Source organism: Solea solea, chromosome 4 (assembly GCF_958295425.1).
Source record: "Solea solea chromosome 4, fSolSol10.1, whole genome shotgun sequence".
Lineage (NCBI taxonomy): Eukaryota > Metazoa > Chordata > Actinopteri > Pleuronectiformes > Soleidae > Solea > Solea solea.
In genome coordinates, this window is record NC_081137.1 from 5425522 (window position 1) to 5493499 (window position 67978).

The 67978-nt window shown below is 40.7% G+C and overlaps 2 protein-coding genes across 3 annotated transcripts in view; both read left to right on the forward strand.

Annotated features, from left to right (window-relative positions):
• The first annotated feature begins 30392 nt into the window (after positions 1–30392).
• trpc4a (transient receptor potential cation channel, subfamily C, member 4a) lies at positions 30393–57819 on the forward strand. The gene is made up of 15 exons (XM_058626910.1): positions 30393–31531; positions 35563–35792; positions 37423–37641; positions 43128–43268; positions 43470–43646; positions 43957–44157; positions 51299–51644; positions 52690–52829; positions 52906–53106; positions 53212–53333; positions 53878–54073; positions 54166–54360; positions 54765–54806; positions 55050–55139; positions 56232–57819. The coding sequence occupies exons 2-15, from the start codon at positions 35634–35636 to the stop codon at positions 56823–56825; spliced, it is 2823 nt and encodes a 940-aa protein (XP_058482893.1). The 5' UTR covers positions 30393–31531; positions 35563–35633; the 3' UTR covers positions 56826–57819.
• Positions 57820–61661: 3842 nt separating this feature from the next.
• The window catches only part of LOC131458143 (periostin-like), a 20830-nt gene continuing 14513 nt past the window's right edge, over positions 61662–67978 (forward strand). Inside the window, exons 1-2 of one of the 2 annotated variants that reach the window (XM_058626912.1) lie at positions 61662–61916; positions 63196–63294. In XM_058626912.1, the coding sequence (XP_058482895.1) occupies positions 61798–61916; positions 63196–63294 (218 nt within the window). In that variant the 5' untranslated portion in view covers positions 61662–61797. The remainder of the gene's footprint in view (positions 61917–63195; positions 63295–67978) is intronic. The other variant, XM_058626913.1, reaches the window with a different exon arrangement.

Consider the following 67978-nt stretch of genomic DNA (forward strand, 5'->3'; position numbering starts at 1 on the left):
ATATTTTATCTTTAAAGCCAGTAACTGTTTATTTTTAATTCAGTATTCCGCATGTTTGTGCACCACTATGTCCTACTTTAATTCTCTGTAAACATGTTTTGCTTCTTTGGAGAGCCACATGCAGAGAGAGTCTGCGTCAGCGACTAAACTAAAGAGATTTATAAAACCCTGCGGCCGCTGAGCTTTGCAGTGACTGATTACAGCGTTTCTCCCTTTTTTCAATTCACACAAATCTCTAATGGCGCAAACAGTAATGAGTGTTCTGATATAATGTGTTTCCTCTATATGTTGTGTGCCCTGTGGGGAAAAATAAAAACCACTTGAGAGAAACCAGAAATTGAGGAGTGTGTGTGTGTATGCTTGCATTAATGCATGTGTGTGGGTCTGTGTATGTGCACAATGGCAGGAGTAGAAGTTGATGGATATTGCGGTAGATATTGCAGCTATAGAGAGACGGGGGGTCTGGTATAGATCGTGAACAAAGCTCATTTGCCATATTTAATCACTTATGGAAAGACTCCCTTCATCTTCATCTCCATAAAGTAATAAGTCATCGTATAACCGATATGCCTGGTTACACTGCGGAGAGGTCAAACCTGGTCGATACTACAGTGTACTGTAAATCAAGTGTAGAGTGTAGCTGCGTTTTGTGTAGGTTTTTGATTTTCTAGCTTGTGGGCAATGGAAAAGTTGGCATATCAATAAAAAATTGCAACGCAGCAATGGAAAAAAACAACATTCCACAACTTCTGCGAATGCAAGAAGCACATTTTTATTAAAATAATAGACGGCCATCAGACAAGACAAGTCTACTAAAAGTGACTGTGTAAACAGATTATGTCCCCATAATGAACACCTGCAACACATAGAAACAAAACAAAAAAAAAAAGAGCACCAGTAATTAATTAAATGAATGACACGTCAGCTTCTCCTGCTGTAGCATGTCCAAAAAAAACATCTGCTGTGGGAAACGAGGCCAATTAAGACAGCTCAGAGACACACACGAGACAGCTATTTATCTGTTACACACCTGATAACCATGGAAACTATTTTTAGGCTCAGGCTTTTAAGGACGAACAATGAGGGGGGATGAAAGGGAACAGGGGAGGAGGAAAAAAGAAAAGGAAGCTCCTCTGATAAAATGATCATTCTAACCTTTATTTAACCAGGAAATTACTTACTGGCACTAAAAATCTCTTTCGCACAATCGCACAATTAGTTTGACCATGTCAAGAGGAAACACCACAGCATATACTGAAGGACACTCTCCTCTCCGTGGAAAGTGAGGATGTGGAATGTCAAGCACACTAATGAGTGGGTCACTTCAAGCATCATCCACAGACATCACTGGGGGAAACATTAATTGCTTTTTTGTGAAGTCAGGAGCTTTCATCTTAAAAAGGTTTCCCATTAAGGTCATGTGTGAAAAGAAGGTGGCAGTTGCGGGATGGACTGAATTTCACGTTGTCGTGATACATGGAACAGTAATGTACACATACACACCGTAAAGAGTTTTCTCGCAAAAAAGAAGCTAGGATGAATTTGACTGAATATGGCAGAGAACGAAACGAAAAGCTCACCAGACACTGAGGCAGATACGTGGTTCAGGGACAGAAGGCTGAGGTGAGATCCAGGGTTCAGGCAGGGTCAGCAATCAAAAGTCAGTCCAGAAATAAACACCGGAGAGTCTTGCACGAGGGCTCAGAACAATCTGGCGAAGGAGTGAGTGAGGATCAGGGATCACAGGTGAGAAGTGTTGGTTTGACGAGGAGGTGTGTCTTGGCAGGTAGAGTGGGGCGGAGTCAGGTGAGTGTAAAGTCGTATTCACACCTAATAGTCCGCTAGATTCGGTACAATTGGGGACACGGTTCAATTGGGGGTTGCAGCATTCAGGACCTTTTAATAACGTATATTTTATGTGACCATACGACACATATACGCTGCAACAATGTGGGTTGTGTTTACCCACAATGCCCTGCGTTGTAGTCCCTGCATGTGGTTCACTGGAAGCGAACCAAGACCTATGTTTTAGGCGGACCAGAGTTCGCTTCTTTGGTGTGGATCAGATTTCGGTTGCAAGAACTACGAACTAGGATTTGAATTAAAAGGGCTGCTGGTGTGAGTATGACTTAAGTGCCTTTGCCCATTTTTCCAGAATAACTTTCAATATCTGGCAGTTATTTACAATTTTACTGCATGTTAAAAGAGTGTATTAACAATTTAAGATGGAAGAAATACAAAACGTTGTAGTTGCACACGAACACCAGATTTTGGGTGTTAAATTTGAAATTTGAACAGAATAAAACAATTATCTAAAATAACATTTGTTTAAGTTTTTGTCTCAATGTCCAAATTGAATGTATGTACAGGCGTCTTTCCAACTCTCTCCTCTCTGCTGACAAAGACGTCGATTCGCCGGCTCACTGCAACAGTGAGAATGAAATTACCGTAATAACCACATGTTCTTTCAGAAACCATTGGAATTTTTCCGATAGCATAGTGTTGCGTAATTACGGTAATGCAAAGTGCACTCGTGCAAACCTGTCCTCTGTGACATGCTCGGTGTTAAAGGGATAAGGAAATATGATTATAGTTGGAAATAAACTACAAATATATAGTATTTTTTCTATATATAGATATAGTATTTTTTCCTTGCTGCCTAAGAGGTAATGCAAGCTTCTGCAGGGAGAAAAGTGTGAGATGGTGATGAAGACTGTGTGTGAAGTGTGGGAAGTCAGTCTGTGTTGACCTCGGCTCATATTTTCACTAATTATTGGGTGAAATCTTTGATTTTTTTCACACACAGCCTTACAATTTACGGTGTAAATAGACAGGCTGCCAGTGTGTTGTATGTCACATACAGTACTAGTGTAAACTGTTGTATTTACGTCGATCAAAACCACAGGTTTGAATGTGACTTGAATGAAATCAAGAGCAATGCACATGCAGAGATTTTCAATAAAGTGTAGCTTCTGATGAAGGTCCATGCAGAGCAGCATAATATGTGTAAGCCACTTCATATCAAGGATGGTTTTTAGCTAAAAGGGCAGAATTATACATATGGATGCCCACAGAAAAAAAAATGCCTGGATTGACCTCCTTTGAAGCTCTTTAAATTTCCATATCAGATACATGGAGCGAAAATTCAGATTCGGAGAATCGAGAATCAGTTTCGCTCGTGCTCTATAGTGAAATAATATTCTATGTAAAGTGTGAGTGTAAAGGTTGAAGGCAGCGCAGACTGAGGGTCTGTGCTCTGTTACCATATGGGTGTCAGGCGTTTGGAAAGTAGATGAGGTATTTTGACGAGCTGTCAAATGTCTTCATGGTGAACTTTCATGGCAAAACGTGCATATGCTTGGATTTCATTCGTGCAAATTGGATTATCAAAATTCATTCATTCTTACTTCAGAGCATTATAGAGATTGAAAATGTTGCTACGTGGCCGACTTAAATGTACACAGATGGTAATATGCAACCTCAGGCTCATTCCCCACCTTGAGTTAATTAAACCAATTTTCCCACAGGTGTGATGGCTCAATTTAGGACCGAACCAAATAAAGACTTCAGCTCTAATCATAAATTTCATTTTCAAGATTTTGTTATTAACCGTTAACCCCTTTAACACCAAACCCTCAAAATGTCCATCTGGCCCTTTTTTGTTTGCTTATTTTAACCATAAAAGGACCAGGAAATATGAGTGCTTTTTTTTCCAGAATACCTTCAAATATGTGGCTGTTATTTACAATTTACTGCAAGTTAAAATACTGTTTTAACAATTTAAAATGAAGAAAAACAAACAAAAAAACACTTCAGTTGTACATGAACAACAGTTAAATTTGAGATTTCAACAGCATAAAACATTTGTCTTTCAATGAGCAAGAACAGGCCCTAATACAGGTGTCCCTCCCCTCTCTGGTGACAAAGATTTTTATTTTTGATAGAGATTATTAAATAAATAAATAAATAAATAAAATAAATTATTATAAAGATTATTCTCCGGCTTCCTGAAACAATAACCCCATGTTGACTTTCACGTGCAACTATTCATCTTTCAGAAACTGTTTGAATTTTTCCCAATAGCACAAACTATTGTGTATCTTTTTCCCGTTCCTCTTCACGGTAACAGTTTGATGGATCAGTGAGGATGTCAGAAAACTTTTCCTCAATTCTCCAAAACACAAGAAGTCCCTGTCAAGCCTGGATTTGAACCAAGAACCTGTTTACTGTGAAGCACCAATGGTCACCACTTTGGCCCCGTCCATTCACAATAACAAGGATCATTTCCAATCTGACGTGACAGGAAAAAAGTCTGGAGAAGATCTAAGCAAATTATTATGGAGAAAAAGATCCTGAGGGGTCAAACTTTGATGCACAACAGTTATTTGTCACCTCATGGACACATTTCACTGATCATTCAATAAAGAAAATGAAGCTGTCTGAAGTAAAATCAGAACTTTTCTTCCTCCAAAATCGATGGTTTCTTTTTATAGCGTCTGATGTTGATGTTGTCTGCAGTTGTCCAGCCATATTGTGTTGTGTGTGTGTGTGTGTGTGTGTGTGTGGGGTGTCTGGTGGCACCTGTGAAATGTCAGCAGCGGAATATTTATCAGAGCAAGGCATTTCAAAAACTCTCTCAAGTAAAACAACATCACCAGTCCTCCACGAAGCTCAGTTGAGGTTTAATAAAGATGATATGAACCAATGTCATTGCAAGCGTGTGTGGTTTTAACAAAAGTGTTGCTCTTGCAATGAAATGCATGAGGTTGTGCTTGAATAACTGACATTTCATTACAACTGATGCTCCCTTTAGCCCAATGCTTCACCATCACCATCCATCCATCCAGTCACTACTGTTTACAATCTGTTCACAGTAGTCTCATAATAAAAATGCTTGTTTTAAATGATGTTTTTGTTACTGACACAGAGCTGAAACACTCACCTGGATGCTGATTGTTTTTTTTGGGTGTAGCCACAAAGCTAACCTACAATTATAAGCCTACAGATTAACCCTAATCTTTGGGCTGGAGTACCCGGTGAGAACCCATAGAGACGCAGCAAGACCGTGCAAAACAGCACACAGAGAGCAGAGCTCCCCATAAATGACAACTTTATGTCTCTCGAAGGACAAGTTTCCATAACAGACCACAGCACGGCAGAACCTGGAGAGGAAGCACACCGGCCCCTTTCTCGTTGATGAAATGCCAGCTGAGGCGAAAACCTCATCTATTCATTAGTAGAAACAAGTCTTCGATCCTTGTAGCTGCTAAATTCACCCGTGAAGCCCAAAGAGTCGTCTGCCCGCCACAATGCATGTTGTTGTTATCTGGGCTGAATGTATTGATCCGCTGATTTATTTGTGTGGAGGAATACGAGTCATTAAGACTTATCGACTAAGCTTAGAGTGTGAGCATGAGCAGCAGAAAAGTGACCTTGGTTCACTCAACAACTACCAGGCTCATAAATAACATTTGATTCTTGGTAGCACGTGAAATGTACTGCAGAGTTTTAATGTAGTGAACGTCAATCTTTCTTTCTTTCTTCAACGTTCAAAGATGTTTATGAACATGGAGTCGTGGCAGTCTCTTTTGCTTGCAGCCGGTCAAAGAGTAAAAAGACAAATGAAGGACAAACAATGACCTAAACTGTCCCATGAAAGAGGAACGGTATTAAATATAATAAATTAAGGTTCAGCAAAGGTTGAGTGACATTTTTAGTTCAGAAGGGTGACAGCTGCAGGAAAGAAGCTTCCTCTGAACCTGCTGGATTCGGGTGCGGAGTAGAGCTGAAACAATTAATCGATGAATCGATTACGAAATTAATCGATAACTATTTTGATCATCGATTCATCGGTTTGAAGCTTTTTTCAGAATTAAAACAAGATTTCCGATCTTTTAAGCTTCTTAAATGTGAATATTTTCTTCATTTCTTTGCTCAGGATAACAAAGAAATCATTAAAAGTGAATACTTTTGGTTTGTGGACAAAACAAGACATTTGAGAACGTCGTCATTTCCAGGTTTGACGAACACGGTCAACATTTTTTAAGATTTTCTGACATGGACCAAACGATTAATCGATTAATCGAGAAAATGATCGACAGTTTAATCGATTATGAAAATAATCGTTAGTTGCAGCTCTAGTGCGGGGAGACCTGTAACGCTGTAACACTGCGTTCGTTGTCTGCCTTGACGGCGCCGTGTCTCACTCACAGTGCTGTGTGAGTGAGAGGGGGAGTGGCTATGGCGTTAAAAAAAAGGATTGAAGTTTCGTGTGTGAGGACATTTTTGAAACTACGCTGTGTTTATGGATCACTTTTTATGAACAAAAAGAAAAAGTTTGCATGGGGAAAGTGTTTCTGTTTCTGTGTGGATAAGGCCTGAGAGAGCCCATGCCCAAACTCTAATCCCAGTGAAAGTAAATTGCAACGGAAAGCAAAATTGTTCGTTTCACTTGTGCGGGGTAAACCAATTAAGCTCAGTGGTGGCTTGACATTTCTCCTGACAATATAGGGCATGTAGTGTCAGAATGGCTCAGCTGAATGCCTCCTCGAGAAGAAACTCGTATCCAAAATTACGGCCACTTCCTAAAAGCAATTACAGCCACTGCGGCGGCTTTTAAGTGTTGTGCCTCGGTGTGTCTTAGCAGCACTGAGACGGAAAACTCCCCACGTGATTTGACGTTTCACTGTGTTTATTCATTAGGAATAAAGACGTGACAGAACAATGTGATTAGTGCAAATGGAACGATGTTTTCATGGACATCTTACAACAAAGACACACACACACAGAAAAACCCACCTAACGATCTCCGGTGACAAATGTAATGCTGACATCGATTACCCGCTGTTTGGAACAATAGGTTTTAGTGGTGTTGAGTTAGAAGATGATGCGGCCAGATGGGGAGCAAATTTAATTCAAGGCATTACTTCCCCCCCCCCCTTTTCCTTCAGAGAAAGTGTGGCATGTTTTTTCCATAACGCTCAGGTTACACAATGATTTGTGATGCTTTAACACTGTTAGAGACAACACAATGGGAGAGATCCTGTGTGTCCAGCCTCATTCAGCTTATTTGAAAAGCAACATGAGAATCTTCTTACACTGCAGCTGTCGTCTTATGTCTTTGTTCTTTCAAAAAAAAGAAATAATTAAAAAAATACAGTTCTGCCGTACTCTCTAACACTGGCAAGTCTTTGGTGGATTAAAAGACAGACCTTTCGCTTTACTTCACAGGCAGATTTCTATCACTTTGTTCCCACGAATCTGCAAAGGCCCGACGAGCCTCGCGTGTCACTTTCGCCCCTGCACATACAGTACAGCATCTTTCTGTCGTATTGTCGTGCCCCATTTGCCATTCAAACGGGCAAACGTGGCTTTTCTTGTTTTTCATCACCACGCGTCACAAATATCACCTGTGTTTCATTGTCTTCACCCTAAGTACTGATTATTTGAATACTGTGCTCCCCTTTATGTACCATGAAAGGTTCTGTATATTGAGTGAGAATCTGAGAAAAGTTTTGTGTTATATCCATTTATTTATTTTTATTATAGAGGAAAGGAAACACCTCGAACCACATTGCAGGTGGATCTCATATTGATTGAATCTCAGATTATATGACTGAGTACACGTAGAAATTTGAACCTCTGGATTAATGACTGTGTGGATTGATTGCGATTTGCACTGCAGGAGAGTTCGGAACGGCATGGCCACCCTTTTAAATCACACAGCTGACGTTGGACCCCAGACAGGACTGGGTCTTTTGGTGCCACGTCCATTTTTCCATCAGCCGACCTATTGATTGTCAACTCTGGGAGAAGACTGCGGTTTATAACTCACTCTCCAGAGTAGAAAATGCTGACTCCAAGTTTGAGTGATAGCTGTTTTTCGCTCCTTAATTACATTTTCTGTGAGTTGGTACTTAGTAGAATTTACCAAGAATTGGCCGTGATGCATGAAAGACGGACATTGTCACACATTATTCTTAATCAGTGTTTAGTGGCGATAAAAAAAAAACCCAAAAAAAACCCCAAGGCTTGTTTTTTTGTTCTACACTGACTGTGATTAATTGTAACATCAGACTCACATTGTCCCTGTGGCGACACACATACTAAATTTAAAGGTTTGAAACAATAGCCGTGACAATTCGATTGAATTAATTGTCCGACAATTAACCAAATGTTGCTGCGCCACTAGCCAACACACAGAGGGACTTGTGCTCAGTGAGTAAAATGTTTAAACCTTGGTGTTCACGTGGCACGGATCTATGCCGCAGGTGCACCCATGGTAATGTGCCGAGGGAATTAAAGCCACAACTCGTTATGGCTTTATTATGATTCATTTCATATCGCAATAATTGTGCAGAAGTCACAAAATAGACTGAATTTCTTTTATTTTTGCTCATAAAAACGAGCCAAGTCAACTTTGAACTTTGGCATATTTCCAAATTTCACAAATTCAATCCGATTTTAAAGATTTTGAGTACATTATAGCCTCTGTATCTACTGTATGTTTAAACATAGTCATGGAAAAAAGCAGCCAAAATGCTCTGTGTTCTAAGGGTTAATAACAAGACTAAACTCTGCTGATACCACTGGAGTAAAATGGTGACCTTTAAGAACCGAAACATGCAAATCAGACACTATTATAGAAACAAAACAAGGGGAAATACTTATGGCTTCATTTATGAGAATCACACGTGTGACCTATATGGCTACTTTTTTTTCACCCATGCAATTAAAGTGTAGAGCAGTGAGTGAAAATACTACCACAGTTTTATTATTTTATTTAATCCATGTATTTATTTTTGTTAATAAAAAGCCAGATATAGAAATAAAGTATACGTTAAGTTAGAAAAAAAAAATCATTTTCCATCACATGATGGGACTATTATGTTATTTATCATTTGAATATATGCCTCAGCAAATAAAGTTGTCATGTAGAGAGTAACGGCACGCAGGGTCTGACACCATATGGCACTAGATCCTCAAGGATACGCGATACAGACGATCATGTTCCCTTTTTTCCTTGCATCCTTCTAACGCGTTTTCACCATCCAGCAGAAAAACAGAGCAACAGTCAGTTCAAGACCCGAGGTCAAATACTGTGCTGGGAAATGCAGCAGGAGGTCGTTCACTGATTGGATCGTCAGTGGATTGAGTCGACACTGGACCTCAAAGGCTCGGCCATGAATATGTGTGCTACACAAATTCACTCTATATGTTCTCATTAATTTTTATCTTGAAAATGTTTATGAATGGGTCAAGGTCAAATATATTTATATAGCCCTGTTGCTATATAATACAGTGCTTTACATGGTTAGGAAGTAATAAAATACAATAAAGGGAAGTCATAAAGTGAGTAAAAACACAGCAATGGAAAGGATAAGACTTAATAATAAAGAAGGAAAAAGTGGTATTAAAAACTTCAGAGGGTCTGGGCAGACGCTCTGTCCCCTCGACCTTTTAGTCTGGAGCTAAAAATGTGCCGGGGGAAATTACTGGACTGTAACTGCCCCTCTGAGATTAATAAAGTTTTCTGTATCTTGAAGTTCAGAAGCTTTAACAGTTAATCACCATTCAACATCTCCTTTCTGTGGGTGTTTGAGTTAAAATTTTAAAAACAAAAATGTACAAATGTATACTATGTTAATATTTTGCATAATTTGTATAACTGTTTTTGGGCATATTTGTATTTGCTGTCTCTGTGGGGCTTTTATTATTGTGCATGATTAAAATGCTTTAAGCCTGTGTCTACCTTTATACAACACACAAAAACATACACTGTAAATAAACACCATGCATAATGTGAACCTGAAATTAGACGTGAAAGCACATGCATCTGTCTGAATGAGAATCTGTGAGTAGTGGTGTATATATACTGTATTTACATACAGTCTTAGCTGTTTATGTGTATTTGCACCTTAAATGTCAGCGTAATATCTAAATGTATGTCCTTATTATGCACTTTTAGTCCTTAAGATTCAAGCCAAGAACATTTACTCTCTGCACAATCAATGCTATTCACCGTTTTTGTGAACGCTGGCCAACTACCCTAATGTGCTGCACCATATTTAATCTGTTGCATTCCATTTAACTTGACCACGCATCATATGGTTCAGCGAGCACAGCGGGCGCTCTCACACGCTCTCACTACACCGAGAAAAACAACCACGGCACCACATGCTAATGTGGCACATGAGCTGGAAGTCATTGAAACGTTGGTTATAGCAAAACAGATATTGATTTATTTATCTAATAATTGATGTTTGTTTTGGCCATAAAGTTATAAAAGGCGCTAAAAAAACCCAAAATACTATTGAAGAAGGTGAAGACTCAGAGGGATCATTTTAATTATTAAATGAACACTCAAACAGATTAGATTCATTTAACAATTGATAATCACTGCACTAGAAATTGGACTTGAACGACCCTGAATTCATTTAGGTGTTACTAAATTAACTATTTTCGTAACGTTTCTCAACCAATTTCTTCTGTCGTGTAAAATGGACATGGGGATATCGAACCGTGTGAGAGAACCTAAATGCTGTGACATTTACAGACTAAAGCCTCGGGGGCTTAAGAGTTCTTTTACTCTTCTTAAAGCTGAAGAATTAGGAGCCTTGGAGACATTTCGTCTGACCTCACTCAGCTGGTGTCTTTTCACAACCACTTTCCCTCCGTCCGCTTTTCCTCCCATTCCTCTTGTTGTCCTTTAGTCGAGTCCATTAACTTGACGTTAATGGAAGATTGGAGTGACATCTCTGTGGCCGTTCTGGGTCATTTTCTGATATCAATAACCAGATGGTGATCACGTCTTAATTCTGAGTGAAGTTGTCCTGGTGAGCGGTTGACGATGGATGATGATAATTCTGTCATGAAATGGAAAAATCATATATTTGTAGGGCTATTATAACAAGGGTTATTACATGTTTTATAGCTTCTACTTAACATTTTGTTTCTGTCATCAGCTTGAGTCAGTTTTTGTTTGCAGGTACAAACGTTACCAGTGGAAGACTGACCTTTAAATATTGCCCGAGGAGCAGATCTTTTTCAGTTAGTAATGAGTCAAGCCTCACTGCTCCCACTGGCCATTGTGTTTAAAGGCATTGGAACAGGGTTACAACATTCAATACCTTCATCATTATGTATGTATATATATGGGGTTACAACATGCGACACCTTCATCGTCATATATATATGGGGTTACAACATGCGACACCTTCATCGTCACATATATGGGGTTACAACATGCGACACCTTCATCGTCACATATATGGGGTTACAACATGCGACACCTTCATCGTCACATATATGGGGTTACAACATGCGACACCTTCATCGTCACATATATGGGGTTACAACATGCGACACCTTCATCGTCACATATATGGGGTTACAACATGCGACACCTTCATCGTCACATATATGGGGTTACAACATGCGACACCTTCATCGTCACATATATGGGGTTACAACATGCGACACCTTCATCGTCACATATATGGGGTTACAACATGCGACACCTTCATCGTCACATATATGGGGTTACAACATGCGACACCTTCATCGTCACATATATGGGGTTACAACATGCGACACCTTCATCGTCATATATATGGGGTTACAACATGCGACACCTTCATCGTCATATATGGGGTTACAACATGCGACACCTTCATCGTCATATATATGGGGTTACAACATGCGACACCTTCATCGTCATATATATGGGGTTACAGCGTGCGACACCTTCATCGTCATATATATGGGGTTACAGCGTGCGACACCTTCATCGTCATATATATGGGGTTACAGCGTGCGACACCTTCATCGTCATATATATGGGGTTACAGCGTGCGACACCTTCATCGTCATATATGGGGTTACAGCGTGCGACACCTTCATCGTCATATATATATGGGGTTACAGCGTGCGACACCTTCATCGTCATATATATATGGGGTTACAGCGTGCGACACCTTCATCGTCATATATATATGGGGTTACAGCGTGCGACACCTTCATCGTCATATATATATGGGGTTACAGCGTGCGACACCGTCATCGTCATATATATGGGGTTACAGCGTGCGACACCTTCATCGTCATATATATGGGGTTACAGCGTGCGACACCTTCATCGTCATATATATGGGGTTACAGCATGCGACACCTTCATCGTCATATATGGGGTTACAGCATGCGACACCTTCATCGTCATATATATGGGGTTACAGCATGCGACACCTTCATCGTCATATATATGGGGTTACAGCATGCGACACCTTCATCGTCATATATATGGGGTTACAGCATGCGACACCTTCATCGTCATATATATATGGGGTTACAGCATGCGACACCTTCATCGTCATATATATATGGGGTTACAGCATGCGACACCTTCATCGTCATATATATGGGGTTACAGCATGCGACACCTTCATCGTCATATATATGGGGTTACAGCATGCGACACCTTCATCGTCATATATATGGGGTTACAGCATTCGACACCTTCATCGTCATATATATATGGGGTTACAACATGCGACACCTTCATCGTCATATATATATGGGGTTACAACATGCGACACCTTCATCGTCATATATATATGGGGTTACAACATGCGACACCTTCATCGTCATATATATATGGGGTTACAACATGCGACACCTTCATCGTCATATATATGGGGTTACAACATGCGACACCTTCATCGTCATATATATGGGGTTACAACATGCGACACCTTCATCGTCATATATATGGGGTTACAACATGCGACACCTTCATCGTCATATATATGGGGTTACAACATGCGACACCTTCATCGTCATATATATGGGGTTACAACATGCGACACCTTCATCGTCATATATATGGGGTTACAACATGCGACACCTTCATCGTCATATATGGGGTTACAACATGCGACACCTTCATCGTCATATATATATGGGGTTACAACATGCGACACCTTCATCGTCATATATATGGGGTTACAGCATGCGACACCTTCATCGTCATATATATATGGGGTTACAACATGCGACATCGTCATATATGGGGTTACAGCATGCGACACCTTCATCGTCATATATATGGGGTTACAGCATGCGACACCTTCATCGTCATATATATGGGGTTACAGCATGCGACACCTTCATCGTCATATATATGGGGTTACAGCATGCGACACCTTCATCGTCATATATATGGGGTTACAGCATGCGACACCTTCATCGTCATATATATGGGGTTACAGCATGCGACACCTTCATCGTCATATATATGGGGTTACAGCATGCGACACCTTCATCGTCATATATATGGGGTTACAGCATGCGACACCTTCATCGTCATATATATGGGGTTACAGCATGCGACACCTTCATCGTCATATATGGGGTTACAGCATGCGACACCTTCATCGTCATATATATGGGGTTACAGCATGCGACACCTTCATCGTCATATATGGGGTTACAGCATGCGACACCTTCATCGTCATATATGGGGTTACAGCATGCGACACCTTCATCGTCATATATATGGGGTTACAGCATGCGACACCTTCATCGTCATATATGGGGTTACAGCATGCGACACCTTCATCGTCATATATATGGGGTTACAGCATGCGACACCTTCGTCATATATATGGGGTTACAACATGCGACACCTTCATCGTCATATATATGGGGTTACAACATGCGACACCTTCATCGTCATATATATGGGGTTACAGCATGCGACACCTTCGTCATATATATGGGGTTACAGCATGCGACACCTTCATCGTCATATATATGGGGTTACAGCATGCGACACCTTCATCGTCATATATATGGGGTTACAGCATGCGACACCTTCATCGTCATATATGGGGTTACAACATGCGACACCTTCATCGTCATATATATGGGGTTACAACATGCGACACCTTCATCGTCATATATATGGGGTTACATGCGACACCTTCATCGTCATATATATGGGGTTACAACATGCGACACCTTCATCGTCATATGGGGTTACAACATTCAACACCTTCATCGCCATATATATGGGGTTACAACATTCAACACCTTCATCGTCATATATATGGGGTTACAGCATGCGACACCTTCATCGTCATATATATGGGGTTACAGCATGCGACACCTTCATCGTCATATATATGGGGTTACAACATGCGACACCTTCATCGTCATATATATGGGGTTACAACATGCGACACCTTCATCGTCATATATATGGGGTTACAACATTCAACACCTTCATCGCCATATATATGGGGTTACAACATTCAACACCTTCATCGTCATATATATGGGGTTACAGCATGCGACACCTTCATCGTCATATATATATGGGGTTACAACATGCGACACCTTCATCGCCATATATATGGGGTTACAACATTCAACACCTTCATCGTCATATATATGGGGTTACAACATGCGACACCTTCATCGTCATATATATGGGGTTACAACATTCAACACCTTCATCGTCATATATGGGGTTACAACATTCAACACCTTCATCTTCATATATGGGGTTACAACATTCAACACCTTCGTCGAGATATATATATCTAGATATCTATCTATCTAGGGCTATTCAACACCTTCATCGTTATACATGTATGGGGTTATTAAAGATGTCCTCATTGTTTAATATTGCTACAACGAGATTGCGAGCGGCCTGACTCATTGTCACTGTTTACTGCATCATCCACTTGTTACACAAGATGGCCGCAGGCACTGTCGTTTAGTCTGACGTCAGTCAAGATTTATTCCATAGTGTGTCATTCCATATATTCAGAGTTTCATTCAATAAATTCAAGGTTTAATAAATAAATATGGAATTTATGTGTACGCAATTGAATGCATAATATGCATCATTTAAACAGTAAATTACATAAAATGATATGGTAGCCCTCCATGTGATTTTCTACCCTTCAAGGTGCTCTCGTTCTTAAAAAGGTTGGCAGCCACTGAGTAGTATTTAGATCTTGTTTCGCCCTGACAGAATACAGTGTTTGGTGGAAAGGGCAACGTTGCAGTAATAAAGCGAGATGGCTGCAAACAGGTTAAAAAAAGACTAAACAAAAGTGCATTTGCATTTTACGCATAAATGCTACTGTTCAAAAAAGCAGAATATCACCAATGAAACAATGGAAAAAAAACCCACCAAAAGTGGTGCACTAATAGCATTTTGTGGAAGTAGAGTCATTTTGAAAACACTGCATGATTGCCAGTGCTTGTATATTCAGAGTCATTGTGCTTAAAAAGCATCTGAGCTCAAATCAGTTGTCATTGTAATGTTGGCGATTTAGTTTTTGTTATCCAACTAGATGATTTTCACATGGATCAATCTCCAAGTAAATAGGGATGAGGATAAACCCATAAGTATTGGAAAATGGGAGGGGTTTCAAATCTCTCACTAAAGCCTCTTTCACAATAAAACCAGTGGATACACACTTGATTGTTGGAACAGGTGTCGTACAGATCCAAATGCAGCACAGTGCAGCGCAGGACAGTTGGTAACAGTGTTTATTAGAATCACAACAGAGGAAATGGCAAACAGACAATAGACGTGGAATCATGTAAAGGCACTCATTGACAGAGAGGCAGGACGTTTCTTTGAGGGGGAACAGCAAGGTAGATGCGGAGAGTTGAACCAAACGAAAAGCTCACCAGACAGCCCAGGGAACAGGCAGACAGGAACCAGAGACACTGAGGCAGAAACGTGGTCAGGGACAGAAGGCTGAGGTGAGATCCAGGGTTCAGGCAGAGGGAGGCAGGTCAAGGACAGGCAGGGTCGGCACTCAAAAGTCAGTCTGGAAATAAACGGGAGAGTCTTGCATGAGGGCTAAGAACAATCAGCCAAAAGAGTGAGTGAGTGAGGAGCTGGAGTATATAGGGAGGGCTGATTGCAGGAGATGAGGAGCAGCTGTGATCACAGGTGAGTTGTGTTGTCTTGATGAGGAGGCGTGTCTTGGCAGAGTGGGGTGGAGTCAGGCGAGTGGAAAACTGCTGATTAAAACAGGACCAACAAAACAATGGAAAGAACACACCAAAGTTAGTAAAATGTATCCTTAGTAAAGACATTTAGAATTTTTTGAAAACACACTAAAAAAAAAGAATACAGTTGTTACAGTTACAGCTACAGTTATCTCAGTTGTCGTTGTCATGTCGGTGTCCTTCACAAACATCACTGACATGGATCAATTTCTCAAAATAAATAGAGACAAGGCTGAAGTCATGATTGTAGGAAAACAACGGGATACTGCTGCTACAAAACATCTCCAAATATCAAATCTCTCACTAAAGTTTCTTTCACACTAAAACCAGTGGGTATAACTCTTCATTTTTGAACCCGTGTGAACCCATTGCCAGTGGTTGGTGCAACTACTGTACTTATGAAGAGTGTTTTTATTTGATTATTATTATTATGTCTATATATAACTGTTTGCTAAATAATTCATATAAACCAGAATCATACAAAACTGGTGCCTAATGAGGTTATAAATGTAAAATAAATCTTGCACTGACACTCCATATGAGTCTACTTTCTATAAAATTCAAATAATGTGTCATATTGTTTTCATGCAGTTTCTTGTGGCTGATGTACAAAGACACATCTCACCAGCCCATAATATGATATTTTCTTTTATGCCTCACAGTCTCTTCAAGTACGAGAATACAGAGACAGATAAATTATGGAGTGCATGTTTTTAACACCTATTATTAGAGTGCATTGATAACTTTGGTTATTCTGTCATTTCCATGGTGACGGTGTCCTTTGAGGGGCTTTACACAACTCTTTCTCCTCCCAGGATCCTAAATATACACTTTTTGAGGGTTTTGCTTTTGTCTCGTATGTGCAATAATTACACAGTAAATCCAGCAACCTATCAAACAAAAGGGGACGACATAAGCAGCACATAATGCACTGTTATTTTCCGGGGAACCTAAACTCAGTGAATTAGCAAGAGAAGTGTGCAGCCATAAGTAAAAAAAGAGAATGTTGTGGTGGTCATCTTTCTTTTTCGCTTAATGCTCGCAATCATGCACCAGTGCAAATGCCAAATTGCTTTTAATGTGTCTTGGCTCCATTTCAGGTGATCTAAAAATGTGGTACCAGAGAGCAAAACGCTTACATCACTGGCACAAAAGCAAATATCCTGCGTGCACTATGGCCATTTATGGACTCCTGAATTCTTGATAGAAGTCATTCTTTTTGAAGCATTCTCCTTCCCAGCTGCTCTTATGTCATCAGTAGTGCACTTTAATACTCATTACCTCCTTCAACCATTATTGTGCTGTCAAACAGACCACTTAACCCCCTGACACAATCTCGTAATATGACACATATACATATACATACAAATTCTGCATGCGAATAAGCAGAATCTGCATGTCAGGGACAACATAGGGTCTCTTTGAAGATTATATTCTCGAACGTTATCTAAAATGAACAAGTTAATTGCACAGATGTTCTTCTGCGTGACATCTCAATTTATGTCTCAACGATTCTGTCCAGTCTGTATGTCCAGTGCCGTAACAGTAATTAGTATAACGGTATAAAAATAAATACACAATGTCAGCAACATACCTTTTCCCCTGTATGCACTAAGACATTGTTTAATAAAGTTATTAATATTCAACGGACGGTGTCTGCTGTCACACTCTAAACGCAGACCTGCGAGACGCAGAACTGCTTTTACTGATGTCTTCCCTTTTCCACTCACTTAGCCAAGAACTACAGGCTTTGCTGCATAATTTATAATCTCGGGGAAACTGGTAACCATAAGTGTAAATACAAGTCTGTTAACTCCATAATGCCACAGTGTCAACTCCTGTTATCTGACTGCAGAGGTATTTTTTATAGCTCCTTGTGGAGCAACAGCTACTGTCTAGCACCAGAGGAGACAATAATAAACCAGCAATAATAAACCAGCAACACACCTGCATTGTCATTTTCAGTGCAAATAACGATACACATATAGTGAAGACTGCATGTACATTGATTGATGTATAGATCTTTGTCGTATGCTGTAAATTAGTGAATGGACCTTTAAGACTGTTGTTACCTGTCATCTGACAAGGCCATGTTTTGCTTGTGTGTTTTCCTGCCATGGACTCAACTTCATTTGTAATGTTTGGATTATGCCTATCCTCTATCTTGGTCATGTATGATAAAGTACAACTGGGCTGTATGAGATTAGAGTATAGTTTGTGTTCTGTGAAGTTTCGAGCAGATCGGTCGACATACAGCAAATTTACAGGCCACTTCCTGTTTTGTGACACAATTGTGGCTAAATTCAAAATGGCTGACTTCCTGTTGGGCCAAGTTCAAGTTTGTAGACATGTTCAGGGTCAGGCTCTCGTGTCACATACTGTATGACGTTTCAAACAGATTGGTCACTGTACAGCAAAGTTACAAGCTACTTCCTGTTTTGCGGCGAATGGTATTTATATAACGTATATAAATGAAAAAATGTGGCGAGTGTAAGGAGGAAACCAAACTGAGTGATGGAATATTGTTTCAGTTAAGAGCTGACAATGCCACTTGGGACTTTCACCCAAAGATTTATTTTACCCCAATTGAAGGACACGCAAGTAAATTCCAAATTATACTACCAAAGCTAAACTACATATAATTCCCCAGAATAATTAAAGAAAATAATAAACATATAACACTTCATAGATCACTTAAATAATATGTCCTAAAATGTATCTAACACAGCATTTAATTAATTCAAAATAAATCTCAGAAATCAAACCAAAAAGGGCAGGTGAAATAACAATCAAATTAATAAACAAAATCGAAATAAACCTAAACTAAAGACATCAAAATAAAATGGCAAGCGAACATAAGGCCGCGAGACAGCCGAAGTGACGTGTTGGACAGGAGTGCAAAGAACGAGACTCGGGAAAATGTGCCGCATTTATAGTCCCTTCCACCTACAATGCGTAGCTGCCATTGGTGTTCAAATTAGGGCCGCCATACTGCATGAGATGGAGCACATCCATGCTGCTACACAAACAAGTGTCAAATTCAAAATGGACGGTTTCCTGTTGAGTTGAGGCCATGGTCCCAATGGACTTATTTGCTCGTCTTGGGCTGTTACACGTTTCCACCAAGTTTTGTGAAATTTGGTGTAACTCAGTTTAGGCTTTGTCCTACCGGTTTCCACGTTTGGGGGAGCTACTGAGCCATTTTGCACCACTTTTACGTATTTCATGTACGTGAAATACGTAAAAGTGGTGCAAAATCTGAAAATCTTCCACCAGTTCTGATTTGCCTGCCAATTTCCATCCGTTTTTCGCCAACATTTAGTGCCTCAAACATGCAATCCCCTGGAGAGAAAGAAAGATCCAGTCAACACGGACCCTAAATCATGAAATCCTGCATCTGATTTTCACGAGTCATGTGTTTGATGTGGGCGGGTGTTTGCTATCAAATGCCTGCATGTCACGCAACCTCATCATAGGAGCCATTTATGCTTTGTGTTGCTCATGTTTGACATCCAGTGATTGTATACACAGTGTGTCCATGTGACAAATTGGCACATGTAGCAGGTTAAATTGCACAAACCGGTTCAAACACTGAACGATAATCAAAGGAGCAGGGCCAGCGAAATACGGGAGGATGCAGAGTGTCTGATTGGATGACATATGTTTTGTTCCATCCATAGCCTCCTCAGAGCAGGCTATTATTTTGAGGTAGACACTGCCAGCACTTTTCCCCTTAGGTTTTTCTTAATACCCTATTAGGGGAGGACACAATCAATGCAGGTTGAGCTAATAATTGGATTCCTTTTTCCACCGAAGGCAAAGACGGAGAAGGAATCAAATGCGAGACATGACTCCCGTCAGTCTGCTCAACTTATCTATATTTGCATTGTGATTGGATTCTTTGTCTGATAACCAGTGACTCTGAGAGGTCGATCAGGGTAATTACCACAAGCCTCCCAGGGCATTAGTCCGGGCATGAGTGGCGGTAGTGATTGTATGCGAGTGTGTTTGTGTGTTTGACGGACAGATCGCAATCACACCTACAATTATATCACCGCTGAACACCAGCGCGTGGGATTAATGTATTGTATGTGGAAAAGCTGAACGGACAGTGATGAGTAATATGCAAAAATGTGAGTACACGAGGAGACATTTAATTATTTACATCAAGCACAGACTGTATAAAACTGTGTATTAAGCAACATAATCAAATCAAAATTAAATTTGCTTTTGTAAAAGCACTTTGGCTCAACTCTTCTTGGTTTTAGCGGGCTGTACATTAATAAAACCTGATTTGATTTCTTCAATACACCACGATGTGCATTAAGTTATGGCCCCAATTAGAGTGATATAAAGCAGCTTATGCGTTGCGGCGTCCCTATGGAGTGATTTACAGCACAATGACTGACCAAGTAAGAGCCACTCCTCATTCCCTTTCACTGAGCGCAAACCATTCATTCAAATACTGTATGTCTCAGTTGATTTATAAAAAAAATAAAAAAAATAGCTCGGCAGGGGACAAAGTGCAAAACAGCATTTCACAGACTAATGAGCGATGTCCCAGTGGGTCACCTCTTGGTTTAAAGCAGTGCAATAGTGGTTTGCGGTATAACACAGGGAGAGGATTCCTCGAGTGCAGAGAAGATAATTTTTTTTATATTTCAGTATTTTCAGCCTGGGAAATGCATTTATTAATGCATATTGTGCTGTTTTATAGTCCTTTAAGTGCTGAAATGTATATAATTATGTATAAATTAAAGCAAAAAAACCCTGCCCAGGGTGTACCCTGTCAGCTGAGATTGGCGCAGCGCCCCTCGTGACCCTCCTGTGGAGGATAAAATGGTAGAAAAAGGATGGATGGATGAAAGTAAAAAAACATCATTTCACACATTACTTTCATCAAACTTTCTCTCCCTCACAAAGGTTTGGAAACGTTCCGGAAGAATAACTCAGAACTCGACGCTGTGTCTCTGAACAAATGAAATTCATAAGCTCCTTCTTGACTACGTGCGGCAGACGCTCCCCGTAAACATCCACTGTGAACACTGTGTTCTTGTGACAACAAATTAAATTTCCTCACAAAAGAGGAAAAGTCACATCACAAAGAAGTTTAGAAAAAAACCCTATTGATATAAGATGTGATATCTCAACGGCAAACTAGAGCCTGACTCAGCATTTATGTCGTAAACTGGACTGATTTGTGAAAACACATTCGGCAAGGGCACCTGCGCTTTGTGTAAACACAACAAATTGTGTTGTTTCGCAATAGTAAATTGCACTTATGTCGGATGAAGTCATTTCAATGAACTGATTTATGTTGCCTCTTTTCTTCAGTTTACAATGGCTTGCCTTCCATAATAACCAATAAGCAAAGACTTGATGAAAGCAGTTTAGGATTCTGCAGCTAAATCATATCGAACATGTTTGAATGTTCAAATTCTCTCCAAAACCCATGCTACGCAGACTTAATCTTTCATTTTCAGAGACAAAACCGAAAACACATAAACACTCATGCCACCTCATAACATGGAGATCGAAGCATTTTACGGTTGGATTTGTTTGAAGTTTGGTTTTTATACCAAGTATATAGACGGTTTAAATCTGTTTTGTGACAAATTTACTTTGGATTAGTTAAATTAGAGCCATTGCTGATGAAAGTCGTGTACATCGCCTGTGCTTGAAGAGTAAATGTTGAGCGCAGTGACTGGAAAATTATTTCTGAGATGGATAAGAGAGTGGAGAGAGGGGGGGGACAGTCACAAAAATCAATAACCTCAGTGTTAGTTGGAAGAAGGTGACAAGAAGACTGTTTGTCAGTCTGTTCAAAAGCCCAGCAATATTTATATATCACACTGCCCCGTACGTAAAGTGAAGAAGATGAAACATAGGGTCCCTTTTTCATGATTTCCCTTCAGATATGTCGACACTCTGACTCTCTGTCATCTCTGTTTGGGCATGGAGTGGCTCCACGACATTGTTCAATATTAGAAGGCTTTGAGACTTCTTGTCTGGTTTCCTCTCCCCTGCCCCCGCTTTGATAGAGTGGCTCGGTCACGGAGCAACACCTGGCTCTCCAGCAGTTCCCCTGAGGGACGCGAGGCTCACACTGCGACTCGCTGGAGTGAGAGGATCTGTCGTCGAATCAAATCCACACACACTGACGCAACAGAAGCACACATATGGGCGCTCCCTCACTGCAACACTCGGACACACTGAGCTGCATCGCCGGGGACGGCGGTAACCGTAGCAACAAGTGTTACGCCTGTTATTTCTCCCCTCAGTTTTACACTGCCCTTTCATTGCTCTCACAATTGACACTCAAGACAATTACGTTAACATTCTTAACATCCTACATGTTAAGACCCACTAAGCAAACAATTCTAAATGATTAATTAAAAACAAGCACACAATGTCTGCTGGCAGTCTGGCTGTGAGGGGTTCAAAGGAAGGCCACGGCAGCTGTGATGATCAGGCCTCTTATACTGGAGCCTCCTGTGCAGGACCAATCAGCTCATCATCTCACACATGTTGTTCAATCAAACACCTGAAACCAATCACACACACACACACGATGTGCGTTTATACTCAGCAAGACTCGATTTTAGCAGACTGAGGAAAAATAAACGATCGCACTGTGTGTTTTTGTAGATAATTCAGTCATTTATTCATTTTCTACGCGCCACATAAGGGTCGCGGGGGTTGGAGCCAATCCCTGCCGACATGGAGTGAAAGGCAGGGTTGCCAGTCCATCACAGGACCAGCGTGCAAAGATGAACAAGCACTCACTCTCACACCTACGGTCAATTTAGTATCCAATCAACCGTATCTGCCTGTTTTTGGACTGTGGGAGTTGCACACATAAGCCAGTCAATCAAATTGTGTGTGTATAGCACGTTTTATACACTCTTACCATACACATTTAAAGTATTAAAAGGAAGATCACACACACCATTCAAATGTAAACTTGTTTTTGAAACCAAGCAAAAAGGGCATCGTCTAATCATGGAAATTAACGTTTGAACTAGCTTAGGTTTAACCTAAGACCATTTTTTAAATTGTATAATGCTATTTTCATGAAGCTTTAATGTGGCAGTTGACAGTGAATCAGTTTAGAGGTGATTTTTCCTCTCAAAACATCCAGAAAAACTGGTATTAAACCAGGCAGTATTGTCTTGCACAATGATGAATTTAACAAGATGATTTATAGGATAATGATCACGATCAATCAAAAGCTGCACTCAGGTCCAGAAACATTAAAATGGAAAGAAAAACATAGAAGAGTTATGTGCTCAAATACAGACAAAGCGAGGATGGTGTGAATAGCCGGCGAGTTACCGTATATACTGACAGAGCAGATGAATATGATGAGATGATTTCGGGCAGGTGTGCTGCTGCTGATCAGTGGGTGTTAAGGTTCCAGAGCTCCAGTATAGGAGGAAAGAGGCGAGGGAACCTTGGCCTGGTTCACAACAGACAGAAGCTGCTTGGAACAGTGAACGCTCCTTTAGTCCATTTTTGTCCTTGAATCTTCATTGAATAGTTAGAAAAACAGTATAATTTCAGATGAGTGCTTTCAAAGCCTCCAGGCGGATATTAGAAAGGAGAAATATAATTTTCTAAACCAAACATCGACGAGCCACACATCTAGAGTAGTTATTACCATAATAACCACCTTTATTAACATAAAGATACAGTTAGTGTTTAGTTAGGAGAGTTCATTGGTTGTTCCCTTGATAACGTAGCTCTACATCTATTAGATGGTAAAGAGAAGGAAAGACGACCTCCACTGTTGATAAATAAACTGGCATAAACTGAAATGCAACAATTAAGTATAAGGAAATTGGTCTGATGCTTATCGCGGAGTTGGGACGATTGCTCTGCCCCTGTGGTCACACAGCCTGCCACAGTAAATTGGTTCACTTCTGGTGCGGCAGCAACACAGGAATGAAAACAACTCAGACAGAATTTGATGTCACTTCCTGTTTCATCCAAACACTGGCACAATTTCAGAGCCTGTGCCGTGTGATAGCTTTGCCAATGAACTGCCGACAGCCTGACAAATGGGTGCAACATATTGGAAACAACAACTCTGACAAGTTTTTCTTCAGGTTCTCCGGGCTTTTAAAGTTGTTTATTATTGTAGAAAGATGTTTTTTTTTTTTTCCATAAACCTGTAAAAACAGTATTGTGGAAATAAACTATCAAGTTGCCAGACTGGTCATTTAGGTCATTGTACTTTAATTAAAATTGAACAACTGAAAGGACTGATGTTAATCAGCCCAGTCAGGAAGACAACACTGTCGCATGATTCGATCACAGTCTCACTCACACACTTCCAGATTTAATCTCTTTACTGTCACTTCCTGGCTGTCATGTCTCTGGTGTCAATGTCGCATGCAGCTGCTCATCTTTTTTAGATATGCTGTCTCTCTCTGACTCTCACACCCTCCACGTTCGCACCACAAGTCTTCATTCTTCATCATTCTTCACCGACCAGGCGTCCTCTGCTTGGAGATCATCCCCTTGTGTCTCATCCCCTTCTCTTCTATGTTTACTCGTGTTTTGTACACAGGGCTCTCTTGAAAAAGAGATGTTGATCCCAGTGAGACTGCCCACTGTAAATAACGGACAAATAAATGTAATCTGTGCCTGCATTATGACTCACCCCGGTGACTAAAAGCCAGGATGTCTCAGCCGCTGCTTTATCAAGTGACCATTTTACGAAATTGTCACTCAAATGCTGGAATAATAGTGCCTCACGTTTCTATTAGAGGGCAGATCACAAGATCTCTGTTTGGGTTTTGTAGTATTGGAGTATTGGTATGACACGATTTGCCGATTTGTTCGGCCAACGCTTTTGCTGCTGTTTGGAGAGTTCTATCAACGTCTAATGCACACAACACAAGTGATGCAAAGCAATGGACCCACAACTCAAATGGGTTAGCAAGGTTATTGTTAGGGTCCACAGGAGGAGTGAGGTTAGGGTTAGGGCAGGGGTATCAATGAGCATATAGTCTGGTCAAGCGGGGGCCAACATAGAGGAAAAAAAGTGGAAAAAACAACTATTTAGTGGGCAATATATGGGCAATATAAGATATGCATGATGATATTAGACAGAATTGCAAAGTAAAAGTGCTAGTTTTGATATAAAATGATTCACAATAAAAACATATTTATGACGCACAAAAACGGAGAATTAAATTGAAAATTTAGCAAATAATGACAAGGATAATTGTGATTAAAACAGCTTAAATATATGTAATTTCATGTTGAGTGTAATACATTTAATAAAGCAATGATCACGACTGAATGTCTTATTACTATTATAAAAATATTGCTGGCAAATACATTTAGTCTTATATTCTGTCTCTATTCCATCACCTCGCACAGTGGTGGGCGGGCCGCATGTAATCGATTGAAGGGCCACATGGGGCCCCCGGGCCTCCAGTTTGACACATGTGGGTTAGGGCTAATAAAGACAGGGCTGGGCAGTAAGTTTCAGACAATGACATAAAAAAAAATAATAATAATGTGTCGTGGTATTGTGTGTAAAGGTCTAACAACAGGCAGTTGAAACCATGCAATCACACCAAAGTACAATGTTTTAACCACTGGGCAACCCGTGGTACCAGACTCCTCCTTATAAGACTTGTTTCCCCAAGCTGTCCAGTGCAGTTTAGTTTGCCACGGTGCAGTTATGAGCGGCACACCCTCGTCCGACTTGCGTGTCCACTGCAGGATGTGTGGTCCCGATAAATAAATCCCATATCAACATAATAGGCTTTGACTTTATAAATAGCACAACATCATAGCAGCCTGACAGTGCCGCTCGCCAATAAATTCCACAAAGAAAAAGAGGGCAACAAAGTAAGCAAAGAGCAATAATGGAAGACATCCAGCAGTACTTTCGTCTTGGCATGTGGCTGTTTATCACAAGAAGAGAAAAAAGAGAGAACGCCGCAGGCTGCACGGAAACACACAGCTCTTTTTCACATACTGTTGCACGTATAAAAGGATGATTCTCTGCATTCAAATCTATGGACCGCAATGTGTCTAGCTTCTGCGATACCCCCCCGCTCTATAGCTGTGTGGGGGAGATGACTTCTGCTGCTGTGACAAACTGTGGCCATAAAGAGATGCACACGGTCAGCAACGCAACCGGCTGTGGAGTCAAATAATGACGGACTGTTGATGCCAAACACTGACCATCTGCAGCCTCAGCAAAAAGGGGATTCAGAAAATCAGGCTAGTTTTTTTTCTCGTCTGGAAGAGTCCAGGTTTAATGGGCCTTTGTCCTGTGCAGCCTCTACCTGATATATATATTATTAACTTTAATTTCACACAATGGAAAGCTTCTTGCTCGTGTCAATTCACAAACGAAAGCATGCGGATGAAAAGAACAGGCATTCGTCAAATTGTATGACACGGTACTTTCTTTTATTCCTTGTGTCTTGTAGATGTGAAGTGATGCACTCATGTGCGTCTACGTGTGAAATGAAAGCCCTCCACAAACTTCAGAGTAAAAGCTGCTGGCTTTTTTTCTTTTATATTCCCCATCTGTAAAGTTATTATAATGTCATCTGGGTAAAAGGCTTGAAAACTGATTTTCCTTCATCCTTCTTCTTTTTTTCCTTTTTTTTTGTTGCAAATTAGCCTAAAAGCAGAGAGTAGATGTTCAATTTAGCAGCAGGCCATTTCGGTGAGTCAAAGGTACACCTGGGGGTGATAGACAAATGAGAGCGTTGACATACAGGCACATGGTATTGTGGTGTGAGAGCAAGTGACGATGATAATAGCACGGTTATTGCAAAACAAAGGGAACGTCATTAAAAGATAATCACACATGTATTTTTAGAGGATTCCGACACTGAGCGTTTCTTTTATCATCCAAATGAACCCATCATTGGTCTTTAATGAGCAAAAAGAAAATAAATCTCGGATTTGCACTGAATGTTCCATAAGCCAAAGATAACTGCAGATAACTGCCAAGTCGCTGACAAATCACCACTGCTGAGTCAAAGCCCCTCGTTCAAACAGAGCATCCATCGGCGGAGAGTCTCCTGCACAGTAGCGCGGAGCTTCGGGGCGTATTTACAGAGCACACGTGTGCACTCCGAGACAATCTGTTTCGTCTCTCTGGGGTCTGGACAGGCAAAACACTGCGACTGTTGCTGAGTCGGCTGCAACCTGGGGTTTCTCACAGAGACGTGTTTACCCTTGGAGTCACTCACAAGGTGAAATATTCAACTACGGTGTTTTAGCAGAATGAAAACTCCTGTCAAAATGGCTGGAATGCATATTCACTCACTGTATTTATGTCGAGGAGGAAGTGTCCATTCGTTATAGGACGTGAACTTGGCATAGTAACTCCAATAGGGATCATTTATTGTGATGAAACAAGCAAACTAGACTATGTGCAACACATACAACGATGTTCAACATAAACTTAGACTGTATATAAGCAGATAATGTGCAATATTAATTAGTGCATTAGTAATAGTGGATTGCACATGTCCAATAACACATTGGGTTTTTGGGTTGCAAATAACGCAGGTTATGTGTTATTCATGTTCAAAACATTAATAATGTTGCTCTAATCTGCAACAGCATACACTTTAATGACATTAAGATTGTCCTGGCTGAAGGGATGTAATATATTTAGAAACATGAAACACACTTCAGATATCCTGCAGATGCCTTGCTAATTGTTGTTCCCGTACAGATCTGGACTCTGTGGCCATCTCTGCCTCTGTGCATCTCCGGGGAGGACAGAGAAAGATCAATTTTAATTACCCCGCAGCCTCACGGAGAGCACTGGAGCAATGGGGATTTAAAAAGCTGAGGTGGCCTCAATAACCTCAGGAAACCCACAGATACAAAATATAGCTTGACGCCCACGGATGCACCAAGAAGAAGACAAGAGGAATATGAAAACCTGAGAGTTATTCAATTGTGATGTTGACTCTGTGGCTGCCTTTTGAAGCAAAAAAAAAATAAAGAATTCGATTCCGTATGTCATGGGGTGACTTCACAAAAGGTGGACGATTCTCCAAAGCTCGGGACAGCATGGGGACGGCACTGTGTTTCCATGGAGATGAAAGAGAAACTCTGGGTTCAGTTTAGATTTCGGGGAACACAGGCCTCTGACGGAAGGAAAGCACTCCAACTCTTTGTCAAGCTCTCAACAAAAGCGGGTTCAGCCTGCAGCTGTGTGAGAGAGTGTGAGGGAGAGATAGGGGGCGAAAGGTTGAGGAGACACGTGGACAGAGGGAGACGTCACTGCCAGCTGGAAAAGAAGGCCTGGTGCATTTCACTGATGCGCTTTGAAGCCGCACCGACATCCTGTCGCTTCGTCTCTCGAGTCTCCCCTGTACCTTGATGACAACCTCATCAACTGGCTCCTCAGCACTTCAAATGTGGACGTTTTTTTACTCGGGGGAAAGTTTCTGCTCTACAGTGTCGTGCCGAGGGTAATAAATCAAACTCCTACAACGTTGCAAAGGTGCAACAAGGAAAGTTAGTGAAATACGGGGAAAAGTTGCACTCACTTAACTTGTGGCCAACACATACGTTCTGCACTAAAAGAAAACTTTTCTCACCAGCAGCTACATTTTTAGTGTCCTAAACCAACAACTTTGTGACAGGAACCTGCAATGAAACCCCTGAATTAGACCCAAGGGTTAAGGTTAGGTTATTCATGACATGGACGGCCGTGGCTCAGTGGGAGGATGGGTTGTCTTCCACATTTGATCCCTCCTCTTTATGACAATGTAGACTGGGCAAGACAATTAAGTCCAAATTGTTTCTAATGGCTGTGCTGAGAGCCTGTGAAAGGGTATGATACAGTAGATGTGTGATGTTGCGTGTGTGTGACTACATGGTAAAAATGTTGTGTATTAAGTGCTTTGAGTGGTTATCTAGACCGAGAGACAGGTGTATAAATACAGACCATTAATTATTTTACCATTTATTTAGTGAGCACCTGAGCCTGCACAGACCGTATGACACAATTCTTGTTTTTGGTCAAAAGGAGACAAAAAAGAAGATTATGACTGAGAAACTTGTTTAAGGTTATGCAAGGATGCGTTAATGTATCACTTTAAGAATACAGCGACAAATAAAGGATGAACCCGAGGTAAGAAATCGATGTAGAACTCTCGACTGACATGGAAGACACAAAACATGACCCGCAAGTTAGTGTTGCCTCCAGCTTTCTTCAAATTCAACTGATACAAGCCCCGAGTTCCCTTCTGCCTTGGGCTGCCAAAGACTCCTGAAAGCAGCCCTGCTTGGTTGAAATGTGCTATTGTGTGATCATCAGGTAACTGTTAAGTATGAAGAGCAAATAAATGACACTTTTCCACTCTACAGTTCCAGTCTGACACCGTCACTGAACTGAAATACTGTTAAATATTGAGATTTTAGAAATGTTCTTGCTAAATGTTGGAAAATAATGCAAGTTTTCAGGATTTTTAAGTCTTTTTAACTGATCTACAGTTCGGCACTGTTCGGTTTGATTGAAACACAACCTACATTACAAACTAAAGTGTTTCTGCTGACGTGAAGCAGCTTTTTAAATATGAAGAAACCTGACCACGTATTTGATTCCCGGAAAACATCACCAACATAAACATATACACTGATGGATTATCTGCTGCTTTGCATGTCTATGAATGTGCGAGTTCTTCAATCAAATCCAATTAGATGAACTGATATCGATCCGCAAAAATGGCAGATGAAGAAGAAGTGCCCTTATGATAATAGACGGCAACGTGCTCTGTGTCGATCATCCTGAGTGAACTAAAAGAGTCAGAGTCAGGCTCGAGAGACAGAGAGAGTGGGGTGTGTGCACACTTTCAGGGAACCTCTTTATTACACTGGTGCAACCATTTAATTTGAGTCTGTGGAGAACATGAAGGGAAGAACAGCAGCTGCAGGGATGTGATGCTTTTCAATGACTTTTAATTAAGAAATCAAGAGGCAGCCAAAAGTAGAAAAGCAGATTTTTCTGTATTTGCTTCTGTAATGAGAAAAAAAGTGTTTTAAATCTATGTATATTGTGTATAGGTTTATAACACAGTTTTAATGAGTGACAGTAAAGTAAACTAATATCCTGATTAAAAGGTAAAGGAAAGGTTAAGTGATAGTGCAAACTTATAAATCCATCTTCTGTCCTATAAATAATAAAACTCCATGAAACAATCATTATTATTACATATACAGTCAGAGGCTCTGCGCATCCAAAAATGTGTCCCCCGTGACATAACACAGTAATCAGACCTGCAGATGAAATGCAAACACTGCCAGCACGACCTCTCTCTCTCTCACACACACACACACACACACAGACAGGGCCATGGAGACTATATAAACATGTCAGTGGATATTCAGCAGCATTACACACCATTAGGAAGAATTTACAACATCAACAGCAAACCAGAGAGAGAGAGAGTTGTGTTCATATTGAGTTATCTCAAATAAGGGTCTTAACACAGAGGTCATGATTTAATCCTGATAAAGTTGCTCTGTTCAGTGCACAAAACGTGTACAAATATAATGCATTATTTTATTGTCTATTTCTTCTTTTCTTTCTAAATGAGTATAGAGGTTGCTTGCACAATGACCTTACTGTCTTACTTAAATGTGTATGATAAAGAACAAATACAGATATTGAGAAAGAGACAGATATTGTTTTTTTAATAACTTAATTGGTCTGCAGTGCAAATTGTGCAGTATAACGACATTGTTATTAAAACGGAATAGAATATGTTTTGCGCTATTTCTCTGTTTGAAAATGTCTGGCCGAGTTATTTTGTTTAGACGCCTGTTCCTCCTCTTGCAGTGCCACGGCGTCCAATGCGTCTCCAAATGCGCACGACCAATCTGCAGCAGCAGCAGCAGCAACAGCAGCAGCAGCGCGCCGCAGACCGCCTGCTGCCAGGCATCTGGCTGCTCTGCGTTTATTCCCGCAGGCACCGCTTCTCGCTCAGTCTCCCCCCCAACAGGTGGATAAGTCGGACATTGGCGGAAATACACGCAGGGGGAAAAAAAACAACTGTACGTGCAGTGCAGCCGCGGAACGGATCCGGAGTGATCCAGCAAAGGAAACTTCGCTGCTGATCTTCACCTCTTGGATTTTGTTGTGCGGTGAGCTGAATATAGTGTGCGCTGGTCTGCGTTTTTTCCTCCTATCCAAATGTGACCTGATGGAAGTCGTGATCACAACTAGTCCACTGTGGATCTACAAGATGAAAACTGCAAAGTCCAAACAATGACGAGAAGAGGGGATTCAGACTAAAAACCAAGAGGACAAAACGCAACATTAACGCGCAGAGTCCTTGTGCAGAACCACTGCAGTTTCCACATCTGGCGGATGCCACATTCAAGAAGTTTAAATCCTCTTATATGGCATTAGTCCTCCTGTGCTCTCTGGATATGTTCTAAAGGAAGAGCAACACCGATCTCCCTGAGCGAAGTTCCAATGTCCAACATCCCAAAGGTTAGTTTTCTGCTCCATTGTACTTGAAAATTCACATTTCTTTCGTTTTAATGGCCCCGATGAGTGGTGCGCATAGATGGATACATAAATGATGTAACGGGGTCCCTCAGTTTGTAGAGGTAAAGAGAGGACTCCTCTTGTATCTCCTCTAAGCATTTTTATTTTTATCCACGCGGCTCCCTGCTGCATTTCTCGCCCACAAACACAGAGATAAACATGTCCAAATTGCTCACCTGTGAGTTTACGCAGGCGACGTTCACCACACATGGCGCTGCTGCTGCCAATTTACACAGACCTGTTGTCTGTTCATGAGTGACTACTGACAATTTTATGACTGTTTTTTTTTTCCTCTCTGGGTATAAGCACAGTGCAGGGCAGGCTGTTCCCTAACAGCAGAGCAGCAGAGCTCACATATGAAGGGTATCCAACTTTCAAAATAAAAGACAGATTAGACCTATTTACTGCCACAGAACATGTGTGATGCTGGAGCTCCTCTCCTCAAAATCACCCCGCACCCTTGTGTTTCAGTATCAGCAGACACACCACACATCCTTTAATGCTGTTGTTTCTGCTTCCAAATTAGCAACCATCAATTAACCCGGTGTGGATTTAAAGGTGATTATTACACAATACTATAAGAACAGAGAAACAAAAACAAGTCTACTAAGGCTGTGGCGAGGTTTCCCATATAAAGCCATAAAGTATGTGGTGTGACCCAGGGCCGGCTCTACCTAATTTGGTGCCCTAGGCGAGATTGCTCTCCGGTGCCCCCCCCCCGTGTGTGTGTTGGGGCGCTCCCGAGGGCTTGGACGGCCTTTTCATGTCGTTAATAACAAAAGCTTCACCTGTCTGTGACCTGACCTCTGATCCCTGCTCTGACCCTGAGGTCACCCGTCATGTGATTCAGCAGCACCACATTTTAGGAACATTGTTTATTCATTTGTTAATATTTATTATTTTCAAGAGAGAACACACAAATGAGGGCGACTGGGAATAGAAAATCATTTTTATTTTCATTGTTTAAAAAATTTAAAACAATGAAAATTTGTTTTCATTGAAAAAAAAAAAATTTTTTTTTTTTTTTTTTTTTTTTTTTTGCTGGAGGGGCGCCCCTCCAGCAGATGGCGCTCTAGGCGACCGCCTATATCGCCTATGCCAAGAGCCGGCCCTGGTGTGACCTGATTGCTTGTGTCCAACAAGTATAATATTTATTTCTCTGCCACTTAGACAAGCCCGACGGTGAAACTGAAGTAACTGTGGGGGGGATTTTAACTGCTACGCACGACACAAAAACCCCAAATTAAATAGATTGAATTCAAATTCAGATGCTTGACCACACCAGAAAAAAAAAACGATTTTAGCCTCTAAACAAAAGACCCAACTCATAAAATCTATCATCTTAAGTGTAGCTTCAGACTGCTTCTTCCTCACACCAAACTCCATTGAAAAAAATCATCTATTTTACATCACAGCACACAGAAGTCGTTGATCCACTGCTGCTTCCATCAGTCAGTTTAACTGTGTTATTCTGCGACTTCAGTGTTTGAAAGCCTTTGTCGAGATGCACTAAGTGACATGAACTTAACCAAATGAGGCAGCAGGAGACCGGCAGCCCACTTGTCATCCTTGAGCTATAAAGCATCATTTTCTGTATGGAATTTGGTGTGAAACAGCAAGTGTCAACTTTAGGTCACAAAAGTAATATGTAATCAGTTGTACATTTTATGATGCAAGTATTTTCTTAATTGGCTAAAATCAGTTGGGTTTTTTTCCCGTGTGTCTTTGTTGGCAGCCATGTTTTCAGTGACAATGAGCAGAGGGAGGCAGAGCGGAGGGCAACAGGGGCCACGCACAGCTCAGGCGGTGCAGACTACATGTCACTACCTCATGCAACAACACTTCAAAGTCCTGATCCTGACCTTTAACTGGCGTTGGTGGGGTGTGCATTTAAAAAACTCACAAAAAAGTCCATACATGGTTCTTTCGCTGCAGAGTGGATGATGTTTACACATGTTATTCAGTGGCAGGATTTATTTCAAAGTAAAGTCCACAAAGTATACAGCTAATTTCCAAAGATAACAAAGAAATAAACCACATGCAATCATGAACTTAGAGGAAACCATTTTTGCTACAACTTTCAAATCTGTCAGTTAAAAGTGAAGTAGCTGCTGAAGCCAGTTTGCTGAATTATTGCAAAAATGAGCGCTTGTATTGTTGCCTCACAGCAAGAAGGTCATCGGTTTGGATCCCAGTTTGACTGAGGGCCTTTTTGTGTGGAGTTTGCATGTAGTCCTCATGTGTATGCGGGTTCTCTGTGGGTTCTCCAACTTCCTCCCACTGTCGTAAATAGAGGCCTGAAAATTACAACCCCACCCAACACGGCCCGCGCGGGTCCTAAAGCCCGAACTCTACCCGAAATGAATGTGGGTTCATGGGCTGTTATGTTTGATGTTGAAGCGGTAAGCAAAAACTCTGTGCTTGCCCCAAGCACAAAAAAAAAACCACTTTAAAACATGTTTTCACACTTCATCTTTTAAATTAACAAGATATTACGTGCTAATTAGGGCGATTTAGAAGATTCTATCCGCCTCTCATAGAGATTAGCAGTTTTTCCTTCTTCTTTCTTCTTGTTCGTAAACTAACTGGGCTGCCATGAGTCTATTAACGCGCTCGTTTATCGTATCGAGATACACAGCAGTAATGAGTTCTCCTGAGACAGTGGTAGGAGATCGATGGGAACATTAGACGCGAACCACTTGAACTTTTCCACTTTATTTTGTTTTGTTTTTATTAAACACATCTTTTACTCGTCCCCCTCTTCTTGTCCTCTTGTTAGCTTGTCCTCACTTGTCTTGCGCTTTTAAAGGGCGTCCTCAATGGGTCTTGAAGCAACCAAGCAATTTCTTTTTTAAGTAGATTGTTTCGGTGGCGATTGTCAACCTCTTACATCCTGTTGGTTCGTTTGTATCCCAGAAATGCGAGAAGAATATTCCTGTCACCGAGCAACCACAAAGTCAAGTGCTGTCAATCAATTATGGAGCATCACTAATGGCATTAGCCAAATAGATTAAGACAGTCGAGAATTATAATTATCCAGTGATGCTGCCATCGTATATCAAGACAGCTCGTTGGTGTAAGAGATTTGAGCGTTCAGCTTTTCTCTTTATAGCGCAATAAATGCTCCAAGGTCATGTACAGTATGTTAGTGTAGTAACATCATGATGGTGGACTCACTTGTGCTGTGGGTGGACACTTGGGGATTGGAGGCAGGATTGCATCCAGCGTTCTCACTATCATTTTGTAATATGGAAGTATTATGTTAATCTCATCTTATTTCTGTTGCAACCACTATGTAATACTGTGGTAATAACAGAGGGAAATACTACTTTTTAACACGGTAATTATCAAATGGGATCCATAAAAATATGTATACTTATTATAATATCGTACACATTTTATTAAGCTATTATCAGGCTGAACAAACACTGGACGTGGACTGGCAACAGACACGGGAAACACGCAGGCTAAATACACAGGTGGAGGGATAACGATCGACAGGTGACACACATCATGTAATCACAGAGGAGGGAAACTTGACAGGAAGTGGACACTGAGATGAGAGGCAATGGTAATTATTTCAAAAAATAAAACAGGATGTTACAGCTATTACCTGGAAATAATGTGGCATTATTGTCACATCTCCTTATATTACCACTGTTATTACCAAGCTGAAACTATATTAGAAATTAAACATGATTACCATGATATTATTTTTTACATGTTGTTGCTGTATTTTATTGTGAAGTGTTACCTGGTTCTCGCTGATATTTTTATACAAATTAAGACCAGTAAACAGTTTTACAGTGTTACATTAAAGTTAATGACCTGATATTATCCCTACGTTTTTAATCTGTGTCTGTGTAATTATACCACTTCTGCCTCTTCTGCTTTTGTTTCTTTGTAAAAGTCACCACTAACAACAACAGGTGCCTCCTTCCCTCGTATAATGCCATTATCTCTGTCCCCTCCAGTGTGAAGTCCCCGTGCCTGGCAGCAGCTGCAGCAGTGTGAGCACTGTGCTGGTGAGCTGAAGCCCGGGGAGATGTCACAGCTTTACTATCGGCGCACTGACAGCTCCTCGTATCGGGACCGCATCCCACTAAGAATTGTGCGGGCCGAGTCGGAGCTGTCGCCTTTGGAGAAAGCCTATCTCGGAGCTGTGGAGAAGGGCGACTATGCCAGTGTCAAACACGCCCTGGAGGTGTGTATGTACGACAGTGTGTTTGTGTGTGAGAGAGAGCGACTATAATATGGAAAATGGATCATTTGATTGGTGAGTGGAGGAATGAATGCAGCCACTGAAACACTAAATTATGGATGGATATTAAATCCTTAATCTAATTGCTTTGATTTAAAAAGGATTAGGAGATTTATTGGCTCCATGTGCAGCCGCGTCGATTCTCGTTCTCTTCATTTTCAGAAACATCTGGTACTTTTATTGACCTTGATAAGGGTCGGTCCTTTAGCGGACACACAACACGGTGCACTTTGGGTGCCTAAAATGTAAAAAAAAAGGATGATGTGCTGTGACAATGACTGATGACACTTGGGGACTGAATTAGTTTGTCGATATGAAGATGGACGGCGATAATGATCACTGCCTTAAATAATACATCACAGTTGTCTATTCCTGATTCCTGACACAATCACAATTTAAGGAGGCTTTTTTTTTGGTGTATGCCAAAATATCTCAAAGATGCCACGACTTAAAAACTTTAAATTATAAATTGTCTCCAACATCCTGGACCACATCACACCGGTCCTCAGATCACAAGCTTCCCGTGAGTCAAAGGATAGATTTCATCTTACTCTTGGTCTTCAAAGCACTGAATGGTCTTGGACCAAAATACTTCCCAAGACTTATTAGTTCCCTATGAAGCATTCAGAGCCCTAAGATCATCAGGGACAGGATTACCGTGTGTTTCCCAGATGCAGAACCAAACAAAGTGAAGCAGCGTTCGGTTATTCTGCTCCTCACCTGTGGAACAAACGTCCTGAACACCTGAGGTCTGCTCAGACTGTTAAGTCCTCATTTAAATCAGGCCTGAAAACATTATTATTATTTACTGCAGCTTTTTCTCTTAGTTATCAATCCATTCTTGTCTTTTCAATGCACTATGTATCGGTAAATCACACTTTTATCTCTCGTGATTTCAATGACTATTTTCATTTTTAATGTTGATTAATGTCATTTTAATGTCCTGTGATTTCCTTAATGTATTTCTATGCCCTTAGCGCATTGAGTAGCCCTGAGTATGAATAGTGCTATACAAATAAACTTGCCTTGCCTAGACTATAGAACAATCAAAAAAACAACAACTAAATTGCAGCCTTGCAATGTGCTAATTGCTTTGTCTCAAATTTCCATATGAAAATGCTTAATTGTTTCTCTATAACGGGCCATTAAATAAAACAATGTAATCAGAATCCAAGCAACCACACCAGATATTGTCCCAGTGATTTTACGCACGCTGCCGCCTCCTCCGAATCAGATCCATTTGAGAGAGATTAGTTGAATATTCAGGTGCATGTCAGTGGCAGCCTCAAGTAGAAATGGGGAAAATTGGGCAGTACTCATGCAGATTTATTTAATTTTCCAGCGTGAGGTCGTCAGGCTCAGTTGACAATTACTCAAGGGACATAATTGGGTACAGATTCTGCCCAGCGCCATCTCCGTTTCATACGCAGCAGCGCTCACTCTGACCTGAAATTGGTTGCATCGCCATCACCGTTGTTGTTTTAGCTCTAAACTGTCTCTCTGAGTTGCTCTGTCAGATCTCAGTAATGTTGTTGTTGTGGGTCTTAAAAAATCATGACCTTATTTTCCCCAGGAAGCGGAGATCTACTTCAAGATCAACATCAACTGCATCGACCCTCTGGGCCGCACCGCTCTGCTGATTGCCATAGAGAACGAGAACCTTGAAATTATAGAACTCCTGCTGAGCTTCGGCGTCTATGTCGGCGATGCCCTGCTGCACGCGATCCGCAAGGAAGTGGTGGGAGCTGTGGAGCTGCTGCTCAACCACAAGAAACCCAGCGGTGGAATGCAGGTGAGGAGGCAGCGGAGGGGAATGGAGGTACTTTCAATTTAGGAGTGCTTTATTCATGAGGCTGTGGGGCATCCGTCTGAGGACAGATATGTCTTTCACTTTTTCCACACAACCAAATGGCATCAGCGTGTTTTTTTAGCACCGGTTTAACTTTTTTTTTGTTTTGACAAACACGGTGCAGTACAGACGCCACCAATAAACCCCATATATTGTTGTGCTTCCACACCAGTGACAGCAGTGGCCAGAGGCACTATTATGTCTTCAGCTTGTCCGCCCGTCCAGCTGTCCCAATCTTGTCAATCCGAGGCGGTCTCGAAGGAATTTCACAATTGGCACAAATGTTCCCTTCAGCTCAAAGGCGTGATGAAATTTTGCCGATCACAACAACATGTTTCTTGGCCTCCGAACACATCGGGAAAACACTTCCGTAGACTGAAATTGTAAGTCAGCAAACAACCACACATGGAAAACATAAATATTACATTATTTAACCTATTTTAGGCTCAGTTCACACTGTGTACGGCATGTCTTCATTTCAGCGGCCCTGTTAACAAATGAGAATGTGTGTTTATATTATTATAGTTCATACTCAAATGCATGAACTTCCATCCCTGCAATTGTAGATGACACAGACAAAAAGAGAGGTGGTATCGATGACTCAAGTGTCCAATCAGAGCGGGAGTTGTCCGGTTTCCTCCCACATGTCTCTATATGTTGTCCAGTGTGTACCCCACCTTTCGCCACATGTCAGCTGAGATTGGCACCAGCAGCCCTGCGGCCCTCGTGTAGTAGATGAATTTCACAAACAAACCCCTCTAGAGGTGCTTGTTATATTGCTTTAATTACTGGAATTGAAAACAAATAGTCTCATTTGTTGTTTTCAAATTGGCGCTCTTTGCACTGATTGCGTTCCCTTCAAGGAGAGTTCTCTTTGCATCTACTTTCTCCTGCCACACATGCTCTGTGCACACGCTGGAACACGTGCTCATCCTCTTTTCTGCCTATCAACAGTAATGCGCTCATGTTTTTTTTGGGGGGGAAGATGGTGTTAAACGCCGCTCGCGTCGTGTCCTTTTGTGCATTTAGGCTTCGATAAAAATGAAGTGGATGATGGAACAAAGACGGAAAAAGCACAAGAGATAGTTTGTTAAATGTGAAAGGGACCAAAATTAGCCTCTTTACTTTCATGTCCTAAGATAGTGCCTTTCCCCATCACATGGGGATATCGTGAGAATAGCTCAGTCCAGTGTTACCGAGTCTCCCCAAGAGAAGCTCAATGATCGTATTAAAAAGCTGCCAGGGAAAAGTGTGTTCTATTTTAATGAGTTCCATTTCGCTCGAACAGTGTGTGTTACTTTTTTTTTTTCTATTTCTCCAGCTGCCTGAATGATGTGTTTGTAGGAATCTTGCAACTGTAGTGGATTATTTGTTTTCCACCCAGGAGTGCTGGCATTTGTGAGTCGCTTAATGCATTATCTGCAGAGTCTAGATATGCATCCGGCACAAACACTGGAGCTCAGTTTTTCTTAATTAGAAATAGACTGTGGCTGCGTTTGTGTTTCCTCCTTCTTCTCCTTTCTGTGTTCTTCATAGTCCATATTTTCCATGTTGGTTTTAGGTTACTGTGCAACCTACATAAGGATAGTTATGTAAGGGAATCCCTCGTCCTCCCACGTGTAACGCTGCAGAGCATAAACAGGCATTATCACGTCTGCAGTGAACCCACAAGGATTCGGTACTTATCTTTTTTCGCAGTGTCATTCAAAAAAAAAACAACAACAAAAAAACTGGCTTCGCTGTCACATTTTATCGCTGCTTCATCCAGATGTGTTTGATGTAAAACCAGTGGGGAGGCTTTAAAATGGTGGCACAGTGAAAACAAAAGCAATAGCAAACACTGCGGAAGTCTCACCCGCAGCAGATGCTAATGTTGTATATTTAATCAACATGCCGGTGGCGGATGCCTCGTTGTGAATCGAGCATCAGAGCAGACATGCAGAGGGACACAATTTCGTTTTCTCCATATCTACCAGCCATGTACCACTCATGCTCCATGCTTGGGCAATAGGCCGAGGCCGTTTGATGTCGACCATTTGATGCCCCTCCTCCTCCCACACGGAGAACAGAGCATATAGCTTATTAGATCGCCCCCCCCCCCCCCCCCCTCTGCAAAATACGACAACGCTCCCACTCTGCTCTCTGACACGTTTTCTTTTTTGTTCCTGCAGCACTGCGGTGCCTCGGGGAGTAGGAACTAATGTCCACATGATGAAATGACTTTGTGCTGCGGTAAATAGATGATGAAACATTTTGGAGAAAATGAATCAGGGTCCTTGATAACAATTGCTCAGGCATTTTGTTCGCGAGAGAGCCTCGCTGATTCTATTTCTGTTTGTAGCCATAACAGACGACTCTGAAGCGAGTCGTTTTTAGAACGAGCGGCGGCTCGAACTGTCACTTGTGATGTTTGGGCATTTTGCGCGTCAGATAAAATGAATGAGTTGTCCACGTATCGATGGCACAGCTTGTTCTCATTAAAGCCGCTCTCACATGCACAAAGAGACGAGTCTGTTTTGGAATGATGTAACTATCTCTGCCCACATGCTGACATGCATCTTTTACATTGCCATGGTTTTTATGCAACAGACTAACTCTTGAAAAGGACATTTTTCAACCTGGGCTCTCTTGCTGCTTTTCCACCGAAGGAACTTTCTCCAAGATTTTGAAAAACCTCATCATGTTTCCACAGAAATTACCTGGGGGAAAAAAACCTTCCCTCGACCCCAAACTTTCACTGACAGGAAAACCTACTCGTGACCAGGGACTTTTCAGATTACCAGGAACTCTAGAGAGGCGGGGCTACATTCTGCCAGCGTGGCTGTAACTCACCTTTAACCATCAAGATAATCAGGCTGCCTGGATTTATAGTGATTTTATGGCTGTATTATTGTCAAAAAACGTTCAATGAGTGTGTGCTTCTGCCCCTTTCTGCTACTTCTTCCAAGACAACTTTCACTTTTAATATCTGGCAGTTATTAAACCGTTTAGGAATGACAGTACTGAGAAGCCGACGTCACAATGGTGAATCGTGTCGTTCCGTGGAAGTCCTGAGGGCAAAGCTCTATTTCTCTGCTTTCCGGTATCCATCAATCCATCTTCTACCACTCTATCCTCCACATGAGGGTCACACGGGGTGCTGTGCCAATCACAGTTGAGATCCTTTTCTAGATATCACAAACCGTCTAGGAGTTACGGTGATGAGAAGTGCGCATGCCAAATCCCGGATGAACACAAGGGTTAAACAAGACCTTTAAAAGAAGACAAAGAAAGAAAAAACTTATATTATATATGTGTGTGTGTGTGTACATGAATAGTATTTAATAAAAGTTTGAGATCAGCTCGGAACATGGGGCCAAGAAATAGGGCAATCTGCTTGAAAATATTGGTTATGTTACGCCCCTGGAAATGGGGGAGAATGTATTATCTTTGCATTACCTTTCAATTTGTCGCGGCGACGCTGCTCTCGCCCCGAGATTTTCAAGTGGTATTTCCGCCATTAAGTGTATATCTGCATGCTTCAAGAAGGCTGTGCTATATATGGAAGAAATATAACCAGAATACAGACCGCCAGTCAGTCCACTTTTTGGTTCAGACTTGAACATCTGAAGAAAGTACAAGAAATTCCATCGATGACCAGACAATCGTGTACATATATACAGTATATACTGCAGGTGATCTCTGGAGAATTGGTCCTACTTTACGTTTTCAAGGAATGTTTCCCTGAAATAAACCGAAAGTTTGTGTATTTTCCCCTACAAAGCCAAGACTACCATTTTTTTTTTCAAATTCTCTACGGGATCTGTTGCACAGCTACTATCCTTCAACCTTTAGAGTCTATTTTCTCAGCTTCCCTGATTGTGCAGCTTCGGAGAGTTCCTTCTCTTTCACACCTATAGTCCACCCACACCAGTGTTTTTTTTTTTTTTGTCTGATTAGACCTCACCTGTGGGTGAGGATAAAACAGACTTATCTGACATCTCTACTCTCCCAAAGTGCACACGCTACAAGAGCCTCATGTTCCCAAAGGATTTCATATGATTTTTTTATTTGGATCAACTTTCAACATCCATTTTTCCAGCACCTTACAGCTGTGGTAAATCCATATGCATGTATACATACTTAAAACATATTATCCCACTGTTTTAATCACAATAAAATGGATTATACTATACTTTAAACAACCGAAACTGTGTTTTATAATAGTCACAAATACACACACAAGGGAGGTCCAGGCAGAGCAGTTTTCATTTTGACCTGCACTATTTTACGCCTCCATCTAGCATGCCAAATATTCAGTAAATTAGCAATGTGTTAGAAAAGAAACACAGTTTTGCACTTTCAAGGTCAAGAGTCACACTTTTCCAGCACCTTACAGCTGTGGTAAAGCTATATGAAGTCATACATACACAGAATGATTATTGTACTCCTTTTATGACAATAGAAAAGAGATATTATTACACTACAAACAACCAAAATCAAGTTTTTATCATAGCCACACTTACACAAACACATGAGGTCCAAGTGGAGCTCATGTTTAGACCGTCTATCTATCAGTAAATTAGAGTCAGTGCAGTCATTATTTTTAAGCTTTTTCAGATATTTAATCGAAAACCCAATTAGGCTACTTTTTAAACCTTGAAAACACATCATTAAAATTCAAGCACCCATAAAAAATCCAGCTTTTAGCTCAGTGGCAAACTCACCAAGAAACATGAAACACCTACGGTTTTGACAGCTACGGATACAACTATACATACACAGATCAAATACACACATTTGCGCACATTTGACATGCTTTATACATTTTTAACCCATTTTAAACATGATTCTAAATCCTAAAATACCATCATTTCACAAGCGAGTTATCCTTCTTTGACCGTCCCGTCTTTCTCGTCTCTCGTGCTTTCAATTCAAAAAATAAAAACGTTAAGCTCATTCCTCGGCCGCCTGCAGCCACGTGTTGCCTCTGAAAGACATGGGATGAGTTAAAGGGACGAGCTGGAGGAGGTGATAAGAGGATCAAGTGGAAGGAGCTTCGTTCTGAGGATAATGATTCCAACTGAAATGTGTTCAATATTTTTCCTACACTGACACCTGTTCACCGAGGTCTGGATTTTGTCTGCAACTTTGATTAGATTTTTTTTTCCCCCTCTGGTTTTTGATCTGTTTTCTCTCCCAAACCTGCACAAATGTTTCCTGAGCTCTTGCGGTCTTCCATTTAAAGTCGTCGTAAAGCTCTTTGAGCTGCATTCTGAAGTGAGCGGAGACCTTTTCGGGGGCTCAGAGTGTAGCGAAAGAACACTCAGACGAGTGTAAATTGGCAATATTTACAGCACGATACCGAGGTCAGACGTTGTGCGTCGAGGGCTTCATTGAGTGCAAAGTACATGTGATTCAAGCTTTTCTTTGCTCCTCTGCTCTCACAGGTTCCTCCAATCTTATTGGACAAGCAGTTCTCTGACTTCACCCCTGACATCACTCCCATCATTCTCGCTGCCCACACCAACAACTATGAAATTATCAAGCTTCTGGTGCAGAAAGGTGTTTCTGTGCCGCAGCCACATGAGGTCGGTAAACCATAATTGGTTTTGTGTGTTGTATTTCGTTGCGGCCTGAAAACGCTGTGTCACCAAAATGTCAACAACTGTTCAGGGGATGAATGTGTCGTACTTTATAAGACGCTTAATTGCTTAACAGTCAACACTATTCAGAGGATGTACTAAAGGCTTATCGTCCAAAATGTGCTCGTGCTGTGTTTGATGTCGCAGGTGCGCTGCAACTGTGTGGAGTGCGTGTCCAGCTCGGACGTGGACAGTCTGCGGCACTCGCGCTCTCGCCTCAACATTTACAAGGCGCTGTCGAGTCCCTCGCTGATCGCGCTCTCCAGCGAGGACCCGTTCCTCACCGCGTTCAGGCTCAGCTGGGAGCTGCAGGAGCTCAGCAAGGTGAGGGGGGCACAAAGTCAGGATTTTCACACAGTTTTAGGTCTAACTTGACATTAGTTGCAAAAAGTTTTATTCAGATTTTATATAGAAGGCATGAAAAATAACTCTGGTGGGTTTGTAAAAAGCTTTGAAACTGTTCTTGGCACAAAACAGTTCCAAGCTGACATTTGATTTAGGAACATTGCTTTTAAGACAAACCTGCACTCTGAGATTCTCCTTGATGTAATGGTTTATGTCTCAGCTGCCAGGTTCTTCTTGCTGTTTAGGGATTCCTGTGCTCTGTGTCTTTTTTCTTTTTCTTTTTTTTTAGGTGGAGAACGAGTTTAAATCCGAGTACGAGGAGCTGTCACAGCAGTGCAAGCAGTTCGCCAAGGACCTTCTGGACCAGACGCGCAGCTCCAGAGAGCTGGAGATGATCCTCAACTACAGAGACGACACCAACATATTGGAGGAGGAAAGCAACAACGACCTGGCGAGACTCAAACTGGCTATCAAGTACCACCAAAAAGAGGTAGATTTTAAATCATTTGTGGTTCAGCTCATTGACCCGTAGGAGTGAGCATGACGCCTCTTCTTTCTTTGTGTCCCTGCACTATGGAAGTTTGGTGAATGGGCAGGAACAGAATGTGAGTCACAAGTAGATTTAGATGTCGTCAAACATCTGCTCTCGCTCTGGCTTGTTTGCTACTGTGACAGCACATCCTGCAGGTTTGCTTTCAAAGCACCTCAGGCGCCGCAAAACAAACGCAGCCAATAATTTCCCCCCACCGCTGTCTCCTTTTACGAGGAGACTCTTTTGATAGCGAGGTAATGGCGTCGGGTCTTGTTGGGGAGTTTCTGGTCATGGCGTCACTGCAGTTCTCTATATTTGTCTCTTTTTATCGAATCTTTTTTCACAGGATTGTCATTGCTTTTGACTAATGCAATCAGCTGTTCTTAATACAAACATTAGCATTTAAACATTGTTTTCTTTATCATTATTATGATCATTATTATTCTTATGCTGTTTTTTGCTGTCGTATCTACAGCAGATTCCAACTCTCCCATTTCTTCTGCTTTTAATGGAGTTTTAAATAGTCTGCTCTTTCAGCTCCAGCGACTTTTCTGCACAAATTCTCAATTAATTGCTAATTTTGTCGCTGATTGTGTGCTCTGTCATACAGCGTGTTTTTTGTAGTTGTCACGATTCAGGGTGTCTTCAGTTTTCATTTTATAATAACAACATTTCAGGAATGGAATGAATTGTTTTTTGTTTAATTCTGTTTTAATATTGTTTTTTTTTCTTTACTGAAACATTTACTACTCTTTTTTTCTGTCTGTATTGTTTACTACTTTAGCTACTATACAGTTTGTTGTTGCCCCAGGCTACATTTTTTGTGTGTTGCTTGGCGAGGAAAGTTTTTTGTTTTGGCTTTTCCTTTGCAACTGCAAGCTCAGCACTTATTGATCTGTTTAACAATGTTTAGATTTGTGTCAGGATTTCCTCTCTTGTTGCCAGGCAGGATTTTATCTGCATTTGCTTTGGCACCTTCCACAGATAAGCTTGAATTCCGATATCGGAGAGTAACGTAAAATAGTGATCTTTCATCTGTCTATGAATGCAAGGGGCGTGTGTCTGGCCTTTACACACTGTTGTTGTGTCATAGAAAAATTGGCACATATTCAGTGGGTACGGCACTGGTTTTAATAAAATCAAGTTGGTTGATATAACACTTGAAGGACAATTGTTTAGTGTCATCCCGAGGTTGTTCTGTCGTGTCCTTTAATCAGACTCAAATGGTGTGTTTAGTGAGCTGAATAATGTATTGAAAATCTGTAACGAGACACAAAGAAAAGTGTTTCAGAAATAAATCACATATCCTTTATTTCATGCTCTATCGGGGTTGAAGTGCTATTGTATGACTAAATGAGAGAGCAGTCACTTTTGTCTCAGGAGACTTTTTTCTGCAGTGAGAGCTGACTGTCTGTCCGAGAAGGAATGACTTAAGTCTGTCTTCTCCTTCCTCCCGTTTTTCAATCCCCTCCTCACACCTGCCGTGACAGGTTTTTTGAGTTATTAAAGAGCAGGTGAACACGTTGTCACTCAGCCTTTTCTGCTCTTGTGAATAATGTTGATCTTGAAACATCAAACAAACATCCCTCCGCCATTGCCACCACTGTCCCCGCAGCACATCTCATCTCCCCGGGAGTGTTTAAATTATACAGCTGATGTCCCAGCATGCCCCTCTGCTGCATCTATAACACCCATCGATCGCCTGCGGACTTTGATGGAGGACAGTGTCCCGTGATGCGGGTAACAATCCACCCAGCTGCCCTTTCCAAATGATAAATGTCCAACTCAGCTAATTTGACTAGTTAGAGAAGAGGTTGATGGGTTTTTTTTTTTGAAAAGAGTTAAATAATAATCTCTCTGCATTCATTGATTTTAGTTATTAAGCAAAGAGGGCAGTGGAGTGAAATAGGATTTTATATAAATGTTGGGTTATATAAAGGTGTTATTGCAGGTTATTGCTGGTTTATTCGTGGGATTGTCCTACAGTTCACTGATTTGATTTGACTTGGAGAGCGAGAACATGGAATGTGTGACGTATTATTCTGCATTGAAATTCTTTGACTGTAGAGTTGCTATATGTCTGTTTAAACTGACATCTTCACTTGAACACCTAAGCCTCAAAATGTTTGTTTTTTTGCGTATTTTAACCATAAAAGGGGCAGAAAATACCCTGTGAGTAGGTACTTTACCCATTTTTCCATAATAACTGTCACTATCTGGCAGTTATTTACAATTTACTGCATGTTAAAATAGTGTATTAACAATTTAAAATGAAGGGGAAAAGAGGTTTATCATATTTCAAATGACGTTTGTTTGAGTTTTGGTCTCAATGTCCAAAAACAGGCCAAAATAATGGAAAGTGCACTGAACAAAAATACCAATGCAACACTTTTGTTTTTGCTCCCAGCTGAACTCAAAGCTCTAAAACATTTTCTTGATACACAAAATCACCACACAAAATGGTGATTTTTGTGTATATAGAAAACGTTTTCGATGCTCGAGTTCAGCTCGTGAAAAAAGGGAGCAAAAAACAAAAGTGTTGCGTTTATATTTTATGTTTTCCCCAACGCTCTCCTCTCCAGCGACAAAGATTTCTGCGACCGTGCGAGTGAAATTACCGTAATGTCCACATGTTGGCTTTGACGTGCAACTCAGAAACAGCACAAACCGTCGCGTAATTACGGTCATGCAAATTCTGTGTCTGCGCCGAGCTTGGTGTTAAAGGGTTAACTCTGAGGTGTCCTTGAGTGTTTTGAAATGCCCCAATAAATACAATATATTATTATTATTAGTAGTAGTAGTAGTAGTAGAAGTACTAGTATTTGTTACTTTTAAATGAGAATTTGCTTTGGACATGTTTTAACACTGCAACACTGTTTCATGTATTCCCCGCAGAATAGAGGGAAATCTGTTCTGTGCAAATTGACACACACACACACACACTGAGGTAGTTACACAGATTGCTTTGTGCAGATGTGACAGATGATCTTTAAACTAGACAAGGTTTTTACTCCCCGTGTGGCTGATGGTTAAGTGGGCGCTTTGATGGTCTGGAAAGGCTAATGTATTTTTTTGCAAAGTGAAGTGGTTGTTATGTTCAGCACATGGTGTGATCGCCTCTCATCTCTTCCTTCAGAATCGCAGACAAACACTAAAGCTGTAATTTGTTTCTCCACTTCTATTCGTGTGTGCATGTGTGTGTGTGTGTGTGTTAAGGTCATGGCTATTGATCGAGTGTTCCAGTGAGTCATGTAGAAACCTGTTTGTGACCCTCCGTTGAACACCGCAGGACGGTGTATGTGTGCGTACCTCTTTTAGACACTGGTCTTATCAGTCCTCATGGAGACCAAAACCTGGTCCCAGGAACTGCTTAAGGTCATCGCTGAATGCAAGTCAACGCAGTGTCTGAAGAAGAAAAGCCGTGCAAACCTGTGTGTATACGTGTGTGTGTGTGAGAGTGGGTGGGTGGCTGGGATGCACATGCCTGTTGGTGTTTCTGTCTTCATCCTTTCATCTGCATGTGTGTTCCAGTTTGGCGGCTGCTGTGCTCTCAGGGTTTATAAAGGCAATTTAAAATGGTCTGAGGCGAAATCTCCACAGGCCTGAGCGTCTGAAGAGCTTAGCTAACAGAGCGGTCGCTGCTTTTGATGCAGTGGGAGGTCAAATCAGATAAATATGATCAGTAGCATCATGTGCAGTTTAGCCCCTTTATCATCCTGAGGGTTTAACAGTGGATTACCCTCATTTCACTGACAATAAAAAAAAAAAACCCAGACTGTCTCTTTAGTATTTTAAATTATTACAGGCGCCCCGGGAAACGATCAGTTTTACATGCTGTAGTTTGACGTTGCCCCCTTGTGATATCACATAAAAACTGCAGTAAAAATATTTCATTTAAACGGAGATGGAATCGGCCTAGCATGAGTAAGTGTTAGGTCATGAAAGACCATTAGCACCTCAGTGGTTTCTGCATTTGCAGCCAATATCTGTCTCCATAAGTGAGTCTCCAGTGTTCACCAGTGTAGATTTCTTAAACAACGCCATTCATTCCCAGCTCAGTGTATTAAATATGCATTCACAAGTTTACTTGTATTTAAATCACTAAAATAATAACTGATGCCATTTACGACCGCAGTTAAACCTCAGGCAGTGTTGATGGAAGAATATGTTTAGAGGTTGCACTTTGAAAATAGACATTTTCAGCACCAGCGCTCCTGTTTTCATACGTCTGATTTTGTGATGTCACGTTAACTCCGTCAACATGAAAGGTGACAGACAGGCAGACAGAGAGTGGGATCTGAATTGATCGTGGTTGTGAATGTGAGTGTGAAAGTTTTTCTGCATGATTTGCTGCTTTACTCTCCCTCACACTTCCCTCATGATTTGCAGTGTAGACAATAGATTAATTCACTATATACACTTTCTTTTCTATAGATTGGCGGCCAATTCTTGAACGCATGCATGGTAAACTCTTATAGTCTCAGAAACTGAAATGATGTGCAGATAAAAATCAAGACCACGCGGTTTTATTCATAGAACACTTTGCGTACACAGCGGCAGATTCACGTCACATGTAACAGCAACACATTTAAAGGCGATTAAAAGTGTTAAAAGAGGTAAAGGGAAATAAAATGAAATAAGATTAAAATCTTTAAGAGGTCAAACAAGGAAAAATCACCACTTGTATACATAATGAATGAGTAAAAAATAATAAGTAAGATAAATCAAGTGTGAGTTAAAAAGGAATTGTAAGAAATTCAAAAATTAAAGAAAGTTTTTAAAAAAGGACCTCAGATAGTGTAACATAGCTAGTAAAAATCACTTCGAAAAAAAATCTGTAAATGTATTGGCTATTATTAGCTTTTATTGTTGTTAATTTGAAATTAAGTAGTAAGTAGTAGTAAGTAAATATTTTTACAAAAAAAGAACAGCTTAATGTATTGGGATGTTAGTGGTATGTGTGTGAGTGAGGGTAGACTTTTATTTTGGTAAAACGTTTGGTCTCACTTTTTTTTCGCAGCCAAAGAAAAGGTGAGAAACACTTTTACAAATGGACTTGAGACCTGGAACGATTTGTTTCCACACTGTGGGAACAAGTCACTTAACTACTGCTGAGTAGAAGTGACTTGTAATTTGTGTCAAAGACAAAAGGGAGGATGCATAACAAGTGCTGCGTCGGGGGCATGTTTGGGCAGAGGTTTTCAAATGGGAATTTATATGATGAGCGGGAAGATAAAGACTTGAGCCAGGCAATTTATCCTCGAAAACAGTGATTCCCAGAGCGTGTGCTGTACCCCGTGGTTGGCTGTGATTACTGTTTGTGGGCCATGAGGTCAATAATAATAATAAGAGTGTGGTATTTTTGGACTGTGGGATAAAAAGTGGAGCATCTGGAGAAGACATTGGGTCGAAAAAGGAAACAGCAGTTGCTCTGTAGGTTTCCTTTTCCTCGGTATGTGAAGCTTCACCTTCTTGGAAAATGCTGAAATATTTGTAACGCTCATTCCAACCTTTTATGGCGTCTAAAAAGCACAACACTGCATGTTGTGTTTACAATGAAAGCATTTTATTTTCTCGGCCAAAAATGAATAGATTTTGCGATCGTTTTTTTTTAAATTATTATTATTATTATTACTAAATCGTGAATAAAAAGCTATGAAGCAGTTCATCCGTTTAGAATTTGCAGGGATTTATACTTCATAATGTATTAATTTGTGACCTCACTAGCATCACTGTGTGTTTTTAATGTGCCGCACTGATTAAGGTAAAACATTAGGCAGCTTGTACCCTTTCTTTACTGTCATTAGTTTGACATAATGTTCTGAAAAGGCTTTTAAAATGCCTTTGTTGTAGTGTCCACTGTTTTTATACCTTAAAGGACAATGTCCTTCAGAGTAAGACTAAACCTGTACCGACTGTTCTGCTTCAAACTTCCGATGCCACTTATTGAGGTTTGCTGTTTTATCTCTAAACACAAAGTGGTGAAATGAAAGGAGAAAATCAGCAGGAGTTCTCTCTTAATTCCTTTCCTCTTTATTCTTAATCCACCATCCCGACACAAAGAGCCAAAGTCCTTTTCATTCATCGTCCCTATTATCGTAATTCTCTCTGGAAGGGAAAGGAAGGTGTTCTCTTCTTCTCCACTCATCCATATGGAGATATGAGCCATTCTGCTCCGGTCCTGGATGCACATAGAGATCTCTGGTTCCCATGGTAACACGGCTGAGGAGTTTTTTGATTCGGCACCCTCTGGAGCCGGTCAACACTTTGACTCTGATATCACTCTGCCAAAATGACGTGTATAAATGTTTTATGCATTATTACAGCAGTGTAACACAGATCTACATTATCACCACAAGTCAGTTCATGCCCCATTTTCTGTTTCGCTCCTCTGACGCCTCCCTGACTGGGCAGTTGTCCATGGGTTTGATGTACATTAGAACGAGACAGGAGGAAGACAGAGCCATGGTGTACACCAGCACGTACGGCCGCATAGCAGGTCACAAGTCTGTCGTAACCTTGATTAAAATAAATAAATAATCAGCCAGTTTTTCTGTTTGGATGATCGGACCTGGAATTTACCACTGATGCTAATTCTTGCACGTAATCAGAGCGTTGAATTATATTATTGAACTACTACATAGCCTCAGGCTCACACACTGCAGTCATGCCTTACATTATCTATTTGTCTATTATCTAAATTGTCTATCAAAGCTTCTCTTCAGTCATTTATTTGAATCTCCAGGAGTTAAACTCCAGTGTGTAAATGTTAGATAGAAATCAAACTCGCACTCGCTCTGTGTTTCTCAGAGCAAGCGGTGTTTAGATCTTGAGGAAGGAAAGAAATGTGAGTTCTACTACACAAAAAATCTGGTCATTCAGCAGCTGCACTACCACTGTATACACACAAACGTTCCCTCAGTCAGGTCTGATAGTTTTGCTTGACAGAGCCCATTGTCAGATGAAGAATGTAGCAAAATAAGCATCGTTGCATAATTTCTGTTCACAAAAACAAAAGAAAAGCAGAATAATAACAACATCAGCAGCAAAAATTGCCCACAACAGGTAACACTTTCTTCTTTTATATTTTCTTTTCTAGTTTGTTGCTCAGCCAAACTGCCAGCAGCTGTTGGCGTCCCGGTGGTATGACGAGTTCCCCGGCTGGAGACGGCGACACTGGGCGGGGAAGTTCTTTACCTGTGTCTTCATCGGCCTCCTCTTCCCCGTGTTTGCCCTCAGCTACCTCATCGCCCCGAAGAGCCGCTGCGGCCTCTTCATCCGTAAGCCCTTCATCAAGTTCATCTGCCACACGTCGTCATACCTGACGTTCCTGTTCCTGCTGCTCCTCGCCTCCCAGCACATCGTCACCACGGAGCAGGACCGGCAGAACAGGCAGGGCCCTGCACCAACGACGGTGGAGTGGATGATCCTGCCCTGGGTTCTGGGTGAGTAAAGTGCATGGAAATGACACCAAGGTCAAGGAAGATAATTTAGTGTCAGTTTGCTAAGCTTGGCTTCTTACGGGATCGCGCGATTCATCACTGTTTTGCCGTGAATTGATTTATTTTAAATGGTACTCAGGAGTCTCAAGTGACCTTGCTATGAAGAAGACAAATCAGACGTGCAAACAGAGCTGTAGCAATTTTAAAAATGGACTTTATTATATTTTTTACTTTCACAAAATGCTAATTAATGCTGTCGGTTGTAAGTAAACCTTTAGAAAATAAGCCTGCCTGACAAATTAATGTTAAATGTGAGACTGAACAAATGAGGGGTGAGTTTGCACAAAGATGCTTTGAGAAAAGATTTGTGCACGGATACTAAGCCAAAAACTCCCACTGTGTGTGATGGGAAAGTTACAAATGTGAATTTTAACGACACTTTCTTCACACCTGAATCTGACTGGACAAGTCTAATTTCAGCGTGGAGATGGTAACATTACTGTTTGCAAACCCACCCATGGCTATTATCTCTTCCCTGACCTCTGACTGACCTCTACTTTGGGACACTTGTGACCTTCGCAAATTGACAAAGTGACAAAGGCCACACAATTGGCTCAACACAATTAAGAGAATAAATCATACGGACCAAAAAGGTGGAGTCAACGTCTTGCAATGACAAGCAGAAAAAATGATACAGCCCAACTCAACAAGAGAGGGTTATGCCTGGGGGTTTAGGGTTAGGTTTAGGGTTAACCCTAACCCTAACAACCAGGCATACACATTGCCTGAAGGTACATATTGGTATGGCAAGACAACAAAACTGTGTCTGGAGTGCAAAGGCATTTATTTGTGCAAATAAAACAACCAATGCAGAGATCTGATCTGTCAAAGTGATGACTCAGTCTGGGGAGTTTCAGCGCTCATCTCCATCTCCCACTCACCTTAAATGTGTCGATACAGTAAACGATGCCCGGAATAACAAAAGACCTATTATTCTGCTGAACACTGTTTTGGCAGAGGATGAAAACCAATCCCTGTCTGTTTCTAGGATTCATCTGGGCAGAAATCAAGCAAATGTGGGACGGTGGTTTCCAAGACTATGTCCATGACTGGTGGAACCTCATGGACTTTGTCATGAATTCGTTATACCTGGCCACCATCTCCCTCAAGATTGTAGCCTACACAAGGGTAACCAGTGATCTCTGAATGGCGGTCGAATTATCCGGTGCGGTGTGTTCTCATTTTGTCTGCCTTCTCTGTTCAGTACAGCGGCAGTAAACCAAGAAACCAGTGGGAAATGTGGCACCCAACGCTTGTCGCTGAGGCAGTGTTCGCCATCGCTAACATTTTCAGTTCCCTGCGTCTGATCTCGCTCTTCACCGCCAACTCTCATCTGGGGCCACTGCAGATCTCTCTTGGGCGAATGCTGCTGGACATCCTCAAGTTCCTCTTCATCTACTGTTTGGTAAACCCGCGCGATGTTTGCACGTGAAGCTGGAGCGCAAAGCGGAAGGCAAATATTTTGTCGCGATTACGCGCATATTTGATCAAATATTTGCTTTTTGCGCAGGTCTTGCTCGCCTTTGCTAATGGGCTGAACCAGTTGTACTTCTACTATGAGACCAAGGCTTCAGATGAGAAGGGGAAATGCAAGGGCATCCGCTGTGTGGAGCAGAATAACGCTTTCTCGACGTGAGTCCACGCGATTATAAACCCGCTTGAACATGTTGAGAAGATGTGTGGTGTTGTTCAAATTAAGTGGCAAAGAGAAACGGATCATTATAAACCCATGGGTAGTGGAATGTTTGCATCCCTCTGTGCTGGCAGCAGCCATGGCCAGAGGCAGTGTATTGTCTGGCTGTCCATCTGTCCCTCCATCCGTCTGTCCCAATCTTGTTAATGAGATAACTCAGGAGCGCCATGAGGGGATTCTTTCCAATTTGGCACAAACATTCACAGTCACTCAAGGATGAACTAAGACAAATGGATGAACTGGTTTTGTTTTAGTAATCAAATTTGCCACAAATGTTAAAGTTCAGTAGGCCTCTTGAATGTTTTTCCTATGATTCCAACATGAGGTCCACACATGCTCACAGGAGAATGCTGATTTTCAAGCCCCCAAAGGGTTGTTTTTAGTTGTAATGTTCCTTCATATTCTCATGGAGGTATATTGTACCTTTGGATAAAAGCGTCCGCTAAATGACATGTCATGTAATGTCAAATGTTTTCCCTGCAGGTTATTCGAGACCCTGCAGTCTCTCTTCTGGTCAATCTTCGGCCTGATCAGCCTGTACGTGACCAACGTGGACGCGGACCACCAGTTCACGGAGTTCGTCGGCGCCACCATGTTCGGCACCTACAACATCATCTCGCTGGTCGTCCTCCTGAACATGCTCATCGCCATGATGAACAACTCCTACCAGCACATCGCAGTGAGCACAGACACGAAAACGAACAGACACAATCACACACGCGCTGCACAGTGTAAGAGATGACATGTCCTGTGCCGTGACCTTGATTTCAGGACCATGCCGACATCGAGTGGAAATTTGCCAGAACGAAGCTGTGGATGAGCTACTTTGAGGAGGGAGCCACTCTGCCGGCCCCGTTCAACATCATCCCCAGCCCCAAATCATTCTTGTACCTCATGTGTTGGATTAAGAGGCAAGTGTGCAAGAGGACGAATTCCAAGCGGCCGGAAAGCTTCGGATCTCTCGGAGTAAGTAACAAGCTTTGCAGTGCAACGCGAGGAGTGGTTTGGTTGGAGGGGAAAAATAACCCATGTATGATATGTTTTGTAATGGTAGAGCTGAAACAATCAGCCATGAGTCAATGATTCTGTGACTAAGCAACTACTTTGGTGGTTAATTAATTCCAGGAAGGATTTTTCTCTGCTTTTCAAATGTCAGTATTTTCCATTGACATTACATGGAGACAATGATTGATCTACTCAAAAGAGAGGCGATTCAAAGTAGTGCCTTTTTTGTAGCCCTAACTGGTGGAATTAGGTTTGTGTTTTTCCAGATAATAAAAGCTTTGAAAAGTTTTGAGACGCACAGACAGAAAAGGTTGGTAAAGACATGTTCTTCTCTTCCCCTTTCATCTCACTCACTCACTGTGCAGAGGCGAGCGGCAGAGAATCTGAGAGTAAACCATCAGTATCAGGTAAAGGCTCATTTCCAGTCAGTCAATACAGTCTCGTACAAAAGATCTAACATAAAAACTCAGTGGGTTGTTCATCACTATTCTCTGGACAGTTTTTTTTTTTTGTCCGCATCTGCAGGGGGTTATTGTTGTGCTTCTCATTATTGTTACTGTAGCAGGAAACAACGTGTTCCTGACTGACTTTGAGTAAAATTTGAATAAAATAGTCATTTTAATTTATGCCGTTTTGTACAAATGTTGTAGGAGGTGCTGAGGAACTTGGTGAAGCGTTACGTGGCTGCCATGATCAGAGATGCCAAGACAGAGGAAGGGCTGACTGAAGAGAACTTCAAGGTAAACTCGCGTTCTACACGGAAATATGAATGTGTTTTAACAATAGATCACACATTTTTCAGCCACCTTTTGATGCCCATTTTTAGTACCTTACCCACTGTGAGGACAAACTGTTAGCAGGTGAACACATTGGAGCATTTCAAAGCTACAACTCTTCCCTCCTAATGTAATTGGGTTCATAAATTTCAAACAACAGTCTGGCTAACAGTCACCAGGTGCATAAAAATGACTTATGTTGAATCATAATGTTGTAGACATAGATGTAACTAGGCAACTGAGTGACAGTAATTTAAAAAAGAGTGTTGTGTTTCCACTGTGTTCCCATAGTAATAAGTAGTAAAGCAGTAGTTATTCTTGAATTGTTCATGATGTGGTTTGGAGATCAGGTCCAGTTTGTAAGAATTAGTGCCATCTAGTGGTGGAGACTGCAGATGGCAACAAATGGAGGACTCTCTGTTCAACTCTTGAGCTGCAACTAACGATTATTTTCATAATCCATCAATCTGTCCATTATTTTCTTGGGTAATCGTTTGGTCAATAAAATATCAGAAAACCTTATAAAATGTTGATTGGTGTTCATCAAACCTGGAAATGCCGATGCTCTCAAATGTCTTGTTTTGTCCACAAACCAAAATGCTTCACTTTTAATTATTTCTTTGTTATCCAGTGCAAAGAAATGAAGAAAATACCCACATTTAAGAAGCTTAAACAATCGGAAATCTTGTTTTAATCATGAAATGAGACCCATTTGGGCTGCTGTAGAAACATATGTAAAGCAAGGCCCTTGCCTAAATCAAATAGAAATTATTTTAGAGTAAGATTGTGAAAACACACTTTTCCAGACATACTTATTGATGCGATATTTAATTTCTGGCAATAAGCGTTACACACTGGACCGATTCACTTTGTTGTAGGTTTTGTCAGAAGAAGAAAAGTGTCATCATTCTATCATTATTTAATGAGTCGCTCTTTATCCATTTAATATAGACTGGGTGACAATTAATTGACGCTCTATGCAGTGCTTCACAGATACCAATAACTAGGACTGAAGGGAGCAATCGTGAAATGAAATTTTTTGTCTCTCTTTCTCAGGAGCTGAAACAAGATATCTCCAGTTTTCGATATGAGGTGATGGGCATGATGAAGACGGGGAAGCCCGCGCTACAGGCGGCAAAGGCCAGCGGCAGCGCGGTGGACTCCAGTCTTGCTCTCCTGAATCCCCCTTGTCCTCAGAGCAGCCAGGCAAAAAGCAAACTCAACAGATTCAAGATCACCGCCTCCATCCTGAAGCTGGGCAGTTCTGCAGCTTCACCCAGACCACCCGAGGCCTCCAACGGCCTCCCCAACGGACTCCTGTCCCTGGTCCCAGACAAGAGCCCCGGCGAAAAGTCAAACCAGAGGAGAAGCTTCCCCAAAGATATCGCAGACTTTGTTCCACTGTTCCAGAAACATCACTGGAGTGGCAGTGACGCCGCATCAGGAGAGGAAGACATTTCCAGAAGGATGTACTCTTTGTCAGAGGAAGCAGAGGATTCTGGAGGCTCAGACACGGACGAGCAGGACAAACAGGCCGTGGCTGCAGCCGTGGGTCAGAAAAGGCTTGAAATGGGAGAAGAGGCTGCGGCGATGGAGGAGATGAAAGTCTTAAATACCAACTGCTGCTTGGAGGAAAAGGAGGAACAGTAAAGGACAAGGATCCGGCATTGACCCAGTAGCTGAGAAATGTTTAAATGCTTAAAAGGAACATCACCAAAGGCCAGGAGTGACAATCAACGTGAGCTATAAGTCAGGAAATGTTGCTGAAGAAGAGTCAGACTTTTTCCAATAATTACTATAAATGAATGATCAGCTTTGATCTTTTGGAGACTCAGGGAGGTCTTTGGTTTAAGAGTTTTAAAACGCTGACGTGGAAATGCAGCAAAGGTGAATGGAGCTGTGTGGTAATGTCATTAGGATTTAGATTTCAGGATAATCTCATCTTATCTCTCCCCCACAGATGATTAAACAGCAAGTATGGCCTGAAAATTAAACCTTTTTTTTCTCCCCTCTCCTTTCCTGACATGTGCCCTGCGTTAAAACTTTAACCTTTAACCATCACTCGTATTATTCTACGAATGCCCTCTCCTTCATCACTCTTCTCTCTCTACCTCTTTTTAATTTCCATTTATCTCGATGCCGCTTTGTCTCCCCCCCGTCCTTATGTCACCACAGCAATAGATATTGTAGATGTTCTGTTTTAGACCCAATTCTCTGCCTTATTCTGTCCGTTTCTGCACTTTGCACACTTTACACTGGCTTTCAGTCCGTCAAAGATGTGTCAAGCTCTGATCATGCAACAATTCCTTCGATATTTTTTCTATGCAAAACACTTGGGGAACGCGATGAGCAAGAAACGTGTGTACATTAAGCTGTGACAGTTCATTCCGGGAATCGTATGAAGGGTAAAGTGTGGTTGACTGCCAGTGGAAGAATAATGAGGTATATGATATGAACACAGCCTATCAACCATATAAAGCGACATATTATTCAAGTTTTATCACTTCTACAAAAAGAAAAAAAAACGAGCTGTTTATTTTGAAAGGTTTTGCTGTTTTTAAAAAGGTACCTTTAGACGTAACGTTAGTTCGTATGAATGATGTTATAGAGACTGAACCAGATCAGAAATAAACCTTACATTTCACTCTTTTTTCTGCATTCTTCTTTTGATATCGCCATGATGCAGACACGAGAAGTCATGTTTCAAATCCATGCATTATCGTATGTGCCTTCAAAAACCTGCCATTAACTTGACTTATTCACTTTACTCTCGGACAACACGGATTATTTAGTTTCCATGACTCGTTTCTGTCTCGAGTGGCCCGTGTTTATTAACAAGTCACAGAGCAGAGATGAAATATTCAGCAGGTGATGAAACTTCCATGTGGGATCAAACGGAATGGAGAGCTCCTGGGTTTTTGATGGGTTTTCCAACTGGACTGAACCGAGATGTCACAGGTGCAGAAACACAGAAAATATAAGCTCTCAAACGTGCATAAACAGTTTATATACAGTATATACATGCTTACACTGATATTTAAATGTTAAAATGTATGTTTTATTCAGTAATATAATACTTATTTTACTGAATAAAACATACATTTTAACATTTAAATAAAAATTATATTTTTCTGATTAATGTTAAAATATAATCATATATTATATTATATAATCATTATATATGAATTTTTAAATTACCTTTTTACAAAACAAAACAGAAATAATAGTAAAGCACATTATTATTTATTGATAAAGTTGACAAATTATAAGTTATTTAATTGCATTTGTTTTAGTGGTTGAATTTCTGACTTCCCAGAGAAGAAGCCAAGTGAGCCGGCTCAAATTTGGGTTTGAAAAAGGTGAATTCAATTCAGCCAAATAAATAACAACAATATTTATTTGTTTTTTAGATACGAACAAGTTTAAATACACTTAATCCGTGTAATTTATAGCCTTTTAAGTATTTGCAATGTGTACTTCACAAATGTATTTGAAGAATTGCATAAAACTCTTGAAGACTGCACTGACATGTTCCATCCACTAGGGGGAGATGTCACCATAGGATGGATTACTTGTTTCCACAAAAGGCTCCAGCAGCAGGATGTGAGTACGCTCATAGATATATGAGTACGCTAGTCTGAAGAAGATGGTAAGTTTTACTGGTTGAAATAAAAAAAAAGACACATAAGATACGCATTATATGTAGTCCATTTGGTGTATGTGTGCCTCTTTATGTATAATTAATGTGTTGTCATTTGCAGACTGTGTTTTCAGAGTGTAAAATCTGTCCGTTTGTTTTTCTCGTTCGTTTCAAGACACTGTCATTGACCGGAAGTTGCCTCTAAACGAGGATGTCTGTTTTAGAAAGCTCACGCAAGAGGTCAGCAAGTTCATGAAGCGTAAGTCTGTGTTATTAAACATGCTTTTCTAGGTTATTATTTAACTAAACATGCTGAATTTATTCTCCTGGTCATAATGTGTCATATTTAATGTTTTTGAACAAGGTTAATACAGGGAAACTTAGATTTAACTTAGATTAGATGAGACTTTATTGAGTCCATGCTGAGAAAATTAACTTGTTACTGCAGCAAAAAAGAATAAACTAAGCAAGAAAGCAAGACAAATAAATGTAAAACTATTGCAAAATGCAAAATTAATAGAAAAGGCAAATCATTAAATGATAAGATAATTATTCGTCATACAACAGGAACATTTGCATTGCTACAGCAGCACAGATAGTCAAGAAAAGTAACTGCAGAAGAAATATTTGAAGTTAATGCACGATTGTTAATAATATTTAAATGTACATTGTGTAGGAATAAGCAACATCGACTGGTGAAGTTGCACCTTGCCGGCAGCTACATGTCTCACACCTGTGGTAGCCTCCAGTTATCATTATAACTCGAAAGGTGTTTAGATTTTAATCCGAAATATGTATGTATGTAACAGGAATATAAGAGTATATGAGAAAGTGTTAAAATATTAATAGAACTATTTACATTTATACAATTTACAGTCTTCATTGCATAACATTAAACATAAAAGAGTGCGGCGGCACAGGATTATTGCACAGATAATCTGTCCTGTGGAGTAAATCAAAGGAATAACCTAATGAGAAATTCCTGAATCCTGACCTGCACATCTCCAGTTTGGAAATCTACCTTTTTATGCTCATAAGTCAGAAGGGGACGGGGGCGACGTCCGGGTGATGGAAGCCTGCTGCTTCATGATGAATTCTCCTTTGAAGTTGTATCAGATTTGGCTGCACATTAAGGAGACGGAGGCAACAGTAGAGGGAGGGGAAAAGAAGCTGAGGTGATGAACGATGAACAAGACAGCAGAAGGGATGAGGAGAGGAGAGCAGCTGCAGCATAAACAGGAGTTTAGTAGGGGGAAAGAGTGAATCCACATTGCAGGATTAATGAGGAGGGAAGTCGTCACCCTGGGAGCGGATGAGAGAAAATAAAGTCGGGCTACTGTCAAGAAAAGTGTGAATTTATCTCTCGTCTGCACATATCCATCATCCTGTGTTGCAGGGTTTGATTCACAGCCTTACTTTTCAGCGCATAAAAACAAATACATCCACATCACCTCTATTTATAGCTGAGTAGTCAATATCATTATACAGCAGGGATGAAATATTTGAGGAATATTTGATTGGTCAGTTAATGCAACTATATGGGATTATATCAAAAAGTTTTATCAATGATTGCAAACATTTCCCCACCAATGACGACCTAATTTCTGGCGCATCTATCACCACAAGGTGGCAGCAGCAGCAAGTGTAAAGTTAGTGAACTGCACGTGTGTTTGCAAAAGTGATGAAATTTTACCAGGGTCACTGAATGCATCTCATTAGCTGTAAACACTGTGTTACTCCAACTAGTGGTCATGTTTTTTTTTGTTTTCTTTATTCATTTTAGATTAGATATCTTTTTTTGTCCACAAGGGAAGTTAATTTGCCACACATCGGTAACACAAACAACAAACAAGGCAGTAAATAAACATATATATGAACATCGACAAAGATGTACAAAAAATATTCAGAGAAATAGATTTTAGACCTATAGACCTGTAGTTTCCCGCCATCTACAACTTTATCATTAACTTTCCCTCATCCTGCTCCAGAGAATGCTTACGTGTCAAAATAAAAGCATGTATAACTAGAAAAGGCAATTTTGAACCTCACGCAATACACTACTGGAAAAGTCCAAAAACTTGATGAAACTTAAACTCTGATTGTGGAAAAAGTATGAATGGTATTTTAAAGTTGAATACAGTGAATATTTTGAAATTTGAATGGTGTGTCTACTTGAAAGTATGAAGGAGTTGAAAATGTTGAAGTTTGAAAACATTTCTTCATTCATTCCTATGGGAAAAAAATCCGCGGAAAATGTTGAATAATTTGGACAATATTGAATATTCACTTTTGTCACCATCTTCACTTTGTATGAAAACAGCCATTTTTTCATGGCTGTTGCCTGGCACTTCGCCTGGTATATATGCTGCTGCTTATACATGTCTATGAATTTGAACAGTGTGCCTCCCTGGAAAAATTGTGTTGCATGACAGGACTGTGTGACTGGAATATTCAACTTGTAACTTATTTCACCGTCAAGGACCATGTTGTATTTCTGGACAGTTTGTAATTAACTGGAGGAGGAGAGATAATCCATTTCTGTCTTGTCTTCGGCCTGAATATTCCTATGAAATATTTTGTGTATTGTACAAGACAATCCACAGTCGCAAGACAAGCTGTCATGACTCAGTGCAGAGCTCAGAGCAAAATTTACAGGGTGTCCTCGGTGCTCTGGGATGTGATGGTGGTAGAGAAAGTCATGTGTGAGAATGGGAGGGAGGGAGGGGTTAGAGGGTGGATTCTGAGAAGGGCGTGAGTGAGACCAAGACATAATGGTATGGAAAAGACAGTGAGGGAGTGGGTGTTGAATGGGTGTGTGTTACACAGACACAGAGAGAGACTTGTTGGTATAAAAGCCTCTCTTTTTCATGTGCACTGCCATTTGTTCCAGTGTATTTTTGGGAAATTTATATATATATATATATAGATATACATACGTATGTGTGAGTGTTTGTGAAGCAAAGAGGATCATAACCGTCCAGGATGCATCAGCTGCTCACAGTGACCTCAGTGCTGGTGGCACTCTGCTGTCTAGGGAGTGTGGATTCATCGGCGTATGACAAGATAGTGACCCACAGTCGCATACGCGCCAGGAAGGAAGGGTAAGGGACATGCATGTGAGAAAGTGAGGATGAAAGAATGAAAGTGTGTGAGGGAGGAGAGGGAGAGATGACAGTGTAGTTTAAAAATCTTGTAATTAAGCAGATGTTTGGTGACATTAAATAAATCCAGGCCTGGTTCTAGACTCTTTTGGGTGGAGTGACATTAAAAAATGTTCATTAGTCATTAAATGTCACACTTGAAGACTCATACTCAATACTTTTTTGTTTATTTGTTTTTTGATGTGATAGAAACAATGGGTGGTGCACTTGACCCAAGTCTAAAATCTTTTTAAAAGTATTTTGCACCTTTAAAGATAAATTGATCACCAATTGTCAAAGGACTTCTATTTCTGCTTTTTTAAACACACACTACATTGTGATTTTAGGTCCGAAATAGGTCAGTCTGCAACTGCTTTGGTGAAAATATTGATTCAAACCAAAATCAAAAACTGAATTTTGTCTCACAGTCATTCTTGAAATTGATGCATTACTTGAAATTGATAAAGAAATTAAGAGAGCTAAGAAGCGTCTTTTTTTCTTTAATCATTCGTTTATCAGTGAATTAAAGAAGCTATTTCTCGCAGTAACTTTATGTAACATTTATTTATTATTCTACATTGAATGCCATTTAAAAAGGACAATTTAGACTTTGGACTTAAGATCATTCTAGGTTGCCAACCTCTTTTCTGATGGCTACTTTCTAAAATGCTAAAAATATTTTATTATTATTGAGACAATCTGAAAGAGTTTTCTAAAGTATTTAAATCTAGATTATTAAAAAAAAAAAACACAATTTTTACGGCTTGTAACGTGAAAAGAGATAATAAAGTTTTAAAAGAATAGACATAATATAAATGTGGGACAGTTTATTGAAGCAGAAAGCTGTAGATAATCTTTATGTAGGGTTAATATAACTGTTAACAGTTAAGTCTTGTGTTGGGGATTATTGTTTTTGTTAGTTTTTTGTGTATAAATGCTATTATGGAATCATTTGGGGGGAAAAAAGCTTCCTTCTTCAAACAAAGTGAAATGATTCATCGTGAAAGCAGTGTACATAAGCAGTGACATGTATACATGACATATTTTTCTTTACCTGAATGCACCCTCCCTCCCTCTCTCATACCCTCACTCAACAACTAATCCTCTCCTCTTCTTACCTGTCTCTCTTCCTCCCCAACAACCTGCCTCACCCACTTCCCCTCTTGCTCCTTTCTTTCTTTCCATGTCACTCCTTCATCACCATCCCCCAATCCCCCCCCCCCCCCCAAAATCTTCACAGACCCAACGTGTGCGCTGTGCAGCAGGTCCTGGGGACCAAGAAGAAATACTTCAGCACATGTAGGAACTGGTACAAAGGCTCCATCTGTGGCAGGAAGGCGTAAGTCTCTTTATGTCATTTATGTCACTCCCAGCTTGCACACAGCCCCCCGGAAAGTAACGGTAACACATTCAATTGCAGTACAGCAACAACATTAAGCTGCTTCCAGCTCTGTAAAAGCTACTGCAGGCTATACCATCGGTGTAAAACCTTCACAATGACCATGTTTGAGAGGATTCTCAGATTGATTGGTATAAAAAGCCTCTTGATTGTGAAGTGAAATGTCTTCAAAGTCCATTTTCCTTTAACTAACACCTGAGGATGATAATTAGCACGTTATAAAGTTTAATTCATCTTTAATCTTCCATTATTACCACACTGTTACGGAGTTGTCACTACGGGATAAGATGGTATAATTACTTTCCTATTAATAAATGACAAGTCATACATTGTTATTGTAATGTTATGATGTCTACTTATAGAATAAGACTTGCAGACGGTGGGTCAGACGAATAAGCCAGATAAACATCAGAAGCTCAGTTTTCACTCACCTCCTCAACTTTCACCCGCTCGTTTTTTTTGCAACGGCAGAGTTCAGTGTGCACAGTTTGACCTCGTCTGTGTGCGGACACAGATTCTTTTTGTCCTCCTCTCATCTCAGCATGTCCCTTCATGTCTCATGTTGCTCTCTGAGCTTCCACCGAGGTTCAAAGACGCCTCTATTTTCATTAATTGAATGTCTTTTTTAGTGTTTTTTGATTCTCCTAAAGAGACACGAAAAGGAAGAGGACTCAGCTTATCATAAATCTGTTTTGTTTTATACTGCACGAGTTTAAAATCTCTATCGTCATTTATATCTGGTTCTGTGGATACATCAACCCCCTCCCCCCCCCCCCCCCCCATGCATGGGCTTGCTGCGTCGCCTCCGGCCAAGTTCATTCTCTATTGTAGAGTTTGCTGATATTGTAAACCGTGCTCAGCAGTGATTGATGCCTCACTTCCTCTCCGGCAGATTTCAGGTGCTCAGGAAGAATGTTGAGTCTCTATGCATTTTTAAAAATAATATGTATGTGTGTGTGTGTGTGTGTGTGTGTGTGTGAAAAAAGAGGATATAAGTGCTGCTCCAGTTTCAGCAGATCTTGATATGATAACTGTGTGCGTGTGTGCAGAGCATGTGTGTTATACTTCTGTTTGAAATTAGACACATCCTAGAATAGAACAGAATAGAATACAATAGTAGAATGGTCTCCCAAAGGGTAAATTATTTGTGTAACACCAACAGAATAAAAAATAAATAGACATAAAATACAAATACAATTCAGTGAACGTGATTATTTGGAGGCAGTTTGTTCAATTTTCTATTGATACATTAGTTTTAATGTGACGTTAAATCACTTTTGTTATTGATAAACATTTTATCATTACTTTTGAACATGTCTCTATTATTTTACTGCACGTATGATTATTAACTTCTCTCCAAACTGGTCGTTTAACATTTGTTACAAATGTGCATGTTCCTGTGAATTGATGGGCAGATGATGTCAGGGTGGAATCAGTGGAATACAGCTGCTGCTGCTGTTGTGTTGGTGGAGTGTAAGGCTCGGCTGGTGTTGCCCTACCTTGTAGGTGTGTAGTGTGCGGAGACGTCGGAAAGAATCACCTTTTTTTTCTTATACTCAATATTCCACAGACACTCGCACACGAGAACACACATTTGCTTTGTGTCATGCAGTCGGCTGAAGGATAAAGGTTCCTGGTTGTCGAACATGTTGATTTTACTTTATTTTTGAGAGATATTTTTTTCTCATCAATGAAGAAAATTGACAGGATAACTATATGATAACATTCTGAAGCCTCCAAAATTGTACTTTATTGTCTGTTTTCCACTAAAAAGGAACATAATTGACACAAAAGAAGACCTGAAACTTGTGATTGGAACACTTAACCCCTCAGGAAAATGTTAACTGGGAAGTAGAAGCTCTTTTTTTTTTTTTTTAATCATAGAATTCTATTCAAATGGATTTCTTTTTGCCATCAGTGGAGTCGCCCCCTTGTGGCTGTTCAATATAATGCAATTTCCTGGTTGGCCTCAAAGACTGTGTCCATTTTTGGGACTATGAGTCTATTAGACGGACTTTAAAATATTCTCCTGGTAAAATACAAAACACTTGTGTACACTGTGTTTTAAATAATAGTTTCATTAATAGCCAGGATTATACTCCTTTTTGGAAGGAATAAAACATGTTAAAAGGAGAATTTTCAACCTTTAAAAACTGAATGTAACGAAAACAGGATCTACATGATGTACGGACCACACATAATCACCAAAAATGGGCGAAACAGACGGCCAGCCAGAGAACACTTGCTTCCCTCTATGGTCACAGTGAGACATTGTTTGGCAGCAGTGGAGGAAATCCACCCAGCTGTGATTCTGTCTGACTTGGATTTGGAGTTGATGAGTGATTAGGAAGGGGTGTTAGAGTGAGTCTGTGTGCAGCATTTGAAGAAATACGTGCAGTCCTGTACCGAAGGTCAAAAAAACCCAACTAATTATGATGTTGACGTGAAGTCACAGATGTTTTGAAGTGAGCCGCTGGAGATGCAGGTGGAAACAATCTTTCATGGTGTTTTGATTTGCTCGAGGTGACGGACACAATATGAAGGGAGCAGAGGCTAAATGCTTATGCGTGGTTATAATAAGTAGAATAATAATAGAAGAGGCCGTAGAGTTGTCCGTCTTTGGTCATTGTTCTGTGTGTTACATGAATCCGCACGTCTCTTTACACTGTGCACTGTGTATCTCTACTTATTTAAGTTCATTTTTAGAGCTGCATTTTTGGTCAGTCGTATACTCAACTGCTTTTTAGATTGAATACATTTTAAATTGTATTAATCCCGAGCATAAACTGTCTTAAATAAATTGACATATAATCTTCCGGGTTTGTTCCTGGTTGTACTTTTTTCATATATCGGTATGTTGCTTTGTTATTTGTATTTCTAGCAACCATAGATGACTTTTTTTTAAAATACTTTTACTTCTTTTGATACTGAAGTACAGTAAATGTCATATACTTTAAGACTTTTTACTTAAGTAATATTATAAAAAAGTGAATTCAACTTCTGCCAAAGTAATTTTCTGGTAAGATACTTGTACTTTAAAAATACACATTAAAGGAACAAAAAAGAAAGATATATATTGAATTGTTGATCACCTAACAGAAAAAAAGACTAATGTTTGCACCAGATGCCGCTGTGTGTCTGTGTGTACAGTATGTGACTGCACATCTGCTCATCTTTAAGCCCCCGCTGCGTTGCTAAAAGCAGTGACACTGTCAGGCGCCTGTGCATTGGCTTGTTGCTGTTTCTGTTTTTGGCTTCAACTGCATCCATTATCCTGTCAGAGCGCTGCGGCCGGGAGAGCGATGACTTCATGCCTCCCTGACGTCCAGCTCTGCGTGGATTCTTCACGTGGGTTACATGATATCAATTAGTGTCACAACACATCATGATTCTCCTGTAAGCAACGCAGCTGCTAAAATAGAGAAATTCACATCATTTATTATCACGCGGAACATTTTCAAACACTGATTTAAGTGGATTAGAGCGGTTCCAAAACTCGTGAGTCATTTCTGGGAGTCGACGGGAGAAAGTGAGTGATGTTTGAAGTGTGCTATGAGGGGAGTGATCGGCTCTTGAAGAACATACCACTTCTGTTCATCTCTGAAGTCGTTATTTGTTTTTGGATATGTGTTTTGCAGAGGAAGAGAAAACATGGAACTTACCCCATATGCAGTGAAAGTGGAATAAGCTGTGAGCAAACCTCTTTAACAAACCCACTGAAACATCCAACTGGAATCTATGAAGTGTTTTTTTGGTTGAAACCCAATAAAATGTATTCCAGCGTTGAGTAAATTTGTGGCTCATACGCTGGTGAATCGTTGTTGAGCGTCCAGTGTTGACTCACTACTGTATTTATATTTGGAAGATGCTGTGGTAAACTTGGAGTAACTCCGAAACAAAGGTCTGTTATAGTTTTACAAAAAAGGATCTGCGTGGCATTTTGTAATATTTGACCTTGTTGATGTTATTATTCTGGTTCTGCTTAGTTTTAGCAAACAGTAACATGATTTATATGCCTGGTCTGTGATCTGAAATCAGGCTTTGTCAAGGACCAAGTGTTTGTGTGTAGTGTGTGAAAGACGCAGCTGTAGAATTCACCTTTGAGACTTTTCATGGGCGTTTCTTTGCGTTTTCAGTCATACGCCAACCTGTTTGCAGCCGTCCCATAGCCATTTTTGCACACACACCAATAAGTGATTGTGAATTTGACGTCTGCATTGAAGCCCAATTCCTGTCCTCTTGTGCAACGTTATGGTATATAACAACAAATTCAACTCCTGTTTTGAAGTTTTGAGATTCTCTATTTGTCCGACAAAACTAAAATTGAATCGCACCTGCATCTGGTCCTGCATGTGTTGGACAATAGCTTTCATTTATCAGTGAGAAATCAGCAAATTTTCTCATAAACTTTAATTCAAACTGAGTTCTTTTCCAGCAGAGTCGCCTCCTGGTGGCTATTCAATATATTTTTACTGTATCCATTTTTTTATTTACAGTCTTGAAGTCAAATGAATCTTTGCGGCGATGAATCTAAACACAGCTCTTAATCAGCCACGTGTGAACTCATTTGACAGTGGTTTACATGTAACAGACATTTGTTTATACAGTTGTAAGTGAAATGTAT

Excerpts from the sequence above, each read along its gene's own strand:
- trpc4a (XM_058626910.1), top strand. The coding sequence starts at position 35,634 with ATGTCACAGCTTTACTATCGGCGCACTGACAGCTCCTCGTATCGGGAC. Across the intron at positions 35,793-37,422 it reads GTGTCAAACACGCCCTGGAG|GAAGCGGAGATCTACTTCAA; the intron begins GTGTGTATGTAC and ends TATTTTCCCCAG. Across the intron at positions 53,334-53,877 it reads CAGAATAACGCTTTCTCGAC|GTTATTCGAGACCCTGCAGT; the intron begins GTGAGTCCACGC and ends TTTTCCCTGCAG.